A 72,089-nucleotide genomic window follows, 5' to 3' on the forward strand; every position below is an offset into this window, starting at 1 on the left:
GGAGAAGGCGCTGGCTGTCGTGATGGAGGTTAGCGGGTCAGAGGTCCGGCACTGAAGGTCTGCGTTCATTACTCACCGTGTGCATTTCACTCTATACTTGTGAAAAAACCATACAAATACATACAGAAACAGTTATCACTCATACAAAAAGAAACACGAAGGTAAAGCTTCAGTTAATTTGCTCGCTGAATGCTTTTTGCATGCACATACAAAACTGAACAAAACTGATATACTGAACAACATAGGCCCCAAAATTGAGGAACACCAGTTGTTTAGTTAAACTGATTGAATAGCACTTTGCTTCCTATTTGTTAAATATGAAATGAGACAATAAATTACAAATTACATTTCAATGCCTGCAGCGTGTTCATGTCCACACCACAAATAAAACCGTGTGACCCTTTTTTTTTTTTTGGTTAAAAGTTTGAAAGTTTCGAACCTACGCAACACTCTAAAGACAAATGCTCCTAAATAGTAACAAATAAGGGTTCTTCAGCTTGTAACCATAGCAGAACCCGTTTTTTTTTTTGGTACTATATAGAACCTTTTTATACGGTTCTATAAAGAATCTTGCCTTGAAAAGTGCTCACCTCAGTGGTGCTATAAAGAACGATTAATTTATCAGCTGTCAGGAGTGACATTTTTGTTATTTATCCACTTTCTAATGTATAGCACTTGATAAGGATTAACAGTTTAAAAACAGAAATGCAAGACATCAGAAAATACATTTATTTTTTACTTTCATAACATGAGAGGTGTCATACAATAACAAATATGTGCTTTAAAATCACATTCCCAAGTTAAAAATATACATAAAAATAGATATATGGATCATTACACAAATCACTACTCAAAGGAAATATGTTAAATAACTGCTTCAATATTAATTAACAATAACATTTGGCCAAGGCAGTCCTTGTAAATAGACATATAAATAGACAAATAAAATCATGACATATATGCCATAGAGCCTGAGATAGAGAAAAATAATAAGGAATTCTGCTTTTACTACCATCTCAGAAATATTGCCAGAATTGGAGGTTTTGTCTCAAGACAGGACTTAGAGAAACTTGTTCATGCTTTCATCACCAGCAGGGCCGATTATTGCAATGGACAATGGATTAAAAAAGTACTGTTACTTGTTTAAAAACCACTTCATGGCTACGGGCCGAAATACATGACAGATATGCTAATCGAATATGAAACCGATTACTCGGATCAATAGGATCAGGTCATTTAGAAAAAACAAGGGTTCACTCAAAACAAGGTGCATCAGCATTTAGTTATTATCAGCTTTCAGAAGAGATCAGATGTGCTTCAACAGTAGACACTTTTAAATCTAGATTAAAAACACATCAGTTTAACTTTGCATTTACTGAATGATTTAAAACAGTACGAATAAAACAGTACAAAAGAATAAAACAGTATGAACCTTACCTGTTATAAAGGGAATGAAGCTTACGGTATGGTGCTTACCTGCAGAAATAAATAAAGTACAATAAGAACACACAGAACTTCAATTTTCAAAATTATTTTAACAATAAATGATGATTATTTAACTGGTTTACCTGTTTGCGATTACCACAGAATCCCGTCACCTGGCTGCGGTCTTCATTTGGTGAACGGTTCTCCACTCATAATTGACCTATACAAGAAATAGAGAAGAATAATAAGCAATTCTGCTTTTACATGTAGATGTGTGCCCCAAGAACACAGACACACCGGCCCCAAAAAGTTTAAACAGTACACATTTCTGTTATTTTAATGTGGCAAATGTGTCAGCTTTAAAAGAAGCATACATTACCTTTTAAAGAGGATGCGCACTGCGTGAAATACCTTTACTCCCAGCATAAGCAAGCAATTTTCAAAATGCTTTTAAAAGTAATGGTGATTATTTTACTTGTTTAACTGTTTGTGATTACCATGGAATCATGTCACCATCATTTTTAAGCTTGTAAAGCAAATAATGAAATATTGACTTAGTAGGAAAAAATATTTTGGAAGTATCGTGATAAATGATGAAGAAAATATTTTGCAAAGTGATGGTTAGCACACGGTTGATGGTACCTAATAAATTCCATCATATTTTTTTTATTCCTACTATGGAAGTCAATGGTGACTATCTGCTGTGGGTTTACCATCATTCCTCAAAATACCTTCTTTTGTGTTACTCAGAAAAAAACTAATCCTCGTGTTGTTGTAAGCCTGTATGCATGAGTAAATGATGACAGAACTATCATCATAAATTGAAATATCCCTTTAAACTGTATTTCCCCCCCTTAAACTTAAACTTATTTTCTTACAGCAAGTCATTTAGGTAATCAAGAAAATACTTTACCCGTTGTCTTTGTGAGTTAAACAAATACAGCTACGCTTCCAGGTCTGTCGACGTTGCTGTGGTTTTTCGACAGCTGTAGTATGAAGGGTAGCGAATGAATGAATACATTGCAAAAAATCATTTCTTACTTGTTATTTCGAACTGTTTTCACTGTACAAATATCTAGAAAGTCTTAAAATAAGATGCATTTTTTGATGAGCAAAATGCCCTAAGAAAATAAGCCTAGCCTTTAGGGAGAAAAAAACTCAAAATTTAAGCGAATTTGGGCTTAAAACAAGCAAATAAATCTGCCAAAGGGGTAAGAAACAAATCTAGATATAAACACTTAATTCAAGAAAAATTGTCGTAGCCCATTGGCAGATTTGTTGGCTTGTTTAATGTACATGGATGTACAATATTTCAATTTGTCTTGTATTTATTAGCATTTTGTATTGCCCAACGCTGTCTATGTTGTTTAACTGTTGTCATTTTCTTATAAAAGCCTTTATAATTTATTAGTTTGGATGATTGCCATTCCCGAGAACCTCTTATATTGGAAGGAAAAGAATCATCTAAGCATTATTTTGTTGACTGTCTCTTAGACATGTAGCCGTTTGATTGTGGTTCTATTCAATGGCTAGTCTATTCTTTTGGAATGGTCAAACGTCTATTAGATTTTCACTGACAGCCCAAATTAAGCCTTGTTTTAGCCTAGACACATATTCGCTGTCTATTAGAAATTATGTAGTCGTTAAATAGCCGCCTTTTTGATGACTAATGTATTCTTGGGCCGTGGTTAGACGTCTCTTGGACAAAAGAATCTATTTTTAACACAAAGGTCAGGGGAGAGCGCGAACGCAGTCCCCCACTATCAGAAATTTTGCAGTCGAGATTCCCACATTTGGGGAATTCGCAAAGGGTCAGCACAACCGGAGTGCAATGGCTGAGCCTCGCCCTGGGTGAACCACCTTCATGATCATGGTGTCTCCCCTGCCAGGTAAGTATGAGCGACACCCTTTGAGGCCAGACGGACGCATCTTCCTGTGACCGATCACATCGACGGCGCCCCCGAAGGCCATCCGACTAACATTTCATTACTGTGTGTGACCAGGTGGAAAGCGCACGAAGCCACGTCTGAGACCAAACATTCTTCGAGATCTACCCTATTTTTATTCCGTTTCCAGCCCGGTTGAACCGTGTAGAGTGAAATATGTGAAACAATTTAAATCAAATGGATTTAAATTGCGCATTCAAATATATGGTTTCGTTATTACAAAGTATCTTTACGTGGAATAGAAACAAATAAATGTACAGAGCAATCAAAAAAACAACGAAAGCATAGCAATTTTAGAACGTGGATAAATAAAAACACAGGGCTCAATGACTTACCCGTTGTCGTTGTGAGTTAAACAAGTACAGCTATGCCTCCAGGTCTGTCGACGTTGCTGTGGTTTTTCGACAGCTGTAGTATGAAGGGTAGTGAAAAAAAGTTTTCAGGTGTTTTTAACATTCCAATCGGCCTCTTTCGCTTTTGTTGCACCTTCAGCTGTGTCGAGGATGTTTAATTCGTCCTCGGATCACCACCACAAACTTGTAAAGAAAATAATTAAATACATTACAAAAAACATTTCTTTGTCAGCGTGTTCATTTCCACGCAAGCTTTTCGTTAAACCAATAAAGCCAACGAAAACACAGCAATTTTAAAACACACGGATTAGAAAAAACACCGTCATTCACGCACAGAAGAAGCAAATTCTTTTTTTTTACTTGACTTATTTGTCCCCGAGAAGGGGAGCGCACCATTCATGGAAACACTGCAATACCATGTTGATGCATGGAGTGGAAGGAGCAAGCTCCGCTTCCATTTCCGAAGGTCAAAAATCCATTTAACATATAGTCCCCGGATAGGAGACGTATCAGACATTAAACTGATAAGAACAGATACTACACTTGATCTTAGCCAAAAGGCCGAGAAGCGATACCGGAATAGACGCAGCCAAAGGGGGAGCCGGCGAAGGCGCTGGCTTTTGGGGTGGAGGCTAGCGGGCATTTAACTCTATACGTTCTCATTGTATAACCCAGAGGTAGAACGTTGAGCTAGCAGATCAGAAGTTCATGTTTTCTAAACCCATGCAGAAAACACACACACAAACTGTTGGGAAAAAGCAGTCATCGCTTAACCAAACAGAAACATGAAGTAAAGCTTCAGTTAGTTTGCTTGCAGCTTGCAGATCCAATACGTCGATCGTAAAGGTAATGCCGGTAGATCGCACATACCTTAACTGTGTATGCTGCTCCACGCCTCCACGAGCTTCGGGAAACAGAGCGCAAAATTGTCATTATGGTCTTGGATTAACTGTGAAACATGCTTTGCCTTTCTTCTCAAATGTGTTTTCATAAATCTTACGCTGTCCGCTGCAGTTCAGTCGTCTAACTTCTGAAATTTACCAGGATGCGCATTTTTTCCTTGATGCAGGAACTGATCCACGCTCATGAGAGAGAGAGAGAGAGAGAGCGAGAGAGAGAGAGAGAGAGAGAGAGAGAGAGAGAGAGAGAGAGAGAGAGAGAGAGAGAGAGAATTTAGAATTTTCAAAAAACCTTTATTACAAATTAAAACATTTTCATAACCTCAAATCAGAAAAAACAAAGGGGAAAAAAAAAATATATATATAGTAACGGAAATAACAAAAAATAAGCCAACATAGGAGCAAAGACCAAATCATCTTCAATAACCAGACACAGAGCTCCTCCATAATACCAAATCAATTCAAAAGAAAGAAGATCATTCATTGCTTTTAAGTATCTAAAACCAATAAGGATTCTAGATTTAACTTATTTTAAAAACTGCTAATATATCATGGCTTCCAGGTCTGTCAACGTTGCTGTGGTTTTTCGACAGCTGTAATATGACGGGTAGAGTGAAAAAAAAATGTTTAAGTGTTTTGAACATCCCAATCTGTTCGTTTACTTAGTATTTTATTCATGTTTTCGAGTTAAAAAATAATTCTTAAATCAAGATACATTTACTTAATAAGCAAAGTGGCTTAGAATTTAAGTCTTGTTTACTGAAATAAATTCTAAAATGTAATAGGTTAAGGCTTAAAACAAGTAAAAATATCTGCCAGTGGGGTAAGAAAAATAAACCTAAATTGAGTTTATTATTGAATTAAGCTGAAACTAGAATTAAGTTTATTTTTCTTACCCCGCTGGCAGATATTTTTTACTTGTTTTAAATATAAACCTGTTGATTTTTATAATTTATTTCAATTATTACAAAGTATACGATCTGATTTTTTAATCGCGGTGTTTGTTTTATTCCTCGTTTCTTTTCCGTGCATTTGCTTTATTTATTTATTTTTGCTTGTTGCATTTAAATGCACGTTTGATTTGTTGCCACATTATTCTGTGTTAATGTATTTTTTAACATGTTTATAAACAAAAAGTGCATTATTATAATTAATTATATGGCTGTGAATTCCCAGCAAACACAAAACGCTTTTATAACAATGTTCTATTACAATACATAATATCTTACGCCACTTTGCTTACCAAGTAAATGTATCTCCATTTAAGAATTGTCAGATATTCACAAGAAAACAAGACAAAAACAGTAAGTAAGATATTCATTTACTTTTTTCTTTCAAACATGAATTTACAGACGGCTGGAAATTTTAAATAAAATAACTAGACATACCTATTCGGGTCTGCTCCCGTTTGCTGTGATGACGGGGACTTAGTCCAAAGCACATTTTGAGGAATACTTACACATTTTACTTCTTATTTCTTTGGAATTAATTATTATTTATTTTCAATTACAAAGTATGCGATCTGATTTTTTTAATCGCGGTGTTTGTTTTATTCCTCGTTTCTTTTCCATGCATTTGCTTTATTTATTTATTTTCTGCTTGTTGCATTTAAATGCACATTTGATTTGTTGCCACATTATTCTGTGTTAATGTATTTTTTAACATGTTTATCAACAAAAAGTGCGTTATTATAATTAATTATATAGCTGTGAAATATATACAAGAATTCCCAGCAAAAACAAAACGTTTTTATAACAATTTTCTATTACAATACATAATATCTTAAGCCACTTTGCTTACCAAGTAAATGTATCTCCATTTAAGAATTGTCAGATATTCACTAGAAAACAAGACAAAAACAGTAAGTAAGATATTCATTTACTTTTTTCTTTCAAACATGAATTTACAGACGGCTGGAAATGTTTAATAAAATAACTAGACATACCTATTCGGGTCTGCTCCCGTTTGCTGTGATGACGGGGGACTTAGTCCAAAGCACATTTTGAGGAATACTTACACATTTTACTTCTTATTTCTTTGAAATTAATTATTATTTATTTTTAATTACAAAGTATGCGATCTGATTTTTTTAATCGCGGTGTGTGTTTTATTCCTCGTTTCTTTAGCTCACACAACATTCTACCAAAAAAACAGCAGATCATTTTCTACTAGATAACTCCATACACTATGGATTAAAAATGTCCCGACTGCGAACCTGATAAAACCCAGGTAAAAAGCAAATACAAATAAACCATTTTGATTTAGCAAAAGTTTACAAATAAATGCACTCCCTGCACACAACAAGCACGTCTAGTTACCATTCATTTTTTGCGTGATTTAAGTTTCGTCGCATACATTTTGGAAGGCACACGATAAAAACAAAATAAGGCTTTTAATGTATGCAGACTTCATTCTCCGTTGAGGGCTTATCAATCATAATAAACGCTGTTAACTCTTCTCATTGAATGGTCTAAATCCAATGCTGGTAAAGAAATCAAATGTGCATTTCAACGCAACAAGCAAGCCGTAAAGCAATGGATGCAGGCAAACAAACGAGGAATAGCACATGCACCACGATTAGATCATCGGGTCTCATACTTTGGAATTAATAAGAAATAATTATTCAGTCTAAAGAAATAAGAAGTAAAATGTCTAAGTATTTCTCCAAATGTGCAGACTCATTACAATAAACGGGAGCAGACACGAATAGTTATGTATGTCTCGTTATTTTATTTAAAATTGACAGCTGTCTAACATATGATATATTTTGATAATACGTAATGCTAAAAAAATAATATAACACCAATCGACAATATATGTTATTGTTATTTTTACAAGTAAATTCATGTGTAGGAGAAAACAAAGCAGCTGTCAGTCCATACTATATTGAGTGGCCATCGTAGTGGTGCAACCTGAACGATGTTTTCCCTACTTCCGGTCAAAGGCGCCATTTTGTGAAATAGGCATATAGGTGACGCTGGAGCACGCGCGGCCATTGTCTCTGTTCAACAAAGCAAGTGTATATATACACATACGCATATTTTTCCTCAATCAATCACCGAATACAAGGTGCAATTCGATGCCAACTGGCCCTTCTCTCTGGTTTCATGTTTGTAAGGAAAATTAAGGGGGAAATTACGATAGCATTTCAGCCAAACATTCATTCGTGCCACGCTGCTTTTCTTTGAACGAAAAAAAAAACCCCTCTGCTCCCCCTACACAATTTCTTCTCCTGTTATTTTATGCTTAAAACAAGCAAATAAATCTGCCTACAGGGTAAGAAAAAAATTGTGAACTTTTCCCATAAACACTTAATTCAAGAAAAATTGTCCCACCCCACTGGCCATTTTTTATCCACAATACACATTCGATGTCTGCACGCACCATTGTCTTTGTTCAACGCAAACAATTCTGTTGCGTTTTTCTTTGAACGAAGTGCTCCGCCTAGATAATTTGACCCATATTCACATGGGTTTGTTTCTCGTTTTTTCTTTGAGAACAATCTATATAGCGCTTTCCACAATCGTTTTGGTGTTAGCTTTACGTAAAATAGAAACACAGAAAAGTACTGAGCGATGGAGAAACCACGAAGCGGAACTTATTATGGACCACGGATTGGCAAACAAACTGGCAACCACGCACAAAAGAAGCAAACTCTGGTTTTAAACTCACCTTATTTGTCCCCGGAAAACGCCAGAGTCGATGCACGGAGTGGACGTAGCAAGCCTCGCTTCCATAGCCGAAGGTCAAAAATCCATTTAAACGTGTAGTCCCCGGTGTCCACTCGATCTTACACAAAAAGCCGAGAAGCGATACCGCAATGGCATCCGGAGAAGGCGCTGGCTGTCGTGATGGAGGTTAGCGGGTCAGAGGTCCGGCACTGAAGGTCTGCGTTCATTACTCACCGTGTGCATTTCACTCTATACTTGTGAAAAAACCATACAAATACATACAGAAACAGTTATCACTCATACAAAAAGAAACACGAAGGTAAAGCTTCAGTTAATTTGCTCGCTGAATGCTTTTTGCATGCACATACAAAACTGAACAAAACTGATATACTGAACAACATAGGCCCCAAAATTGAGGAACACCAGTTGTTTAGTTAAACTGATTGAATAGCACTTTGCTTCCTATTTGTTAAATATGAAATGAGACAATAAATTACAAATTACATTTCAATGCCTGCAGCGTGTTCATGTCCACACCACAAATAAAACCGTGTGACCCTTTTTTTTTTTTTGGTTAAAAGTTTGAAAGTTTCGAACCTACGCAACACTCTAAAGACAAATGCTCCTAAATAGTAACAAATAAGGGTTCTTCAGCTTGTAACCATAGCAGAACCCGTTTTTTTTTTTTGGTACTATATAGAACCTTTTTATACGGTTCTATAAAGAATCTTGCCTTGAAAAGTGCTCACCTCAGTGGTGCTATAAAGAACGATTAATTTATCAGCTGTCAGGAGTGACATTTTTGTTATTTATCCACTTTCTAATGTATAGCACTTGATAAGGATTAACAGTTTAAAAACAGAAATGCAAGACATCAGAAAATACATTTATTTTTTACTTTCATAACATGAGAGGTGTCATACAATAACAAATATGTGCTTTAAAATCACATTCCCAAGTTAAAAATATACATAAAAATAGATATATGGATCATTACACAAATCACTACTCAAAGGAAATATGTTAAATAACTGCTTCAATATTAATTAACAATAACATTTGGCCAAGGCAGTCCTTGTAAATAGACATATAAATAGACAAATAAAATCATGACATATATGCCATAGAGCCTGAGATAGAGAAAAATAATAAGGAATTCTGCTTTTACTACCATCTCAGAAATATTGCCAGAATTGGAGGTTTTGTCTCAAGACAGGACTTAGAGAAACTTGTTCATGCTTTCATCACCAGCAGGGCCGATTATTGCAATGGACAATGGATTAAAAAAGTACTGTTACTTGTTTAAAAACCACTTCATGGCTACGGGCCGAAATACATGACAGATATGCTAATCGAATATGAAACCGATTACTCGGATCAATAGGATCAGGTCATTTAGAAAAAACAAGGGTTCACTCAAAACAAGGTGCATCAGCATTTAGTTATTATCAGCTTTCAGAAGAGATCAGATGTGCTTCAACAGTAGACACTTTTAAATCTAGATTAAAAACACATCAGTTTAACTTTGCATTTACTGAATGATTTAAAACAGTACGAATAAAACAGTACAAAAGAATAAAACAGTATGAACCTTACCTGTTATAAAGGGAATGAAGCTTACGGTATGGTGCTTACCTGCAGAAATAAATAAAGTACAATAAGAACACACAGAACTTCAATTTTCAAAATTATTTTAACAATAAATGATGATTATTTAACTGGTTTACCTGTTTGCGATTACCACAGAATCCCGTCACCTGGCTGCGGTCTTCATTTGGTGAACGGTTCTCCACTCATAATTGACCTATACAAGAAATAGAGAAGAATAATAAGCAATTCTGCTTTTACATGTAGATGTGTGCCCCAAGAACACAGACACACCGGCCCCAAAAAGTTTAAACAGTACACATTTCTGTTATTTTAATGTGGCAAATGTGTCAGCTTTAAAAGAAGCATACATTACCTTTTAAAGAGGATGCGCACTGCGTGAAATACCTTTACTCCCAGCATAAGCAAGCAATTTTCAAAATGCTTTTAAAAGTAATGGTGATTATTTTACTTGTTTAACTGTTTGTGATTACCATGGAATCATGTCACCATCATTTTTAAGCTTGTAAAGCAAATAATGAAATATTGACTTAGTAGGAAAAAATATTTTGGAAGTATCGTGATAAATGATGAAGAAAATATTTTGCAAAGTGATGGTTAGCACACGGTTGATGGTACCTAATAAATTCCATCATATTTTTTTTATTCCTACTATGGAAGTCAATGGTGACTATCTGCTGTGGGTTTACCATCATTCCTCAAAATACCTTCTTTTGTGTTACTCAGAAAAAAACTAATCCTCGTGTTGTTGTAAGCCTGTATGCATGAGTAAATGATGACAGAACTATCATCATAAATTGAAATATCCCTTTAAACTGTATTTCCCCCCCTTAAACTTAAACTTATTTTCTTACAGCAAGTCATTTAGGTAATCAAGAAAATACTTTACCCGTTGTCTTTGTGAGTTAAACAAATACAGCTACGCTTCCAGGTCTGTCGACGTTGCTGTGGTTTTTCGACAGCTGTAGTATGAAGGGTAGCGAATGAATGAATACATTGCAAAAAATCATTTCTTACTTGTTATTTCGAACTGTTTTCACTGTACAAATATCTAGAAAGTCTTAAAATAAGATGCATTTTTTGATGAGCAAAATGCCCTAAGAAAATAAGCCTAGCCTTTAGGGAGAAAAAAACTCAAAATTTAAGCGAATTTGGGCTTAAAACAAGCAAATAAATCTGCCAAAGGGGTAAGAAACAAATCTAGATATAAACACTTAATTCAAGAAAAATTGTCGTAGCCCATTGGCAGATTTGTTGGCTTGTTTAATGTACATGGATGTACAATATTTCAATTTGTCTTGTATTTATTAGCATTTTGTATTGCCCAACGCTGTCTATGTTGTTTAACTGTTGTCATTTTCTTATAAAAGCCTTTATAATTTATTAGTTTGGATGATTGCCATTCCCGAGAACCTCTTATATTGGAAGGAAAAGAATCATCTAAGCATTATTTTGTTGACTGTCTCTTAGACATGTAGCCGTTTGATTGTGGTTCTATTCAATGGCTAGTCTATTCTTTTGGAATGGTCAAACGTCTATTAGATTTTCACTGACAGCCCAAATTAAGCCTTGTTTTAGCCTAGACACATATTCGCTGTCTATTAGAAATTATGTAGTCGTTAAATAGCCGCCTTTTTGATGACTAATGTATTCTTGGGCCGTGGTTAGACGTCTCTTGGACAAAAGAATCTATTTTTAACACAAAGGTCAGGGGAGAGCGCGAACGCAGTCCCCCACTATCAGAAATTTTGCAGTCGAGATTCCCACATTTGGGGAATTCGCAAAGGGTCAGCACAACCGGAGTGCAATGGCTGAGCCTCGCCCTGGGTGAACCACCTTCATGATCATGGTGTCTCCCCTGCCAGGTAAGTATGAGCGACACCCTTTGAGGCCAGACGGACGCATCTTCCTGTGACCGATCACATCGACGGCGCCCCCGAAGGCCATCCGACTAACATTTCATTACTGTGTGTGACCAGGTGGAAAGCGCACGAAGCCACGTCTGAGACCAAACATTCTTCGAGATCTACCCTATTTTTATTCCGTTTCCAGCCCGGTTGAACCGTGTAGAGTGAAATATGTGAAACAATTTAAATCAAATGGATTTAAATTGCGCATTCAAATATATGGTTTCGTTATTACAAAGTATCTTTACGTGGAATAGAAACAAATAAATGTACAGAGCAATCAAGAAACAACGAAAGCATAGCAATTTTAGAACGTGGATAAATAAAAACACAGGGCTCAATGACTTACCCGTTGTCGTTGTGAGTTAAACAAGTACAGCTATGCCTCCAGGTCTGTCGACGTTGCTGTGGTTTTTCGACAGCTGTAGTATGAAGGGTAGTGAAAAAAAGTTTTCAGGTGTTTTTAACATTCCAATCGGCCTCTTTCGCTTTTGTTGCACCTTCAGCTGTGTCGAGGATGTTTAATTCGTCCTCGGATCACCACCACAAACTTGTAAAGAAAATAATTAAATACATTACAAAAAACATTTCTTTGTCAGCGTGTTCATTTCCACGCAAGCTTTTCGTTAAACCAATAAAGCCAACGAAAACACAGCAATTTTAAAACACACGGATTAGAAAAAACACCGTCATTCACGCACAGAAGAAGCAAATTCTTTTTTTTTACTTGACTTATTTGTCCCCGAGAAGGGGAGCGCACCATTCATGGAAACACTGCAATACCATGTTGATGCATGGAGTGGAAGGAGCAAGCTCCGCTTCCATTTCCGAAGGTCAAAAATCCATTTAACATATAGTCCCCGGATAGGAGACGTATCAGACATTAAACTGATAAGAACAGATTTTTTTTTTTTCTTTTGACTGGTTTTTATTGATACATAATCACATATTTAAACAAGTGTACATGAAACAATAAATTAAGTAAAAACACTAATGTACAAATGCAGGTGAAAAGTCAAAAACTAGTCAAGAAAATCCAAACAACGAGGGTTAAAACACCACTAAAATCCTGAATCCCTAAAACACACCACATGTTAAAATACAAATGAAGCACCTAAAATGACCCGTGTAAAAGCATGCAATCCTTAAAACCTTGTAGAACGAGAAAAAAAGTTAAATATAGTTTATTGTTTCTTTTACATATATTAAAAGTGCTTCCAGTGTGTTTTAAAAGCCAGAATAAAACAATACAACAAAGCTGGTGAGTAATCCTCAATGACTAAAACATTTTAAATAATAAAAGTCTTAAAAACAATACTCTGTTGTGCTTGACTGGAGAGGTGAGCCTTCCCTATGGGCCCACTCTCACCCTTCAGTCCCAGGCAATCAAACCCGGTTTCAGGGGCCCAGAGGAGATCCGTACCCTCTGGCCCGCTGCTCCCGTAGCCGAAAGTGGTGAGGGTACATCTACGGGCGACCAAGGTCGGTGGCGGCCAGGACCCTCTCTGTGGCAACCCCGGCCCCCCCATCCGAATGATTAGGCGCGGTGCCCCTGCAGCAAGTTCTCAACCGTCCTCATAGTGGCTTGGAGGGGCACCGTCACCCGTTTCCCCACCAGCAGGTTTCTGGAAGTCCAGATTGCAAGCTTTATAGCGTTCAGGGTGAGCCAGAGCGTCGTGAACTGTTCCGATGTTAATTCCTTTGTCCTCCGGCCCACCCCTAGGACGGCGAGATTATAGTCCATCTGGACCCCACCCACTGGCAGGCACGGGAAAACCAGGGGGCCGGTCGCGGTCCACTGGTCCTGTGCAGCGCCGCACTCCCAGAGGACGTGCCGCACGGTCTCTTCGTGGTTGCACCCGAGCCGTGGGCACTTTGCGTTGGCGGCCATGCCGCGGGAGTGCATAACCGCCCTGGTCGGTAGGATCTCATGGGCCACCATCCACATCAGGTCCTTTTGATGGTTCTGAAGGGCAGGGTGGGCTGCGTTCCTCCATACTGTTTTTGCCTCAATCTCCGTTAGGCCTGGTACTGGGCTCACCTTCTCCCGGTCCTGCACAACAGAGATAATCATTTTATGGTCCTTTAAAACATTCAAATTTTCACTTTCTAAGTCATGTTTCCTTAGAAATTTCTTAATAAAAGCATATTCTTTTGGCAAGTTAAAAGACACTGGGGTTCTAAGATCTACTGTTAAAATTTTTAAATAGCGTAAATACGACCCCATCCAGAACTTGACTATTGCTGTGGTCTTGTCACTGGATGGGGATGTGGCATACTTCAAATGTAAAGCACTAAAATTACTCCCTAGGAAAAGACCAAGGTCTGGGAGTCCTTTGCCTCCATTTTCCTTTCGTTTTTTGACGGTTTCTCTCTTTATCCTCTCCCACCTGGACCCCCAGAGAAAATAAAAGACAGCACGTTCCACTGCTAAAATGAAAGACCTGGGGGGGCTAAAAACAGAACACAACAATAAAAACAGAGGTAAAATCACTGCTTTAAAAACCAAAATTTTTCCTTCCATTGTCAAAGTCCTTAGTCCCCACAAACCTAATCGCTGTCTTACTTTCCCCAAAGTATCTGTCCAATTTCCACGTCCACCACCCTCCCTGTCAAATTTCACGCCTAGAATTTTTATGTCAGTATTCCTCAGAGTCACGTCCAGTCCTCCCACATTTATGTCATCCCACTGTCCGAAGAGCTGGGCCTCAGACTTGTTTCTATTTAATTTAGAGCCTGAGGCCTGTCCATAAAAATCTGTTAGTTCCAAAGCTCTTCGGACAGATAAAAAGTCAGTCGTTAAAATAGTCACATCATCCATGTATAAAACACATTTTGTTATCAAACCTCCCGGTAGTCTAAGTCCTTCGATCCGTTGGTCCTTTCTCAAGAGCTGTGCCAGTGGCTCAATACAAGCCACGTACAAGAGCGGGGATAACGGGCACCCTTGACGGACGCCGCTGTGTATATTAACAGCCTTTGTTAAATGCCCATTTACTAGAATTTTGCTGGTTATGTCATTATACAGCAATGCCACCCATTCTAAGAACCTCCCTGGGAAACCCATTTTCTCCAGTACCTGCAATAGGTACTGGTGCGAGACACGATCGAAAGCTTTTTCGAAATCTAAATTTAACACTATAAGGCCAATGTTTCTGTCTCTCGCAAAACAGATGGCATCTCGGATCAATATTAGGCTGTCTGTGATCCTCTTCCCGGGCACAGCACACGCTTGATCCGGGTGGATCACGTCTTTTAAAAACATGGACATGCGTGTCGCTAAAAGCTTGCTAAAAAGTTTACAATCCAAATTTAAAAGGCTGATTGGTCTCCATGTTTTTAAGTCTGTTCTATCTCCTTTTTTATGTAAAAGCGAAACAATACCTAGTCTAAAACTGTCAGGTAGTCGGTCCAGTCTGTCAAAATCATTAAAAATCATTAAAAGTTCAGGTGCTAAAATGTCCCAAAATTTTGAATAAAATTCCACGGGAAGGCCGTCACTTCCCGGCGACTTACCTGTTTTAAAATCCTTCATACATTTTGTAAGCTCTAAAAAAGTAAAATCTTGGGTTAAAATAGCACACTCATTTTCAATTTTATTTTCTAAAATTCCCAGAATATTTCCTATGGCTTCCTCGGTTACCTCTTTTTTATTGTATAAATCTGCATAAAATGATTCTACTTCTTTTAATATCTCTTCTGTGTTACTGGCTTCCTTCTCCCCATTTTTTAATTTGGTTATTACCGCTTTATTTGTTAAAATCCTCTTAAAAAAATATCTTGTGCACTTTTCGCCTTCTTCCAGATCTTTTTCCTTACTTCTTAAAATCAACCCTTTGTTTCTTTGTTTTTCTAACTCAGCCATTTCTTTTTTAACCTCCTTTAGCTCTTCATTAAAATCAAACCCTTCGTTTACCAACTTGAAATACCTTTGTAATCTTTTTTGCAGTCCCGACATGCGTCTCTTTTCTTTGTTCTTTTTTTCAATGCCTTTCTTTCTAAAAAACAGTCTCGTCCGGTGTTTTACCATTTCCCACCACTGTGCACGTGAGTCAAAGAAGTCCTGGAGGGTCTGCCATTCGTTGAATTGCTCCCTGTAATCACTAACTATCTCCTCCTCCTGCAACAGGGAGCAATTCATTTTCCAGATCCCTCCCCCTACTGTCAGTTTTGTATTGAAAGAAATGGTGCAAGACAGCATAGAGTGATCGGAAAAAAACATAGGTGTTAATATAGCATCAGTTGGCGGGCAATCACGTACAAAAATGTAGTCAATACGAGAGGCGTTGGTGCCATCACCACTGACCCAGGTGTAGCCCAGCTCTCTTGGATGCAAAGTCTTAAAACAGTCAGTCAATTTAAAATCCTTAACTAAACTTTGCAATAAAACTGACGTCTTGTCAAACTTAAAATCTTCCCCCGCCCTTTTCCTATCAGTCTTTGCTAAAACACAATTAAAATCTCCCCCCATCACTAATGGTATCCTCCCCAACATGTGGGACTGTAGTTCCTCTAAAAGCTCATACCTATCATTTTTACCTGTAAAACCATACAAATTAAAGACATTAAAATCTCTATCTAAAAAAGTCAGGTTTGCTAAAATAGCCCGTCCATTTCTTACCACCGTGCTCCCCTTCACCAGGATGTGAGGGTTATTTATTAAAATCGCGACTCCATCATTTTTGTTGAAGTTGGACCCGCTCCATATGGAGGGTCCCGGCGTCCAAATCTCCTCCCATCTCCTGTAACTAGATAAAAAAGGTAAAGCACACTCTTGTAGTAAAAAAATATCTGACTTTTGAGATTTTAAAAAGGATAAAATAGTGTTTGCTCGGACCGTGGAGCTCACACTCCTTACATTAATTGTTGAAATTGTGAGAGCCATGATTAATAAATTAGGTAAAAAAGGCATAAGCTTAAAAAGGAATTAAAACATCATGTAAAAAATGTGAGCCTTTAAAATTCATTACAAAAGTATTTTCTAAAACATGAGAACAATTTAAAACCAAGCTGTTAGCCTAAAAACTCAATTTCCTGTGAAACAGGTTCTTCCTTTATCCCTATGAGAGAGGGATCAGGAGGGTTAACCTGTTTCACCCCCGAGCTAATAGCTCTAGGGGTAGATGTTTTCAGCTCTATTGACAGAAAAGAAACTTCATTGGGAGAATCGGTTGGGAAAATCCTGTTCAGGTCCCCGGAAGAGGAGGAATCTGACACAAGTCCCATCCGATCACGTTTCCTCATTTCTTTTGAAAGGGGTGACTCAGCTACCCTTTTTTTATTTGTCAATTGAGCACATGGCAAACTTAACAATAACTCACTTTCTCCATTCTCTTCGACACTTTTTTCATTTTCCTGGTCTTTACTTTCTAAACCGTCTTCCACTTCATTACCTTCCTCTCTCTGTACTGGCTGTGGCTCCTCCTCCCCCTCCACCTCTCCTTCAATCTCAGTTCTTGGCGGGAAGTTTGAATTTTGTGGCTCCGCCTCCTCGTTATCTCGACCGTTACTCTGAGCCGCCATTTTGTTAGCTTTTACTTTGTTGGCAAACGATTTAGGGCAATCTCTGTAAAGATGATTAAACTCTCCACAGAGGTTGCACTTCCTGCCATTGGGACAACTTTCAAAAGTATGCCCAATTTCTCTACATTTCCCACAGAAAGGCTTTTGGCAGGCTTCAATTAAATGTCCCATCTCACCACATCGTCGACATAATTTAGGCATTCCTTGGTAATAAATGTAGCCTCTGTTTTCTCCAAGCACAATCACCGATGGCAGATGTCTCAGGCCCTGGAACCCCTGGGGGTCTTCCCATTGTTTTATAGGGACCCTCCAGGAACAGTTCCATATGCCATCCTCATCAAACATCTTCATGGCTTGTCCTCTCACAGAGCAATATCTCCCCAACCATGTGCATATGTCTTCTCCATTAACGGTTTCATTAAACATCCTGACAATTACCACTTTATTGGTGTTGTCAGTCAGTTTTTCCACTTTAAAAATGGAGAAGAGGGTCGTAACACTCTGAAACCTTGACCAAAAGTCATTTAACAACGCAGCCGTCTTAAAACTCACGTCAAACCCCTTATTAAAAGGGAGAGAAATTATACAATTTAAATCGTTCGGCGTGAACTTTAAGCTTTGTTGTATAAGTTTGCGGGAAAAATCTAATCTGGACATTTGGGGTAATGTGCCGTCTTTCTCAATAAAAGAAAAACGCACACTGTGGTGCCTCCGCACGCCGGCGCGAGCCGCCATGATGGAGGCACCAACAGCCTTTTAAAAATACGAGAAAAACCACCAATAAATATTTAAAAGAACGATGCAATAAATAACTAAAAAAATAAAAGGACGATAAATGATAAAACAGCCGAATAAATAAGTAAAAGGCACTCTACCTGTGAACGCTGGTGTATTTTCTCCTTCCCGGCGAGCTGTAAAAGATACCTGAATAAAGGATAAAAACCACCACGTAAATCCAAAGGAAAACTGGAAAAACTGACGTTCACAAGTAAAGTCCGGATATAATCCCTGTCCGAAGAGACTAAAACCACTGACAGGTAATAGTCTGTATTCTAAACAGAGAAGTCGATCGCAGTCACGTCCTGTTGAACTTAGCCAAAAGGCCGAGAAGCGATACCGGAATAGACGCAGCCAAAGGGGGAGCCGGCGAAGGCGCTGGCTTTTGGGGTGGAGGCTAGCGGGCATTTAACTCTATACGTTCTCATTGTATAACCCAGAGGTAGAACGTTGAGCTAGCAGATCAGAAGTTCATGTTTTCTAAACCCATGCAGAAAACACACACACAAACTGTTGGGAAAAAGCAGTCATCGCTTAACCAAACAGAAACATGAAGTAAAGCTTCAGTTAGTTTGCTTGCAGCTTGCAGATCCAATACGTCGATCGTAAAGGTAATGCCGGTAGATCGCACATACCTTAACTGTGTATGCTGCTCCACGCCTCCACGAGCTTCGGGAAACAGAGCGCAAAATTGTCATTATGGTCTTGGATTAACTGTGAAACATGCTTTGCCTTTCTTCTCAAATGTGTTTTCATAAATCTTACGCTGTCCGCTGCAGTTCAGTCGTCTAACTTCTGAAATTTACCAGGATGCGCATTTTTTCCTTGATGCAGGAACTGATCCACGCTCATGAGAGAGAGAGAGAGAGAGAGCGAGAGCGAGAGAGAGAGAGAGAGAGAGAGAGAGAGAGAGAGAGAGAGAGAGAGAGAGAGAGAGAGAATTTAGAATTTTCAAAAAACCTTTATTACAAATTAAAACATTTTCATAACCTCAAATCAGAAAAAACAAAGGGGAAAAAAAATATATATATATAGTAACGGAAATAACAAAAAATAAGCCAACATAGGAGCAAAGACCAAATCATCTTCAATAACCAGACACAGAGCTCCTCCATAATACCAAATCAATTCAAAAGAAAGAAGATCATTCATTGCTTTTAAGTATCTAAAACCAATAAGGATTCTAGATTTAACTTATTTTAAAAACTGCTAATATATCATGGCTTCCAGGTCTGTCAACGTTGCTGTGGTTTTTCGACAGCTGTAATATGACGGGTAGAGTGAAAAAAAAATGTTTAAGTGTTTTGAACATCCCAATCTGTTCGTTTACTTAGTATTTTATTCATGTTTTCGAGTTAAAAAATAATTCTTAAATCAAGATACATTTACTTAATAAGCAAAGTGGCTTAGAATTTAAGTCTTGTTTACTGAAATAAATTCTAAAATGTAATAGGTTAAGGCTTAAAACAAGTAAAAATATCTGCCAGTGGGGTAAGAAAAATAAACCTAAATTGAGTTTATTATTGAATTAAGCTGAAACTAGAATTAAGTTTATTTTTCTTACCCCGCTGGCAGATATTTTTTACTTGTTTTAAATATAAACCTGTTGATTTTTATAATTTATTTCAATTATTACAAAGTATACGATCTGATTTTTTAATCGCGGTGTTTGTTTTATTCCTCGTTTCTTTTCCGTGCATTTGCTTTATTTATTTATTTTTGCTTGTTGCATTTAAATGCACGTTTGATTTGTTGCCACATTATTCTGTGTTAATGTATTTTTTAACATGTTTATAAACAAAAAGTGCATTATTATAATTAATTATATGGCTGTGAATTCCCAGCAAACACAAAACGCTTTTATAACAATGTTCTATTACAATACATAATATCTTACGCCACTTTGCTTACCAAGTAAATGTATCTCCATTTAAGAATTGTCAGATATTCACAAGAAAACAAGACAAAAACAGTAAGTAAGATATTCATTTACTTTTTTCTTTCAAACATGAATTTACAGACGGCTGGAAATTTTAAATAAAATAACTAGACATACCTATTCGGGTCTGCTCCCGTTTGCTGTGATGACGGGGACTTAGTCCAAAGCACATTTTGAGGAATACTTACACATTTTACTTCTTATTTCTTTGGAATTAATTATTATTTATTTTCAATTACAAAGTATGCGATCTGATTTTTTTAATCGCGGTGTTTGTTTTATTCCTCGTTTCTTTTCCATGCATTTGCTTTATTTATTTATTTTCTGCTTGTTGCATTTAAATGCACATTTGATTTGTTGCCACATTATTCTGTGTTAATGTATTTTTTAACATGTTTATCAACAAAAAGTGCGTTATTATAATTAATTATATAGCTGTGAAATATATACAAGAATTCCCAGCAAAAACAAAACGTTTTTATAACAATTTTCTATTACAATACATAATATCTTAAGCCACTTTGCTTACCAAGTAAATGTATCTCCATTTAAGAATTGTCAGATATTCACTAGAAAACAAGACAAAAACAGTAAGTAAGATATTCATTTACTTTTTTCTTTCAAACATGAATTTACAGACGGCTGGAAATGTTTAATAAAATAACTAGACATACCTATTCGGGTCTGCTCCCGTTTGCTGTGATGACGGGGGACTTAGTCCAAAGCACATTTTGAGGAATACTTACACATTTTACTTCTTATTTCTTTGAAATTAATTATTATTTATTTTTAATTACAAAGTATGCGATCTGATTTTTTTAATCGCGGTGTGTGTTTTATTCCTCGTTTCTTTAGCTCACACAACATTCTACCAAAAAAACAGCAGATCATTTTCTACTAGATAACTCCATACACTATGGATTAAAAATGTCCCGACTGCGAACCTGATAAAACCCAGGTAAAAAGCAAATACAAATAAACCATTTTGATTTAGCAAAAGTTTACAAATAAATGCACTCCCTGCACACAACAAGCACGTCTAGTTACCATTCATTTTTTGCGTGATTTAAGTTTCGTCGCATACATTTTGGAAGGCACACGATAAAAACAAAATAAGGCTTTTAATGTATGCAGACTTCATTCTCCGTTGAGGGCTTATCAATCATAATAAACGCTGTTAACTCTTCTCATTGAATGGTCTAAATCCAATGCTGGTAAAGAAATCAAATGTGCATTTCAACGCAACAAGCAAGCCGTAAAGCAATGGATGCAGGCAAACAAACGAGGAATAGCACATGCACCACGATTAGATCATCGGGTCTCATACTTTGGAATTAATAAGAAATAATTATTCAGTCTAAAGAAATAAGAAGTAAAATGTCTAAGTATTTCTCCAAATGTGCAGACTCATTACAATAAACGGGAGCAGACACGAATAGTTATGTATGTCTCGTTATTTTATTTAAAATTGACAGCTGTCTAACATATGATATATTTTGATAATACGTAATGCTAAAAAAATAATATAACACCAATCGACAATATATGTTATTGTTATTTTTACAAGTAAATTCATGTGTAGGAGAAAACAAAGCAGCTGTCAGTCCATACTATATTGAGTGGCCATCGTAGTGGTGCAACCTGAACGATGTTTTCCCTACTTCCGGTCAAAGGCGCCATTTTGTGAAATAGGCATATAGGTGACGCTGGAGCACGCGCGGCCATTGTCTCTGTTCAACAAAGCAAGTGTATATATACACATACGCATATTTTTCCTCAATCAATCACCGAATACAAGGTGCAATTCGATGCCAACTGGCCCTTCTCTCTGGTTTCATGTTTGTAAGGAAAATTAAGGGGGAAATTACGATAGCATTTCAGCCAAACATTCATTCGTGCCACGCTGCTTTTCTTTGAACGAAAAAAAAACCCCTCTGCTCCCCCTACACAATTTCTTCTCCTGTTATTTTATGCTTAAAACAAGCAAATAAATCTGCCTACAGGGTAAGAAAAAAATTGTGAACTTTTCCCATAAACACTTAATTCAAGAAAAATTGTCCCACCCCACTGGCCATTTTTTATCCACAATACACATTCGATGTCTGCACGCACCATTGTCTTTGTTCAACGCAAACAATTCTGTTGCGTTTTTCTTTGAACGAAGTGCTCCGCCTAGATAATTTGACCCATATTCACATGGGTTTGTTTCTCGTTTTTTCTTTGAGAACAATCTATATAGCGCTTTCCACAATCGTTTTGGTGTTAGCTTTACGTAAAATAGAAACACAGAAAAGTACTGAGCGATGGAGAAACCACGAAGCGGAACTTATTATGGACCACGGATTGGCAAACAAACTGGCAACCACGCACAAAAGAAGCAAACTCTGGTTTTAAACTCACCTTATTTGTCCCCGGAAAACGCCAGAGTCGATGCACGGAGTGGACGTAGCAAGCCTCGCTTCCATAGCCGAAGGTCAAAAATCCATTTAAACGTGTAGTCCCCGGTGTCCACTCGATCTTACACAAAAAGCCGAGAAGCGATACCGCAATGGCATCCGGAGAAGGCGCTGGCTGTCGGGATGGAGGTTAGCGGGTCAGAGGTCCGGCACTGAAGGTCTGCGTTCATTACTCACCGTGTGCATTTCACTCTATACTTGTAAAAAAACCATACAAATACATACAGAAACAGTTATCACTCATACAAAAAGAAACACGAAGGTAAAGCTTCAGTTAATTTGCTCGCTGAATGCTTTTTGCATGCACATACAAAACTGAACAAAACTGATATACTGAACAACATAGGCCCCAAAATTGAGGAACACCAGTTGTTTAGTTAAACTGATTGAATAGCACTTTGCTTCCTATTTGTTAAATATGAAATGAGACAATAAATTACAAATTACATTTCAATGCCTGCAGCGTGTTCATGTCCACACCACAAATAAAACCGTGTGACCCTTTTTTTTTTTTTTGGTTAAAAGTTTGAAAGTTTCGAACCTACGCAACACTCTAAAGACAAATGCTCCTAAATAGTAACAAATAAGGGTTCTTCAGCTTGTAACCATAGCAGAACCCGTTTTTTTTTTTTGGTACTATATAGAACCTTTTTATACGGTTCTATAAAGAATCTTGCCTTGAAAAGTGCTCACCTCAGTGGTGCTATAAAGAACGATTAATTTATCAGCTGTCAGGAGTGACATTTTTGTTATTTATCCACTTTCTAATGTATAGCACTTGATAAGGATTAACAGTTTAAAAACAGAAATGCAAGACATCAGAAAATACATTTATTTTTTACTTTCATAACATGAGAGGTGTCATACAATAACAAATATGTGCTTTAAAATCACATTCCTAAGTTAAAAATATACATAAAAATAGATATATGGATCATTACACAAATCACTACTCAAAGGAAATATGTTAAATAACTGCTTCAATATTAATTAACAATAACATTTGGCCAAGGCAGTCCTTGTAAATAGACATATAAATAGACAAATAAAATCATGACATATATGCCATAGAGCCTGAGATAGAGAAAAATAATAAGGAATTCTGCTTTTACTACCATCTCAGAAATATTGCCAGAATTGGAGGTTTTGTCTCAAGACAGGACTTAGAGAAACTTGTTCATGCTTTCATCACCAGCAGGGCCGATTATTGCAATGGACAATGGATTAAAAAAGTACTGTTACTTGTTTAAAAACCACTTCATGGCTACGGGCCGAAATACATGACAGATATGCTAATCGAATATGAAACCGATTACTCGGATCAATAGGATCAGGTCATTTAGAAAAAACAAGGGTTCACTCAAAACAAGGTGCATCAGCATTTAGTTATTATCAGCTTTCAGAAGAGATCAGATGTGCTTCAACAGTAGACACTTTTAAATCTAGATTAAAAACACATCAGTTTAACTTTGCATTTACTGAATGATTTAAAACAGTACGAATAAAACAGTACAAAAGAATAAAACAGTATGAACCTTACCTGTTATAAAGGGAATGAATCTTACGGTATGGTGCTTACCTGCAGAAATAAATAAAGTACAATAAGAACACACAGAACTTCAATTTTCAAAATTATTTTAACAATAAATGATGATTATTTAACTGGTTTACCTGTTTGCGATTACCACAGAATCCCGTCACCTGGCTGCGGTCTTCATTTGGTGAACGGTTCTCCACTCATAATTGACCTATACAAGAAATAGAGAAGAATAATAAGCAATTCTGCTTTTACATGTAGATGTGTGCCCCAAGAACACAGACACACCGGCCCCAAAAAGTTTAAACAGTACACATTTCTGTTATTTTAATGTGGCAAATGTGTCAGCTTTAAAAGAAGCATACATTACCTTTTAAAGAGGATGCGCACTGCGTGAAATACCTTTACTCCCAGCATAAGCAAGCAATTTTCAAAATGCTTTTAAAAGTAATGGTGATTATTTTACTTGTTTAACTGTTTGTGATTACCATGGAATCATGTCACCATCATTTTTAAGCTTGTAAAGCAAATAATGAAATATTGACTTAGTAGGAAAAAATATTTTGGAAGTATCGTGATAAATGATGAAGAAAATATTTTGCAAAGTGATGGTTAGCACACGGTTGATGGTACCTAATAAATTCCATCATATTTTTTTTATTCCTACTATGGAAGTCAATGGTGACTATCTGCTGTGGGTTTACCATCATTCCTCAAAATACCTTCTTTTGTGTTACTCAGAAAAAAACTAATCCTCGTGTTGTTGTAAGCCTGTATGCATGAGTAAATGATGACAGAACTATCATCATAAATTGAAATATCCCTTTAAACTGTATTTCCCCCCCTTAAACTTAAACTTATTTTCTTACAGCAAGTCATTTAGGTAATCAAGAAAATACTTTACCCGTTGTCTTTGTGAGTTAAACAAATACAGCTACGCTTCCAGGTCTGTCGACGTTGCTGTGGTTTTTCGACAGCTGTAGTATGAAGGGTAGCGAATGAATGAATACATTGCAAAAAATCATTTCTTACTTGTTATTTCGAACTGTTTTCACTGTACAAATATCTAGAAAGTCTTAAAATAAGATGCATTTTTTGATGAGCAAAATGCCCTAAGAAAATAAGCCTAGCCTTTAGGGAGAAAAAAACTCAAAATTTAAGCGAATTTGGGCTTAAAACAAGCAAATAAATCTGCCAAAGGGGTAAGAAACAAATCTAGATATAAACACTTAATTCAAGAAAAATTGTCGTAGCCCATTGGCAGATTTGTTGGCTTGTTTAATGTACATGGATGTACAATATTTCAATTTGTCTTGTATTTATTAGCATTTTGTATTGCCCAACGCTGTCTATGTTGTTTAACTGTTGTCATTTTCTTATAAAAGCCTTTATAATTTATTAGTTTGGATGATTGCCATTCCCGAGAACCTCTTATATTGGAAGGAAAAGAATCATCTAAGCATTATTTTGTTGACTGTCTCTTAGACATGTAGCCGTTTGATTGTGGTTCTATTCAATGGCTAGTCTATTCTTTTGGAATGGTCAAACGTCTATTAGATTTTCACTGACAGCCCACATTAAGCCTTGTTTTAGCCTAGACACATATTCGCTGTCTATTAGAAATTATGTAGTCGTTAAATAGCCGCCTTTTTGATGACTAATGTATTCTTGGGCCGTGGTTAGACGTCTCTTGGACAAAAGAATCTATTTTTAACACAAAGGTCAGGGGAGAGCGCGAACGCAGTCCCCCACTATCAGAAATTTTGCAGTCGAGATTCCCACATTTGGGGAATTCGCAAAGGGTCAGCACAACCGGAGTGCAATGGCTGAGCCTCGCCCTGGGTAAACCACCTTCATGATCATGGTGTCTCCCCTGCCAGGTAAGTATGAGCGACACCCTTTGAGGCCAGACGGACGCATCTTCCTGTGACCGATCACATCGACGGCGCCCCCGAAGGCCATCCGACTAACATTTCATTACTGTGTGTGACCAGGTGGAAAGCGCACGAAGCCACGTCTGAGACCAAACATTCTTCGAGATCTACCCTATTTTTATTCCGTTTCCAGCCCGGTTGAACCGTGTAGAGTGAAATATGTGAAACAATTTAAATCAAATGGATTTAAATTGCGCATTCAAATATATGGTTTCGTTATTACAAAGTATCTTTACGTGGAATAGAAACAAATAAATGTACAGAGCAATCAAGAAACAATGAAAGCATAGCAATTTTAGAACGTGGATAAATAAAAACACAGGGCTCAATGACTTACCCGTTGTCGTTGTGAGTTAAACAAGTACAGCTATGCCTCCAGGTCTGTCGACGTTGCTGTGGTTTTTCGACAGCTGTAGTATGAAGGGTAGTGAAAAAAAGTTTTCAGGTGTTTTTAACATTCCAATCGGCCTCTTTCGCTTTTGTTGCACCTTCAGCTGTGTCGAGGATGTTTAATTCGTCCTCGGATCACCACCACAAACTTGTAAAGAAAATAATTAAATACATTACAAAAACATTTCTTTGTCAGCGTGTTCATTTCCACGCAAGCTTTTCGTTAAACCAATAAAGCCAACGAAAACACAGCAATTTTAAAACACACGGATTAGAAAAAACACCGTCATTCACGCACAGAAGAAGCAAATTCTTTTTTTTATACTTGACTTATTTGTCCCCGAGAAGGGGAGCGCACCATTCATGGAAACACTGCAATACCACGTTGATGCATGGAGTGGAAGGAGCAAGCTCCGCTTCCATTTCCGAAGGTCAAAAATCCATTTAACATATAGTCCCCGGATAGGAGACGTATCAGACATTAAACTGATAAGAACAGATACTACACTTGATCTTAGCCAAAAGGCCGAGAAGCGATACCGGAATAGACGCAGCCAAAGGGGGAGCCGGCGAAGGCGCTGGCTTTTGGGGTGGAGGCTAGCGGGCATTTAACTCTATACGTTCTCATTGTATAACCCAGAGGTAGAACGTTGAGCTAGCAGATCAGAAGTTCATTTTTTCTAAACCCATGCAGAAAACACACACACAAAAAAGCAGTCATCGCTTAACCAAACAGAAACATGAAGTAAAGCTTCAGTTAATTTGCTTGCAGCTTGCAGATCCAATACGTCGATCGTAAAGGTAATGCCGGTAGATCGCACATACCTTAACTGTGTATGCTGCTCCACGCCTCCACGAGCTTCGGGAAACAGAGCGCAAAATTGTCATTATGGTCTTGGATTAACTGTGAAACATGCTTTGCCTTTCTTCTCAAATGTGTTTTCATAAATCTTACGCTGTCCGCTGCAGCTCAGTCGTCTAACTTCTGAAATTTACCAGGATGCGCATTTTTTCCTTGATGCAGGAACTGATCCACGCTCATGAGAGAGAGAGAGAGAGAGAGAGAGAGAGAGAGAGAGAGAGAGAGAGAATTTAGAATTTTCAAAAAACCTTTATTACAAATTAAAACATTTTCATAACCTCAAATCAGAAAAAACAAAGGGGAAAAAAAAAATATATATATAGTAACGGAAATAACAAAAAATAAGCCAACATAGGAGCAAAGACCAAATCATCTTCAATAACCAGACACAGAGCTCCTCCATAATACCAAATCAATTCAAAAGAAAGAAGATCATTCATTGCTTTTAAGTATCTAAAACCAATAAGGATTCTAGATTTAACTTATTTTAAAAACTGCTAATATATCATGGCTTCCAGGTCTGTCAACGTTGCTGTGGTTTTTCGACAGCTGTAATATGACGGGTAGAGTGAAAAAAAAATGTTTAAGTGTTTTGAACATCCCAATCTGTTCGTTTACTTAGTATTTTATTCATGTTTTCGAGTTAAAAAATAATTCTTAAATCAAGATACATTTACTTAATAAGCAAAGTGGCTTAGAATTTAAGTCTTGTTTACTGAAATAAATTCTAAAATGTAATAGGTTAAGGCTTAAAACAAGTAAAAATATCTGCCAGTGGGGTAAGAAAAATAAACCTAAATTGAGTTTATTATTGAATTAAGCTGAAACTAGAATTAAGTTTATTTTTCTTACCCCGCTGGCAGATATTTTTTACTTGTTTTAAATATAAACCTGTTGATTTTTATAATTTATTTCAATTATTACAAAGTATACGATCTGATTTTTTAATCGCGGTGTTTGTTTTATTCCTCGTTTCTTTTCCGTGCATTTGCTTTATTTATTTATTTTTGCTTGTTGCATTTAAATGCACGTTTGATTTGTTGCCACATTATTCTGTGTTAATGTATTTTTTAACATGTTTATAAACAAAAAGTGCGTTATTATAATTAATTATATGGCTGTGAATTCCCAGCAAACACAAAACGCTTTTATAACAATGTTCTATTACAATACATAATATCTTACGCCACTTTGCTTACCAAGTAAATGTATCTCCATTTAAGAATTGTCAGATATTCACAAGAAAACAAGACAAAAACAGTAAGTAAGATATTCATTTACTTTTTTCTTTCAAACATGAATTTACAGACGGCTGGAAATTTTAAATAAAATAACTAGACATACCTATTCGGGTCTGCTCCCGTTTGCTGTGATGACAGGGACTTAGTCCAAAGCACATTTTGAGGAATACTTACACATTTTACTTCTTATTTCTTTGGAATTAATTATTATTTATTTTCAATTACAAAGTATGCGATCTGATTTTTTTAATCGCGGTGTTTGTTTTATTCCTCGTTTCTTTTCCATGCATTTGCTTTATTTATTTATTTTCTGCTTGTTGCATTTAAATGCACATTTGATTTGTTGCCACATTATTCTGTGTTAATGTATTTTTTAACATGTTTATCAACAAAAAGTGCGTTATTATAATTAATTATATAGCTGTGAAATATATACAAGAATTCCCAGCAAAAACAAAACGTTTTTATAACAATTTTCTATTACAATACATAATGGGGCGGTTTCCCGGACCAGGATTAGCTTAATCCAGGACTAGGCCTTAGTTTAATTAGGAAATATAACTAGTTTTAACAAACATGCCTTACTAAAAACATTACATGTGTGCATTTTGAGGTAAAACAAAGGGCACTGATGTATTTTAAGATATGTCAGTGCAAGTTATTTTCAGTTTGGAGAGCTCTTAAAAGTGTTTAAGTCTAGGACTAGTCTAATCCCTGTCCGGGAAACCGCCCCAATATCTTAAGCCACTTTGCTTACCAAGTAAATGTATCTCCATTTAAGAATTGTCAGATATTCACTAGAAAACAAGACAAAAACAGTAAGTAAGATATTCATTTACTTTTTTCTTTCAAACATGAATTTACAGACGGCTGGAAATGTTTAATAAAATAACTAGACATACCTATTCGGGTCTGCTCCCGTTTGCTGTGATGACGGGGGACTTAGTCCAAAGCACATTTTGAGGAATACTTACACATTTTACTTCTTATTTCTTTGAAATTAATTATTATTTATTTTTAATTACAAAGTATGCGATCTGATTTTTTTAATCGCGGTGTGTGTTTTATTCCTCGTTTCTTTAGCTCACACAACATTCTACCAAAAAAACAGCAGATCATTTTCTACTAGATAACTCCATACACTATGGATTAAAAATGTCCCGACTGCGAACATGATAAAACCCAGGTAAAAAGCAAATACAAATAAACCATTTTGATTTAGCAAAAGTTTACAAATAAATGCACTCCCTGCACACAACAAGCACGTCTAGTTACCATTCATTTTTTGCGTGATTTAAGTTTCGTCGCATACATTTTGGAAGGCACACGATAAAAACAAAATAAGGCTTTTAATGTATGCAGACTTCATTCTCCGTTGAGGGCTTATCAATCATAATAAACGCTGTTAACTCTTCTCATTGAATGGTCTAAATCCAATGCTGGTAAAGAAATCAAATGTGCATTTCAACGCAACAAGCAAGCCGTAAAGCAATGGATGCAGGCAAACAAACGAGGAATAGCACATGCACCACGATTAGATCATCGGGTCTCATACTTTGGAATTAATAAGAAATAATTATTCAGTCTAAAGAAATAAGAAGTAAAATGTCTAAGTATTTCTCCAAATGTGCAGACTCATTACAATAAACGGGAGCAGACACGAATAGTTATGTATGTCTCGTTATTTTATTTAAAATTGACAGCTGTCTAACATATGATATATTTTGATAATACGTAATGCTAAAAAAATAATATAACACCAATCGACAATATATGTTATTGTTATTTTTACAAGTAAATTCATGTGTAGGAGAAAACAAAGCAGCTGTCAGTCCATACTATATTGAGTGGCCATCGTAGTGGTGCAACCTGAACGATGTTTTCCCTACTTCCGGTCAAAGGCGCCATTTTGTGAAATAGGCATATAGGTGACGCTGGAGCACGCGCGGCCATTGTCTCTGTTCAACAAAGCAAGTGTATATATACACATACGCATATTTTTCCTCAATCAATCACCGAATACAAGGTGCAATTCGATGCCAACTGGCCCTTCTCTCTGGTTTCATGTTTGTAAGGAAAATTAAGGGGGAAATTACGATAGCATTTCAGCCAAACATTCATTCGTGCCACGCTGCTTTTCTTTGAACGAAAAAAAAACCCCTCTGCTCCCCCTACACAATTTCTTCTCCTGTTATTTTATGCTTAAAACAAGCAAATAAATCTGCCTACAGGGTAAGAAAAAATTTGTGAACTTTTCCCATAAACACTTAATTCAAGAAAAATTGTCCCACCCCACTGGCCATTTTTTATCCACAATACACATTCGATGTCTGCACGCACCATTGTCTTTGTTCAACGCAAACAATTCTGTTGCGTTTTTCTTTGAACGAAGTGCTCCGCCTAGATAATTTGACCCATATTCACATGGGTTTGTTTCTCGTTTTTTCTTTGAGAACAATCTATATAGCGCTTTCCACAATCGTTTTGGTGTTAGCTTTACGTAAAATAGAAACACAGAAAAGTACTGAGCGATGGAGAAACCACGAAGCGGAACTTATTATGGACCACGGATTGGCAAACAAACTGGCAACCACGCACAAAAGAAGCAAACTCTGGTTTTAAACTCACCTTATTTGTCCCCGGAAAACGCCAGAGTCGATGCACGGAGTGGACGTAGCAAGCCTCGCTTCCATAGCCGAAGGTCAAAAATCCATTTAAACGTGTAGTCCCCGGTGTCCACTCGATCTTACACAAAAAGCCGAGAAGCGATACCGCAATGGCATCCGGAGAAGGCGCTGGCTGTCGGGATGGAGGTTAGCGGGTCAGAGGTCCGGCACTGAAGGTCTGCGTTCATTACTCACCGTGTGCATTTCACTCTATACTTGTAAAAAAACCATACAAATACATACAGAAACAGTTATCACTCATACAAAAAGAAACACGAAGGTAAAGCTTCAGTTAATTTGCTCGCTGAATGCTTTTTGCATGCACATACAAAACTGAACAAAACTGATATACTGAACAACATAGGCCCCAAAATTGAGGAACACCAGTTGTTTAGTTAAACTGATTGAATAGCACTTTGCTTCCTATTTGTTAAATATGAAATGAGACAATAAATTACAAATTACATTTCAATGCCTGCAGCGTGTTCATGTCCACACCACAAATAAAACCGTGTGACCCTTTTTTTTTTTTTTTGGTTAAAAGTTTGAAAGTTTCGAACCTACGCAACACTCTAAAGACAAATGCTCCTAAATAGTAACAAATAAGGGTTCTTCAGCTTGTAACCATAGCAGAACCCGTTTTTTTTTTTTGGTACTATATAGAACCTTTTTATACGGTTCTATAAAGAATCTTGCCTTGAAAAGTGCTCACCTCAGTGGTGCTATAAAGAACGATTAATTTATCAGCTGTCAGGAGTGACATTTTTGTTATTTATCCACTTTCTAATGTATAGCACTTGATAAGGATTAACAGTTTAAAAACAGAAATGCAAGACATCAGAAAATACATTTATTTTTTACTTTCATAACATGAGAGGTGTCATACAATAACAAATATGTGCTTTAAAATCACATTCCTAAGTTAAAAATATACATAAAAATAGATATATGGATCATTACACAAATCACTACTCAAAGGAAATATGTTAAATAACTGCTTCAATATTAATTAACAATAACATTTGGCCAAGGCAGTCCTTGTAAATAGACATATAAATAGACAAATAAAATCATGACATATATGCCATAGAGCCTGAGATAGAGAAAAATAATAAGGAATTCTGCTTTTACTACCATCTCAGAAATATTGCCAGAATTGGAGGTTTTGTCTCAAGACAGGACTTAGAGAAACTTGTTCATGCTTTCATCACCAGCAGGGCCGATTATTGCAATGGACAATGGATTAAAAAAGTACTGTTACTTGTTTAAAAACCACTTCATGGCTACGGGCCGAAATACATGACAGATATGCTAATCGAATATGAAACCGATTACTCGGATCAATAGGATCAGGTCATTTAGAAAAAACAAGGGTTCACTCAAAACAAGGTGCATCAGCATTTAGTTATTATCAGCTTTCAGAAGAGATCAGATGTGCTTCAACAGTAGACACTTTTAAATCTAGATTAAAAACACATCAGTTTAACTTTGCATTTACTGAATGATTTAAAACAGTACGAATAAAACAGTACAAAAGAATAAAACAGTATGAACCTTACCTGTTATAAAGGGAATGAAGCTTACGGTATGGTGCTTACCTGCAGAAATAAATAAAGTACAATAAGAACACACAGAACTTCAATTTTCAAAATTATTTTAACAATAAATGATGATTATTTAACTGGTTTACCTGTTTGCGATTACCACAGAATCCCGTCACCTGGCTGCGGTCTTCATTTGGTGAACGGTTCTCCACTCATAATTGACCTATACAAGAAATAGAGAAGAATAATAAGCAATTCTGCTTTTACATGTAGATGTGTGCCCCAAGAACACAGACACACCGGCCCCAAAAAGTTTAAACAGTACACATTTCTGTTATTTTAATGTGGCAAATGTGTCAGCTTTAAAAGAAGCATACATTACCTTTTAAAGAGGATGCGCACTGCGTGAAATACCTTTACTCCCAGCATAAGCAAGCAATTTTCAAAATGCTTTTAAAAGTAATGGTGATTATTTTACTTGTTTAACTGTTTGTGATTACCATGGAATCATGTCACCATCATTTTTAAGCTTGTAAAGCAAATAATGAAATATTGACTTAGTAGGAAAAAATATTTTGGAAGTATCGTGATAAATGATGAAGAAAATATTTTGCAAAGTGATGGTTAGCACACGGTTGATGGTACCTAATAAATTCCATCATATTTTTTTTATTCCTACTATGGAAGTCAATGGTGACTATCTGCTGTGGGTTTACCATCATTCCTCAAAATACCTTCTTTTGTGTTACTCAGAAAAAAACTAATCCTCGTGTTGTTGTAAGCCTGTATGCATGAGTAAATGATGACAGAACTATCATCATAAATTGAAATATCCCTTTAAACTGTATTTCCCCCCCTTAAACTTAAACTTATTTTCTTACAGCAAGTCATTTAGGTAATCAAGAAAATACTTTACCCGTTGTCTTTGTGAGTTAAACAAATACAGCTACGCTTCCAGGTCTGTCGACGTTGCTGTGGTTTTTCGACAGCTGTAGTATGAAGGGTAGCGAATGAATGAATACATTGCAAAAAATCATTTCTTACTTGTTATTTCGAACTGTTTTCACTGTACAAATATCTAGAAAGTCTTAAAATAAGATGCATTTTTTGATGAGCAAAATGCCCTAAGAAAATAAGCCTAGCCTTTAGGGAGAAAAAAACTCAAAATTTAAGCGAATTTGGGCTTAAAACAAGCAAATAAATCTGCCAAAGGGGTAAGAAACAAATCTAGATATAAACACTTAATTCAAGAAAAATTGTCGTAGCCCATTGGCAGATTTGTTGGCTTGTTTAATGTACATGGATGTACAATATTTCAATTTGTCTTGTATTTATTAGCATTTTGTATTGCCCAACGCTGTCTATGTTGTTTAACTGTTGTCATTTTCTTATAAAAGCCTTTATAATTTATTAGTTTGGATGATTGCCATTCCCGAGAACCTCTTATATTGGAAGGAAAAGAATCATCTAAGCATTATTTTGTTGACTGTCTCTTAGACATGTAGCCGTTTGATTGTGGTTCTATTCAATGGCTAGTCTATTCTTTTGGAATGGTCAAACGTCTATTAGATTTTCACTGACAGCCCACATTAAGCCTTGTTTTAGCCTAGACACATATTCGCTGTCTATTAGAAATTATGTAGTCGTTAAATAGCCGCCTTTTTGATGACTAATGTATTCTTGGGCCGTGGTTAGACGTCTCTTGGACAAAAGAATCTATTTTTAACACAAAGGTCAGGGGAGAGCGCGAACGCAGTCCCCCACTATCAGAAATTTTGCAGTCGAGATTCCCACATTTGGGGAATTCGCAAAGGGTCAGCACAACCGGAGTGCAATGGCTGAGCCTCGCCCTGGGTAAACCACCTTCATGATCATGGTGTCTCCCCTGCCAGGTAAGTATGAGCGACACCCTTTGAGGCCAGACGGACGCATCTTCCTGTGACCGATCACATCGACGGCGCCCCCGAAGGCCATCCGACTAACATTTCATTACTGTGTGTGACCAGGTGGAAAGCGCACGAAGCCACGTCTGAGACCAAACATTCTTCGAGATCTACCCTATTTTTATTCCGTTTCCAGCCCGGTTGAACCGTGTAGAGTGAAATATGTGAAACAATTTAAATCAAATGGATTTAAATTGCGCATTCAAATATATGGTTTCGTTATTACAAAGTATCTTTACGTGGAATAGAAACAAATAAATGTACAGAGCAATCAAGAAACAATGAAAGCATAGCAATTTTAGAACGTGGATAAATAAAAACACAGGGCTCAATGACTTACCCGTTGTCGTTGTGAGTTAAACAAGTACAGCTATGCCTCCAGGTCTGTCGACGTTGCTGTGGTTTTTCGACAGCTGTAGTATGAAGGGTAGTGAAAAAAAGTTTTCAGGTGTTTTTAACATTCCAATCGGCCTCTTTCGCTTTTGTTGCACCTTCAGCTGTGTCGAGGATGTTTAATTCGTCCTCGGATCACCACCACAAACTTGTAAAGAAAATAATTAAATACATTACAAAAACATTTCTTTGTCAGCGTGTTCATTTCCACGCAAGCTTTTCGTTAAACCAATAAAGCCAACGAAAACACAGCAATTTTAAAACACACGGATTAGAAAAAACACCGTCATTCACGCACAGAAGAAGCAAATTCTTTTTTTATACTTGACTTATTTGTCCCCGAGAAGGGGAGCGCACCATTCATGGAAACACTGCAATACCACGTTGATGCATGGAGTGGAAGGAGCAAGCTCCGCTTCCATTTCCGAAGGTCAAAAATCCATTTAACATATAGTCCCCGGATAGGAGACGTATCAGACATTAAACTGATAAGAACAGATACTACACTTGATCTTAGCCAAAAGGCCGAGAAGCGATACCGGAATAGACGCAGCCAAAGGGGGAGCCGGCGAAGGCGCTGGCTTTTGGGGTGGAGGCTAGCGGGCATTTAACTCTATACGTTCTCATTGTATAACCCAGAGGTAGAACGTTGAGCTAGCAGATCAGAAGTTCATTTTTTCTAAACCCATGCAGAAAACACACACACAAAAAAGCAGTCATCGCTTAACCAAACAGAAACATGAAGTAAAGCTTCAGTTAATTTGCTTGCAGCTTGCAGATCCAATACGTCGATCGTAAAGGTAATGCCGGTAGATCGCACATACCTTAACTGTGTATGCTGCTCCACGCCTCCACGAGCTTCGGGAAACAGAGCGCAAAATTGTCATTATGGTCTTGGATTAACTGTGAAACATGCTTTGCCTTTCTTCTCAAATGTGTTTTCATAAATCTTACGCTGTCCGCTGCAGCTCAGTCGTCTAACTTCTGAAATTTACCAGGATGCGCATTTTTTCCTTGATGCAGGAACTGATCCACGCTCATGAGAGAGAGAGAGAGAGAGAGAGAGAGAGAGAGAGAGAGAGAGAGAGAATTTAGAATTTTCAAAAAACCTTTATTACAAATTAAAACATTTTCATAACCTCAAATCAGAAAAAACAAAGGGGAAAAAAAAAATATATATATAGTAACGGAAATAACAAAAAATAAGCCAACATAGGAGCAAAGACCAAATCATCTTCAATAACCAGACACAGAGCTCCTCCATAATACCAAATCAATTCAAAAGAAAGAAGATCATTCATTGCTTTTAAGTATCTAAAACCAATAAGGATTCTAGATTTAACTTATTTTAAAAACTGCTAATATATCATGGCTTCCAGGTCTGTCAACGTTGCTGTGGTTTTTCGACAGCTGTAATATGACGGGTAGAGTGAAAAAAAAATGTTTAAGTGTTTTGAACATCCCAATCTGTTCGTTTACTTAGTATTTTATTCATGTTTTCGAGTTAAAAAATAATTCTTAAATCAAGATACATTTACTTAATAAGCAAAGTGGCTTAGAATTTAAGTCTTGTTTACTGAAATAAATTCTAAAATGTAATAGGTTAAGGCTTAAAACAAGTAAAAATATCTGCCAGTGGGGTAAGAAAAATAAACCTAAATTGAGTTTATTATTGAATTAAGCTGAAACTAGAATTAAGTTTATTTTTCTTACCCCGCTGGCAGATATTTTTTACTTGTTTTAAATATAAACCTGTTGATTTTTATAATTTATTTCAATTATTACAAAGTATACGATCTGATTTTTTAATCGCGGTGTTTGTTTTATTCCTCGTTTCTTTTCCGTGCATTTGCTTTATTTATTTATTTTTGCTTGTTGCATTTAAATGCACGTTTGATTTGTTGCCACATTATTCTGTGTTAATGTATTTTTTAACATGTTTATAAACAAAAAGTGCGTTATTATAATTAATTATATGGCTGTGAATTCCCAGCAAACACAAAACGCTTTTATAACAATGTTCTATTACAATACATAATATCTTACGCCACTTTGCTTACCAAGTAAATGTATCTCCATTTAAGAATTGTCAGATATTCACAAGAAAACAAGACAAAAACAGTAAGTAAGATATTCATTTACTTTTTTCTTTCAAACATGAATTTACAGACGGCTGGAAATTTTAAATAAAATAACTAGACATACCTATTCGGGTCTGCTCCCGTTTGCTGTGATGACAGGGACTTAGTCCAAAGCACATTTTGAGGAATACTTACACATTTTACTTCTTATTTCTTTGGAATTAATTATTATTTATTTTCAATTACAAAGTATGCGATCTGATTTTTTTAATCGCGGTGTTTGTTTTATTCCTCGTTTCTTTTCCATGCATTTGCTTTATTTATTTATTTTCTGCTTGTTGCATTTAAATGCACATTTGATTTGTTGCCACATTATTCTGTGTTAATGTATTTTTTAACATGTTTATCAACAAAAAGTGCGTTATTATAATTAATTATATAGCTGTGAAATATATACAAGAATTCCCAGCAAAAACAAAACGTTTTTATAACAATTTTCTATTACAATACATAATGGGGCGGTTTCCCGGACCAGGATTAGCTTAATCCAGGACTAGGCCTTAGTTTAATTAGGAAATATAACTAGTTTTAACAAACATGCCTTACTAAAAACATTACATGTGTGCATTTTGAGGTAAAACAAAGGGCACTGATGTATTTTAAGATATGTCAGTGCAAGTTATTTTCAGTTTGGAGAGCTCTTAAAAGTGTTTAAGTCTAGGACTAGTCTAATCCCTGTCCGGGAAACCGCCCCAATATCTTAAGCCACTTTGCTTACCAAGTAAATGTATCTCCATTTAAGAATTGTCAGATATTCACTAGAAAACAAGACAAAAACAGTAAGTAAGATATTCATTTACTTTTTTCTTTCAAACATGAATTTACAGACGGCTGGAAATGTTTAATAAAATAACTAGACATACCTATTCGGGTCTGCTCCCGTTTGCTGTGATGACGGGGGACTTAGTCCAAAGCACATTTTGAGGAATACTTACACATTTTACTTCTTATTTCTTTGAAATTAATTATTATTTATTTTTAATTACAAAGTATGCGATCTGATTTTTTTAATCGCGGTGTGTGTTTTATTCCTCGTTTCTTTAGCTCACACAACATTCTACCAAAAAAACAGCAGATCATTTTCTACTAGATAACTCCATACACTATGGATTAAAAATGTCCCGACTGCGAACCTGATAAAACCCAGGTAAAAAGCAAATACAAATAAACCATTTTGATTTAGCAAAAGTTTACAAATAAATGCACTCCCTGCACACAACAAGCACGTCTAGTTACCATTCATTTTTTGCGTGATTTAAGTTTCGTCGCATACATTTTGGAAGGCACACGATAAAAACAAAATAAGGCTTTTAATGTATGCAGACTTCATTCTCCGTTGAGGGCTTATCAATCATAATAAACGCTGTTAACTCTTCTCATTGAATGGTCTAAATCCAATGCTGGTAAAGAAATCAAATGTGCATTTCAACGCAACAAGCAAGCCGTAAAGCAATGGATGCAGGCAAACAAACGAGGAATAGCACATGCACCACGATTAGATCATCGGGTCTCATACTTTGGAATTAATAAGAAATAATTATTCAGTCTAAAGAAATAAGAAGTAAAATGTCTAAGTATTTCTCCAAATGTGCAGACTCATTACAATAAACGGGAGCAGACACGAATAGTTATGTATGTCTCGTTATTTTATTTAAAATTGACAGCTGTCTAACATATGATATATTTTGATAATACGTAATGCTAAAAAAATAATATAACACCAATCGACAATATATGTTATTGTTATTTTTACAAGTAAATTCATGTGTAGGAGAAAACAAAGCAGCTGTCAGTCCATACTATATTGAGTGGCCATCGTAGTGGTGCAACCTGAACGATGTTTTCCCTACTTCCGGTCAAAGGCGCCATTTTGTGAAATAGGCATATAGGTGACGCTGGAGCACGCGCGGCCATTGTCTCTGTTCAACAAAGCAAGTGTATATATACACATACGCATATTTTTCCTCAATCAATCACCGAATACAAGGTGCAATTCGATGCCAACTGGCCCTTCTCTCTGGTTTCATGTTTGTAAGGAAAATTAAGGGGGAAATTACGATAGCATTTCAGCCAAACATTCATTCGTGCCACGCTGCTTTTCTTTGAACGAAAAAAAAACCCCTCTGCTCCCCCTACACAATTTCTTCTCCTGTTATTTTATGCTTAAAACAAGCAAATAAATCTGCCTACAGGGTAAGAAAAAATTTGTGAACTTTTCCCATAAACACTTAATTCAAGAAAAATTGTCCCACCCCACTGGCCATTTTTTATCCACAATACACATTCGATGTCTGCACGCACCATTGTCTTTGTTCAACGCAAACAATTCTGTTGCGTTTTTCTTTGAACGAAGTGCTCCGCCTAGATAATTTGACCCATATTCACATGGGTTTGTTTCTCGTTTTTTCTTTGAGAACAATCTATATAGCGCTTTCCACAATCGTTTTGGTGTTAGCTTTACGTAAAATAGAAACACAGAAAAGTACTGAGCGATGGAGAAACCACGAAGCGGAACTTATTATGGACCACGGATTGGCAAACAAACTGGCAACCACGCACAAAAGAAGCAAACTCTGGTTTTAAACTCACCTTATTTGTCCCCGGAAAACGCCAGAGTCGATGCACGGAGTGGACGTAGCAAGCCTCGCTTCCATAGCCGAAGGTCAAAAATCCATTTAAACGTGTAGTCCCCGGTGTCCACTCGATCTTACACAAAAAGCCGAGAAGCGATACCGCAATGGCATCCGGAGAAGGCGCTGGCTGTCGGGATGGAGGTTAGCGGGTCAGAGGTCCGGCACTGAAGGTCTGCGTTCATTACTCACCGTGTGCATTTCACTCTATACTTGTAAAAAAACCATACAAATACATACAGAAACAGTTATCACTCATACAAAAAGAAACACGAAGGTAAAGCTTCAGTTAATTTGCTCGCTGAATGCTTTTTGCATGCACATACAAAACTGAACAAAACTGATATACTGAACAACATAGGCCCCAAAATTGAGGAACACCAGTTGTTTAGTTAAACTGATTGAATAGCACTTTGCTTCCTATTTGTTAAATATGAAATGAGACAATAAATTACAAATTACATTTCAATGCCTGCAGCGTGTTCATGTCCACACCACAAATAAAACCGTGTGACCCTTTTTTTTTTTTTTGGTTAAAAGTTTGAAAGTTTCGAACCTACGCAACACTCTAAAGACAAATGCTCCTAAATAGTAACAAATAAGGGTTCTTCAGCTTGTAACCATAGCAGAACCCGTTTTTTTTTTTTGGTACTATATAGAACCTTTTTATACGGTTCTATAAAGAATCTTGCCTTGAAAAGTGCTCACCTCAGTGGTGCTATAAAGAACGATTAATTTATCAGCTGTCAGGAGTGACATTTTTGTTATTTATCCACTTTCTAATGTATAGCACTTGATAAGGATTAACAGTTTAAAAACAGAAATGCAAGACATCAGAAAATACATTTATTTTTTACTTTCATAACATGAGAGGTGTCATACAATAACAAATATGTGCTTTAAAATCACATTCCCAAGTTAAAAATATACATAAAAATAGATATATGGATCATTACACAAATCACTACTCAAAGGAAATATGTTAAATAACTGCTTCAATATTAATTAACAATAACATTTGGCCAAGGCAGTCCTTGTAAATAGACATATAAATAGACAAATAAAATCATGACATATATGCCATAGAGCCTGAGATAGAGAAAAATAATAAGGAATTCTGCTTTTACTACCATCTCAGAAATATTGCCAGAATTGGAGGTTTTGTCTCAAGACAGGACTTAGAGAAACTTGTTCATGCTTTCATCACCAGCAGGGCCGATTATTGCAATGGACAATGGATTAAAAAAGTACTGTTACTTGTTTAAAAACCACTTCATGGCTACGGGCCGAAATACATGACAGATATGCTAATCGAATATGAAACCGATTACTCGGATCAATAGGATCAGGTCATTTAGAAAAAACAAGGGTTCACTCAAAACAAGGTGCATCAGCATTTAGTTATTATCAGCTTTCAGAAGAGATCAGATGTGCTTCAACAGTAGACACTTTTAAATCTAGATTAAAAACACATCAGTTTAACTTTGCATTTACTGAATGATTTAAAACAGTACGAATAAAACAGTACAAAAGAATAAAACAGTATGAACCTTACCTGTTATAAAGGGAATGAAGCTTACGGTATGGTGCTTACCTGCAGAAATAAATAAAGTACAATAAGAACACACAGAACTTCAATTTTCAAAATTATTTTAACAATAAATGATGATTATTTAACTGGTTTACCTGTTTGCGATTACCACAGAATCCCGTCACCTGGCTGCGGTCTTCATTTGGTGAACGGTTCTCCACTCATAATTGACCTATACAAGAAATAGAGAAGAATAATAAGCAATTCTACTTTTACATGTAGATGTGTGCCCCAAGAACACAGACACACCGGCCCCAAAAAGTTTAAACAGTACACATTTCTGTTATTTTAATGTGGCAAATGTGTCAGCTTTAAAAGAAGCATACATTACCTTTTAAAGAGGATGCGCACTGCGTGAAATACCTTTACTCCCAGCATAAGCAAGCAATTTTCAAAATGCTTTTAAAAGTAATGGTGATTATTTTACTTGTTTAACTGTTTGTGATTACCATGGAATCATGTCACCATCATTTTTAAGCTTGTAAAGCAAATAATGAAATATTGACTTAGTAGGAAAAAATATTTTGGAAGTATCGTGATAAATGATGAAGAAAATATTTTGCAAAATGATGGTTAGCACACGGTTGATGGTACCTAATAAATTCCATCATATTTTTTTTATTCCTACTATGGAAGTCAATGGTGACTATCTGCTGTGGGTTTACCATCATTCCTCAAAATACCTTCTTTTGTGTTACTCAGAAAAAAACTAATCCTCGTGTTGTTGTAAGCCTGTATGCATGAGTAAATGATGACAGAACTATCATCATAAATTGAAATATCCCTTTAAACTGTATTTCCCCCCCTTAAACTTAAACTTATTTTCTTACAGCAAGTCATTTAGGTAATCAAGAAAATACTTTACCCGTTGTCTTTGTGAGTTAAACAAATACAGCTACGCTTCCAGGTCTGTCGACGTTGCTGTGGTTTTTCGACAGCTGTAGTACGAAGGGTAGCGAATGAATGAATACATTGCAAAAAATCATTTCTTACTTGTTATTTCGAACTGTTTTCACTGTACAAATATCTAGAAAGTCTTAAAATAAGATGCATTTTTTGATGAGCAAAATGCCCTAAGAAAATAAGCCTAGCCTTTAGGGAGAAAAAAACTCAAAATTTAAGCGAATTTGGGCTTAAAACAAGCAAATAAATCTGCCAAAGGGGTAAGAAACAAATCTAGATATAAACACTTAATTCAAGAAAAATTGTCGTAGCCCATTGGCAGATTTGTTGGCTTGTTTAATGTACATGGATGTACAATATTTCAATTTGTCTTGTATTTATTAGCATTTTGTATTGCCCAACGCTGTCTATGTTGTTTAACTGTTGTCATTTTCTTATAAAAGCCTTTATAATTTATTAGTTTGGATGATTGCCATTCCCGAGAACCTCTTATATTGGAAGGAAAAGAATCATCTAAGCATTATTTTGTTGACTGTCTCTTAGACATGTAGCCGTTTGATTGTGGTTCTATTCAATGGCTAGTCTATTCTTTTGGAATGGTCAAACGTCTATTAGATTTTCACTGACAGCCCAAATTAAGCCTTGTTTTAGCCTAGACACATATTCGCTGTCTATTAGAAATTATGTAGTCGTTAAATAGCCGCCTTTTTGATGACTAATGTATTCTTGGGCCGTGGTTAGACGTCTCTTGGACAAAAGAATCTATTTTTAACACAAAGGTCAGGGGAGAGCGCGAACGCAGTCCCCCACTATCAGAAATTTTGCAGTCGAGATTCCCACATTTGGGGAATTCGCAAAGGGTCAGCACAACCGGAGTGCAATGGCTGAGCCTCGCCCTGGGTGAACCACCTTCATGATCATGGTGTCTCCCCTGCCAGGTAAGTATGAGCGACACCCTTTGAGGCCAGACGGACGCATCTTCCTGTGACCGATCACATCGACGGCGCCCCCGAAGGCCATCCGACTAACATTTCATTACTGTGTGTGACCAGGTGGAAAGCGCACGAAGCCACGTCTGAGACCAAACATTCTTCGAGATCTACCCTATTTTTATTCCGTTTCCAGCCCGGTTGAACCGTGTAGAGTGAAATATGTGAAACAATTTAAATCAAATGGATTTAAATTGCGCATTCAAATATATGGTTTCGTTATTACAAAGTATCTTTACGTGGAATAGAAACAAATAAATGTACAGAGCAATCAAGAAACAACGAAAGCATAGCAATTTTAGAACGTGGATAAATAAAAACACAGGGCTCAATGACTTACCCGTTGTCGTTGTGAGTTAAACAAGTACAGCTATGCCTCCAGGTCTGTCGACGTTGCTGTGGTTTTTCGACAGCTGTAGTATGAAGGGTAGTGAAAAAAAGTTTTCAGGTGTTTTTAACATTCCAATCGGCCTCTTTCGCTTTTGTTGCACCTTCAGCTGTGTCGAGGATGTTTAATTCGTCCTCGGATCACCACCACAAACTTGTAAAGAAAATAATTAAATACATTACAAAAACATTTCTTTGTCAGCGTGTTCATTTCCACGCAAGCTTTTCGTTAAACCAATAAAGCCAACGAAAACACAGCAATTTTAAAACACACGGATTAGAAAAAACACCGTCATTCACGCACAGAAGAAGCAAATTCTTTTTTTATACTTGACTTATTTGTCCCCGAGAAGGGGAGCGCACCATTCATGGAAACACTGCAATACCACGTTGATGCATGGAGTGGAAGGAGCAAGCTCCGCTTCCATTTCCGAAGGTCAAAAATCCATTTAACATATAGTCCCCGGATAGGAGACGTATCAGACATTAAACTGATAAGAACAGATACTACACTTGATCTTAGCCAAAAGGCCGAGAAGCGATACCGGAATAGACGCAGCCAAAGGGGGAGCCGGCGAAGGCGCTGGCTTTTGGGGTGGAGGCTAGCGGGCATTTAACTCTATACGTTCTCATTGTATAACCCAGAGGTAGAACGTTGAGCTAGCAGATCAGAAGTTCATTTTTTCTAAACCCATGCAGAAAACACACACACAAAAAAGCAGTCATCGCTTAACCAAACAGAAACATGAAGTAAAGCTTCAGTTAATTTGCTTGCAGCTTGCAGATCCAATACGTCGATCGTAAAGGTAATGCCGGTAGATCGCACATACCTTAACTGTGTATGCTGCTCCACGCCTCCACGAGCTTCGGGAAACAGAGCGCAAAATTGTCATTATGGTCTTGGATCAGAGGTGGGTAGAGTACCCAAAATCTGTACTCAAGTAAAAGTACAAGTACTTATACAAAAATGTACTCAAGTAAAAGTAAAAGTATCAATCTAATTATTTACTTGAGTAAGAGTAAAAAAGTATTAGATGAAAAAACTACTCAAGTAGTTAGTTACTCGTTACTTCCGATCTGATAGAGAAGTGGCGCAAAAGCACTGAATTTCAGACTACTTGAAATCTCAAACACACACAGATGTTTTTCTGACGGTTAACTCTGTATTTATTTTCATGTTCACAACACAAACTTGTCAGCATCTGCCTTTAAACATGCAAACAGTAAACAAAAAAGAATGTGTGTGTATGTTTGTTATCATGTTTTTATATGAATATGTTATTTTCATTGCCATTAAAGTGCAATTACTGAACATAAACAGGAGCTTAATAAAAATTATCATTTTAGAATTTCATATGGAACTTCTGTTTGGGCAAATCAACTATACATTAAGTTTAATATATAATACATGTTTCTTTAAAATCAAACGTTATTCTTTTATTTTTATTCATTCATTCTTTAGGAACTAGGCTATTTAAATAAAATACAATCCCGTTTTTATTTGAATGTATTTTCTACACATTAGTGAGGTGTCCGGATTTGTGTATAAATGCAAGATGTCCTTACATTTTGCTGTTCAGTTTGTTTAGTTGTGGGGAAATTATACGAAAATGTGCAGATGAACGTGCTGTTTGTATGGTTTAACTTACACTAGGTTTTGTCATCGCTTGCACAAGAGTGCATTATGGCAAAAAAACTCGGACAGTGTGTCACATAATAGTGTTTAAATAGACATTACTGACACTTACCAGGTTGGAGCTTGAATTCCTGTACGCTGATATGTCACCTCGTTTATTGAACAAAGCCGCCATGCATGATCTGCCTCCGATATCTCGCACAACGCACACGCGCCCTCATCTGCTTCTCCTATCATCTGGGCGCGGTCGCGCGCGCTAGAGGGTGACACAGCCTGTCTCGCGAAACTTTCGAACACGCCCTATAAACTTTAAAAATATATATATATTCATTAATTATTACCATTTGAAAGTAGCGCAGTAACGCCGCCGAATGTAGCGAAGTAAAAGTACAGTTTTCTCACTAGAAATGTACTTGAGTAAGAGTAAAAAGTACCCATCCTTAAATTTACTCTAAAAGTACTAGTTACACAAAAAATGTACTCAAGTACATGTAACAAAGTAAATGTAATTCGTTACTACCCACCTCTGTCTTGGATTAACTGTGAAACATGCTTTGCCTTTCTTCTCAAATGTGTTTTCATAAATCTTACGCTGTCCGCTGCAGCTCAGTCGTCTAACTTCTGAAATTTACCAGGATGCGCATTTTTTCCTTGATGCAGGAACTGATCCACGCTCATGAGAGAGAGAGAGAGAGAGAGAGAGAGAGAGAGAGAGAGAGAATTTAGAATTTTCAAAAAACCTTTATTACAAATTAAAACATTTTCATAACCTCAAATCAGAAAAAACAAAGGGGAAAAAAAATATATATATAGTAACGGAAATAACAAAAAATAAGCCAACATAGGAGCAAAGACCAAATCATCTTCAATAACCAGACACAGAGCTCCTCCATAATACCAAATCAATTCAAAAGAAAGAAGATCATTCATTGCTTTTAAGTATCTAAAACCAATAAGGATTCTAGATTTAACTTATTTTAAAAACTGCTAATATATCATGGCTTCCAGGTCTGTCAACGTTGCTGTGGTTTTTCGACAGCTGTAATATGACGGGTAGAGTGAAAAAAAAATGTTTAAGTGTTTTGAACATCCCAATCTGTTCGTTTACTTAGTATTTTATTCATGTTTTCGAGTTAAAAAATAATTCTTAAATCAAGATACATTTACTTAATAAGCAAAGTGGCTTAGAATTTAAGTCTTGTTTACTGAAATAAATTCTAAAATGTAATAGGTTAAGGCTTAAAACAAGTAAAAATATCTGCCAGTGGGGTAAGAAAAATAAACCTAAATTGAGTTTATTATTGAATTAAGCTGAAACTAGAATTAAGTTTATTTTTCTTACCCCGCTGGCAGATATTTTTTACTTGTTTTAAATATAAACCTGTTGATTTTTATAATTTATTTCAATTATTACAAAGTATACGATCTGATTTTTTAATCGCGGTGTTTGTTTTATTCCTCGTTTCTTTTCCGTGCATTTGCTTTATTTATTTATTTTTGCTTGTTGCATTTAAATGCACGTTTGATTTGTTGCCACATTATTCTGTGTTAATGTATTTTTTAACATGTTTATAAACAAAAAGTGCGTTATTATAATTAATTATATGGCTGTGAATTCCCAGCAAACACAAAACGCTTTTATAACAATGTTCTATTACAATACATAATATCTTACGCCACTTTGCTTACCAAGTAAATGTATCTCCATTTAAGAATTGTCAGATATTCACAAGAAAACAAGACAAAAACAGTAAGTAAGATATTCATTTACTTTTTTCTTTCAAACATGAATTTACAGACGGCTGGAAATTTTAAATAAAATAACTAGACATACCTATTCGGGTCTGCTCCCGTTTGCTGTGATGACGGGGACTTAGTCCAAAGCACATTTTGAGGAATACTTACACATTTTACTTCTTATTTCTTTGGAATTAATTATTATTTATTTTCAATTACAAAGTATGCGATCTGATTTTTTTAATCGCGGTGTTTGTTTTATTCCTCGTTTCTTTTCCATGCATTTGCTTTATTTATTTATTTTCTGCTTGTTGCATTTAAATGCACATTTGATTTGTTGCCACATTATTCTGTGTTAATGTATTTTTTAACATGTTTATCAACAAAAAGTGCGTTATTATAATTAATTATATAGCTGTGAAATATATACAAGAATTCCCAGCAAAAACAAAACGTTTTTATAACAATTTTCTATTACAATACATAATATCTTAAGCCACTTTGCTTACCAAGTAAATGTATCTCCATTTAAGAATTGTCAGATATTCACTAGAAAACAAGACAAAAACAGTAAGTAAGATATTCATTTACTTTTTTCTTTCAAACATGAATTTACAGACGGCTGGAAATGTTTAATAAAATAACTAGACATACCTATTCGGGTCTGCTCCCGTTTGCTGTGATGACGGGGGACTTATGGTGCGTTCCAGGCAGGTTTTTAAACCCGTGAGTTACGACTTCAAAACCACGACTCACGACCTTATGCGTTCCAGGCAGCCCGTAACTCGTGTTTTTACAACCTTCTACCGGTGAAAGTGCACTGGAACGGCAGTCAAACCCGTGACTTCCCACCCGTGAACTCGTACTAGATCGATGTACTCCCAGTTCAGAGTCGTGAGGCGTGGTTTTGAACTCGTGAGTTACGGGTTACGGGTTGCCTGGAACGCAGCATTAGTCCAAAGCACATTTTGAGGAATACTTACACATTTTACTTCTTATTTCTTTGAAATTAATTATTATTTATTTTTAATTACAAAGTATGCGATCTGATTTTTTTAATCGCGGTGTGTGTTTTATTCCTCGTTTCTTTAGCTCACACAACATTCTACCAAAAAAACAGCAGATCATTTTCTACTAGATAACTCCATACACTATGGATTAAAAATGTCCCGACTGCGAACCTGATAAAACCCAGGTAAAAAGCAAATACAAATAAACCATTTTGATTTAGCAAAAGTTTACAAATAAATGCACTCCCTGCACACAACAAGCACGTCTAGTTACCATTCATTTTTTGCGTGATTTAAGTTTCGTCGCATACATTTTGGAAGGCACACGATAAAAACAAAATAAGGCTTTTAATGTATGCAGACTTCATTCTCCGTTGAGGGCTTATCAATCATAATAAACGCTGTTAACTCTTCTCATTGAATGGTCTAAATCCAATGCTGGTAAAGAAATCAAATGTGCATTTCAACGCAACAAGCAAGCCGTAAAGCAATGGATGCAGGCAAACAAACGAGGAATAGCACATGCACCACGATTAGATCATCGGGTCTCATACTTTGGAATTAATAAGAAATAATTATTCAGTCTAAAGAAATAAGAAGTAAAATGTCTAAGTATTTCTCCAAATGTGCAGACTCATTACAATAAACGGGAGCAGACACGAATAGTTATGTATGTCTCGTTATTTTATTTAAAATTGACAGCTGTCTAACATATGATATATTTTGATAATACGTAATGCTAAAAAAATAATATAACACCAATCGACAATATATGTTATTGTTATTTTTACAAGTAAATTCATGTGTAGGAGAAAACAAAGCAGCTGTCAGTCCATACTATATTGAGTGGCCATCGTAGTGGTGCAACCTGAACGATGTTTTCCCTACTTCCGGTCAAAGGCGCCATTTTGTGAAATAGGCATATAGGTGACGCTGGAGCACGCGCGGCCATTGTCTCTGTTCAACAAAGCAAGTGTATATATACACATACGCATATTTTTCCTCAATCAATCACCGAATACAAGGTGCAATTCGATGCCAACTGGCCCTTCTCTCTGGTTTCATGTTTGTAAGGAAAATTAAGGGGGAAATTACGATAGCATTTCAGCCAAACATTCATTCGTGCCACGCTGCTTTTCTTTGAACGAAAAAAAAACCCCTCTGCTCCCCCTACACAATTTCTTCTCCTGTTATTTTATGCTTAAAACAAGCAAATAAATCTGCCTACAGGGTAAGAAAAAATTTGTGAACTTTTCCCATAAACACTTAATTCAAGAAAAATTGTCCCACCCCACTGGCCATTTTTTATCCACAATACACATTCGATGTCTGCACGCACCATTGTCTTTGTTCAACGCAAACAATTCTGTTGCGTTTTTCTTTGAACGAAGTGCTCCGCCTAGATAATTTGACCCATATTCACATGGGTTTGTTTCTCGTTTTTTCTTTGAGAACAATCTATATAGCGCTTTCCACAATCGTTTTGGTGTTAGCTTTACGTAAAATAGAAACACAGAAAAGTACTGAGCGATGGAGAAACCACGAAGCGGAACTTATTATGGACCACGGATTGGCAAACAAACTGGCAACCACGCACAAAAGAAGCAAACTCTGGTTTTAAACTCACCTTATTTGTCCCCGGAAAACGCCAGAGTCGATGCACGGAGTGGACGTAGCAAGCCTCGCTTCCATAGCCGAAGGTCAAAAATCCATTTAAACGTGTAGTCCCCGGTGTCCACTCGATCTTACACAAAAAGCCGAGAAGCGATACCGCAATGGCATCCGGAGAAGGCGCTGGCTGTCGGGATGGAGGTTAGCGGGTCAGAGGTCCGGCACTGAAGGTCTGCGTTCATTACTCACCGTGTGCATTTCACTCTATACTTGTAAAAAAACCATACAAATACATACAGAAACAGTTATCACTCATACAAAAAGAAACACGAAGGTAAAGCTTCAGTTAATTTGCTCGCTGAATGCTTTTTGCATGCACATACAAAACTGAACAAAACTGATATACTGAACAACATAGGCCCCAAAATTGAGGAACACCAGTTGTTTAGTTAAACTGATTGAATAGCACTTTGCTTCCTATTTGTTAAATATGAAATGAGACAATAAATTACAAATTACATTTCAATGCCTGCAGCGTGTTCATGTCCACACCACAAATAAAACCGTGTGACCCTTTTTTTTTTTTTTGGTTAAAAGTTTGAAAGTTTCGAACCTACGCAACACTCTAAAGACAAATGCTCCTAAATAGTAACAAATAAGGGTTCTTCAGCTTGTAACCATAGCAGAACCCGTTTTTTTTTTTTGGTACTATATAGAACCTTTTTATACGGTTCTATAAAGAATCTTGCCTTGAAAAGTGCTCACCTCAGTGGTGCTATAAAGAACGATTAATTTATCAGCTGTCAGGAGTGACATTTTTGTTATTTATCCACTTTCTAATGTATAGCACTTGATAAGGATTAACAGTTTAAAAACAGAAATGCAAGACATCAGAAAATACATTTATTTTTTACTTTCATAACATGAGAGGTGTCATACAATAACAAATATGTGCTTTAAAATCACATTCCCAAGTTAAAAATATACATAAAAATAGATATATGGATCATTACACAAATCACTACTCAAAGGAAATATGTTAAATAACTGCTTCAATATTAATTAACAATAACATTTGGCCAAGGCAGTCCTTGTAAATAGACATATAAATAGACAAATAAAATCATGACATATATGCCATAGAGCCTGAGATAGAGAAAAATAATAAGGAATTCTGCTTTTACTACCATCTCAGAAATATTGCCAGAATTGGAGGTTTTGTCTCAAGACAGGACTTAGAGAAACTTGTTCATGCTTTCATCACCAGCAGGGCCGATTATTGCAATGGACAATGGATTAAAAAAGTACTGTTACTTGTTTAAAAACCACTTCATGGCTACGGGCCGAAATACATGACAGATATGCTAATCGAATATGAAACCGATTACTCGGATCAATAGGATCAGGTCATTTAGAAAAAACAAGGGTTCACTCAAAACAAGGTGCATCAGCATTTAGTTATTATCAGCTTTCAGAAGAGATCAGATGTGCTTCAACAGTAGACACTTTTAAATCTAGATTAAAAACACATCAGTTTAACTTTGCATTTACTGAATGATTTAAAACAGTACGAATAAAACAGTACAAAAGAATAAAACAGTATGAACCTTACCTGTTATAAAGGGAATGAAGCTTACGGTATGGTGCTTACCTGCAGAAATAAATAAAGTACAATAAGAACACACAGAACTTCAATTTTCAAAATTATTTTAACAATAAATGATGATTATTTAACTGGTTTACCTGTTTGCGATTACCACAGAATCCCGTCACCTGGCTGCGGTCTTCATTTGGTGAACGGTTCTCCACTCATAATTGACCTATACAAGAAATAGAGAAGAATAATAAGCAATTCTACTTTTACATGTAGATGTGTGCCCCAAGAACACAGACACACCGGCCCCAAAAAGTTTAAACAGTACACATTTCTGTTATTTTAATGTGGCAAATGTGTCAGCTTTAAAAGAAGCATACATTACCTTTTAAAGAGGATGCGCACTGCGTGAAATACCTTTACTCCCAGCATAAGCAAGCAATTTTCAAAATGCTTTTAAAAGTAATGGTGATTATTTTACTTGTTTAACTGTTTGTGATTACCATGGAATCATGTCACCATCATTTTTAAGCTTGTAAAGCAAATAATGAAATATTGACTTAGTAGGAAAAAATATTTTGGAAGTATCGTGATAAATGATGAAGAAAATATTTTGCAAAATGATGGTTAGCACACGGTTGATGGTACCTAATAAATTCCATCATATTTTTTTTATTCCTACTATGGAAGTCAATGGTGACTATCTGCTGTGGGTTTACCATCATTCCTCAAAATACCTTCTTTTGTGTTACTCAGAAAAAAACTAATCCTCGTGTTGTTGTAAGCCTGTATGCATGAGTAAATGATGACAGAACTATCATCATAAATTGAAATATCCCTTTAAACTGTATTTCCCCCCCTTAAACTTAAACTTATTTTCTTACAGCAAGTCATTTAGGTAATCAAGAAAATACTTTACCCGTTGTCTTTGTGAGTTAAACAAATACAGCTACGCTTCCAGGTCTGTCGACGTTGCTGTGGTTTTTCGACAGCTGTAGTACGAAGGGTAGCGAATGAATGAATACATTGCAAAAAATCATTTCTTACTTGTTATTTCGAACTGTTTTCACTGTACAAATATCTAGAAAGTCTTAAAATAAGATGCATTTTTTGATGAGCAAAATGCCCTAAGAAAATAAGCCTAGCCTTTAGGGAGAAAAAAACTCAAAATTTAAGCGAATTTGGGCTTAAAACAAGCAAATAAATCTGCCAAAGGGGTAAGAAACAAATCTAGATATAAACACTTAATTCAAGAAAAATTGTCGTAGCCCATTGGCAGATTTGTTGGCTTGTTTAATGTACATGGATGTACAATATTTCAATTTGTCTTGTATTTATTAGCATTTTGTATTGCCCAACGCTGTCTATGTTGTTTAACTGTTGTCATTTTCTTATAAAAGCCTTTATAATTTATTAGTTTGGATGATTGCCATTCCCGAGAACCTCTTATATTGGAAGGAAAAGAATCATCTAAGCATTATTTTGTTGACTGTCTCTTAGACATGTAGCCGTTTGATTGTGGTTCTATTCAATGGCTAGTCTATTCTTTTGGAATGGTCAAACGTCTATTAGATTTTCACTGACAGCCCAAATTAAGCCTTGTTTTAGCCTAGACACATATTCGCTGTCTATTAGAAATTATGTAGTCGTTAAATAGCCGCCTTTTTGATGACTAATGTATTCTTGGGCCGTGGTTAGACGTCTCTTGGACAAAAGAATCTATTTTTAACACAAAGGTCAGGGGAGAGCGCGAACGCAGTCCCCCACTATCAGAAATTTTGCAGTCGAGATTCCCACATTTGGGGAATTCGCAAAGGGTCAGCACAACCGGAGTGCAATGGCTGAGCCTCGCCCTGGGTGAACCACCTTCATGATCATGGTGTCTCCCCTGCCAGGTAAGTATGAGCGACACCCTTTGAGGCCAGACGGACGCATCTTCCTGTGACCGATCACATCGACGGCGCCCCCGAAGGCCATCCGACTAACATTTCATTACTGTGTGTGACCAGGTGGAAAGCGCACGAAGCCACGTCTGAGACCAAACATTCTTCGAGATCTACCCTATTTTTATTCCGTTTCCAGCCCGGTTGAACCGTGTAGAGTGAAATATGTGAAACAATTTAAATCAAATGGATTTAAATTGCGCATTCAAATATATGGTTTCGTTATTACAAAGTATCTTTACGTGGAATAGAAACAAATAAATGTACAGAGCAATCAAGAAACAACGAAAGCATAGCAATTTTAGAACGTGGATAAATAAAAACACAGGGCTCAATGACTTACCCGTTGTCGTTGTGAGTTAAACAAGTACAGCTATGCCTCCAGGTCTGTCGACGTTGCTGTGGTTTTTCGACAGCTGTAGTATGAAGGGTAGTGAAAAAAAGTTTTCAGGTGTTTTTAACATTCCAATCGGCCTCTTTCGCTTTTGTTGCACCTTCAGCTGTGTCGAGGATGTTTAATTCGTCCTCGGATCACCACCACAAACTTGTAAAGAAAATAATTAAATACATTACAAAAACATTTCTTTGTCAGCGTGTTCATTTCCACGCAAGCTTTTCGTTAAACCAATAAAGCCAACGAAAACACAGCAATTTTAAAACACACGGATTAGAAAAAACACCGTCATTCACGCACAGAAGAAGCAAATTCTTTTTTTATACTTGACTTATTTGTCCCCGAGAAGGGGAGCGCACCATTCATGGAAACACTGCAATACCACGTTGATGCATGGAGTGGAAGGAGCAAGCTCCGCTTCCATTTCCGAAGGTCAAAAATCCATTTAACATATAGTCCCCGGATAGGAGACGTATCAGACATTAAACTGATAAGAACAGATACTACACTTGATCTTAGCCAAAAGGCCGAGAAGCGATACCGGAATAGACGCAGCCAAAGGGGGAGCCGGCGAAGGCGCTGGCTTTTGGGGTGGAGGCTAGCGGGCATTTAACTCTATACGTTCTCATTGTATAACCCAGAGGTAGAACGTTGAGCTAGCAGATCAGAAGTTCATTTTTTCTAAACCCATGCAGAAAACACACACACAAAAAAGCAGTCATCGCTTAACCAAACAGAAACATGAAGTAAAGCTTCAGTTAATTTGCTTGCAGCTTGCAGATCCAATACGTCGATCGTAAAGGTAATGCCGGTAGATCGCACATACCTTAACTGTGTATGCTGCTCCACGCCTCCACGAGCTTCGGGAAACAGAGCGCAAAATTGTCATTATGGTCTTGGATCAGAGGTGGGTAGAGTACCCAAAATCTGTACTCAAGTAAAAGTACAAGTACTTATACAAAAATGTACTCAAGTAAAAGTATCAATCTAATTATTTACTTGAGTAAGAGTAAAAAAGTATTAGATGAAAAAACTACTCAAGTAGTTAGTTACTCGTTACTTCCGATCTGATAGAGAAGTGGCGCAAAAGCACTGAATTTCAGACTACTTGAAATCTCAAACACACACAGATGTTTTTCTGACGGTTAACTCTGTATTTATTTTCATGTTCACAACACAAACTTGTCAGCATCTGCCTTTAAACATGCAAACAGTAAACAAAAAAGAATGTGTGTGTATGTTTGTTATCATGTTTTTATATGAATATGTTATTTTCATTGCCATTAAAGTGCAATTACTGAACATAAACAGGAGCTTAATAAAAATTATCATTTTAGAATTTCATATGGAACTTCTGTTTGGGCAAATCAACTATACATTAAGTTTAATATATAATACATGTTTCTTTAAAATCAAACGTTATTCTTTTATTTTTATTCATTCATTCTTTAGGAACTAGGCTATTTAAATAAAATACAATCCCGTTTTTATTTGAATGTATTTTCTACACATTAGTGAGGTGTCCGGATTTGTGTATAAATGCAAGATGTCCTTACATTTTGCTGTTCAGTTTGTTTAGTTGTGGGGAAATTATACGAAAATGTGCAGATGAACGTGCTGTTTGTATGGTTTAACTTACACTAGGTTTTGTCATCGCTTGCACAAGAGTGCATTATGGCAAAAAAACTCGGACAGTGTGTCACATAATAGTGTTTAAATAGACATTACTGACACTTACCAGGTTGGAGCTTGAATTCCTGTACGCTGATATGTCACCTCGTTTATTGAACAAAGCCGCCATGCATGATCTGCCTCCGATATCTCGCACAACGCACACGCGCCCTCATCTGCTTCTCCTATCATCTGGGCGCGGTCGCGCGCGCTAAAGGGTGACACAGCCTGTCTCGCGAAACTTTCGAACACGCCCTATAAACTTTAAAAATATATATATATTCATTAATTATTACCATTTGAAAGTAGCGCAGTAACGCCGCCGAATGTAGCGAAGTAAAAGTACAGTTTTCTCACTAGAAATGTACTTGAGTAAGAGTAAAAAGTACCCATCCTTAAATTTACTCTAAAAGTACTAGTTACACAAAAAATGTACTCAAGTACATGTAACGAAGTAAATGTAATTCGTTACTACCCACCTCTGTCTTGGATTAACTGTGAAACATGCTTTGCCTTTCTTCTCAAATGTGTTTTCATAAATCTTACGCTGTCCGCTGCAGCTCAGTCGTCTAACTTCTGAAATTTACCAGGATGCGCATTTTTTCCTTGATGCAGGAACTGATCCACGCTCATGAGAGAGAGAGAGAGAGAGAGAGAGAGAGAGAGAATTTAGAATTTTCAAAAAACCTTTATTACAAATTAAAACATTTTCATAACCTCAAATCAGAAAAAACAAAGGGGAAAAAAATATATATATAGTAACGGAAATAACAAAAAATAAGCCAACATAGGAGCAAAGACCAAATCATCTTCAATAACCAGACACAGAGCTCCTCCATAATACCAAATCAATTCAAAAGAAAGAAGATCATTCATTGCTTTTAAGTATCTAAAACCAATAAGGATTCTAGATTTAACTTATTTTAAAAACTGCTAATATATCATGGCTTCCAGGTCTGTCAACGTTGCTGTGGTTTTTCGACAGCTGTAATATGACGGGTAGAGTGAAAAAAAAATGTTTAAGTGTTTTGAACATCCCAATCTGTTCGTTTACTTAGTATTTTATTCATGTTTTCGAGTTAAAAAATAATTCTTAAATCAAGATACATTTACTTAATAAGCAAAGTGGCTTAGAATTTAAGTCTTGTTTACTGAAATAAATTCTAAAATGTAATAGGTTAAGGCTTAAAACAAGTAAAAATATCTGCCAGTGGGGTAAGAAAAATAAACCTAAATTGAGTTTATTATTGAATTAAGCTGAAACTAGAATTAAGTTTATTTTTCTTACCCCGCTGGCAGATATTTTTTACTTGTTTTAAATATAAACCTGTTGATTTTTATAATTTATTTCAATTATTAAAAAGTATACGATCTGATTTTTTAATCGCGGTGTTTGTTTTATTCCTCGTTTCTTTTCCGTGCATTTGCTTTATTTATTTATTTTTGCTTGTTGCATTTAAATGCACGTTTGATTTGTTGCCACATTATTCTGTGTTAATGTATTTTTTAACATGTTTATAAACAAAAAGTGCGTTATTATAATTAATTATATGGCTGTGAATTCCCAGCAAACACAAAACGCTTTTATAACAATTTTCTATTACAATACATAATATCTTACGCCACTTTGCTTACCAAGTAAATGTATCTCCATTTAAGAATTGTCAGATATTCACAAGAAAACAAGACAAAAACAGTAAGTAAGATATTCATTTACTTTTTTCTTTCAAACATGAATTTACAGACGGCTGGAAATTTTAAATAAAATAACTAGACATACCTATTCGGGTCTGCTCCCGTTTGCTGTGATGACGGGGACTTAGTCCAAAGCACATTTTGAGGAATACTTACACATTTTACTTCTTATTTCTTTGGAATTAATTATTATTTATTTTCAATTACAAAGTATGCGATCTGATTTTTTTAATCGCGGTGTTTGTTTTATTCCTCGTTTCTTTTCCATGCATTTGCTTTATTTATTTATTTTCTGCTTGTTGCATTTAAATGCACATTTGATTTGTTGCCACATTATTCTGTGTTAATGTATTTTTTAACATGTTTATCAACAAAAAGTGCGTTATTATAATTAATTATATAGCTGTGAAATATATACAAGAATTCCCAGCAAAAACAAAACGTTTTTATAACAATTTTCTATTACAATACATAATATCTTAAGCCACTTTGCTTACCAAGTAACTGTATCTCCATTTAAGAATTGTCAGATATTCACTAGAAAACAAGACAAAAACAGTAAGTAAGATATTCATTTACTTTTTTCTTTCAAACATGAATTTACAGACGGCTGGAAATGTTTAATAAAATAACTAGACATACCTATTCGGGTCTGCTCCCGTTTGCTGTGATGACGGGGGACTTAGTCCAAAGCACATTTTGAGGAATACTTACACATTTTACTTCTTATTTCTTTGAAATTAATTATTATTTATTTTTAATTACAAAGTATGCGATCTGATTTTTTAATCGCGGTGTGTGTTTTATTCCTCGTTTCTTTAGCTCACACAACATTCTACCAAAAAAACAGCAGATCATTTTCTACTAGATAACTCCATACACTATGGATTAAAAATGTCCCGACTGCGAACATGATAAAACCCAGGTAAAAAGCAAATACAAATAAACCATTTTGATTTAGCAAAAGTTTACAAATAAATGCACTCCCTGCACACAACAAGCACGTCTAGTTACCATTCATTTTTTGCGTGATTTAAGTTTCGTCGCATACATTTTGGAAGGCACACGATAAAAACAAAATAAGGCTTTTAATGTATGCAGACTTCATTCTCCGTTGAGGGCTTATCAATCATAATAAACGCTGTTAACTCTTCTCATTGAATGGTCTAAATCCAATGCTGGTAAAGAAATCAAATGTGCATTTCAACGCAACAAGCAAGCCGTAAAGCAATGGATGCAGGCAAACAAACGAGGAATAGCACATGCACCACGATTAGATCATCGGGTCTCATACTTTGGAATTAATAAGAAATAATTATTCAGTCTAAAGAAATAAGAAGTAAAATGTCTAAGTATTTCTCCAAATGTGCAGACTCATTACAATAAACGGGAGCAGACACGAATAGTTATGTATGTCTCGTTATTTTATTTAAAATTGACAGCTGTCTAACATATGATATATTTTGATAATACGTAATGCTAAAAAAAATAATATAACACCAATCGACAATATATGTTATTGTTATTTTTACAAGTAAATTCATGTGTAGGAGAAAACAAAGCAGCTGTCAGTCCATACTATATTGAGTGGCCATCGTAGTGGTGCAACCTGAACGATGTTTTCCCTACTTCCGGTCAAAGGCGCCATTTTGTGAAATAGGCATATAGGTGACGCTGGAGCACGCGCGGCCATTGTCTCTGTTCAACAAAGCAAGTGTATATATACACATACGCATATTTTTCCTCAATCAATCACCGAATACAAGGTGCAATTCGATGCCAACTGGCCCTTCTCTCTGGTTTCATGTTTGTAAGGAAAATTAAGGGGGAAATTACGATAGCATTTCAGCCAAACATTCATTCGTGCCACGCTGCTTTTCTTTGAACGAAAAAAAAACCCCTCTGCTCCCCCTACACAATTTCTTCTCCTGTTATTTTATGCTTAAAACAAGCAAATAAATCTGCCTACAGGGTAAGAAAAAATTTGTGAACTTTTCCCATAAACACTTAATTCAAGAAAAATTGTCCCACCCCACTGGCCATTTTTTATCCACAATACACATTCGATGTCTGCACGCACCATTGTCTTTGTTCAACGCAAACAATTCTGTTGCGTTTTTCTTTGAACGAAGTGCTCCGCCTAGATAATTTGACCCATATTCACATGGGTTTGTTTCTCGTTTTTTCTTTGAGAACAATCTATATAGCGCTTTCCACAATCGTTTTGGTGTTAGCTTTACGTAAAATAGAAACACAGAAAAGTACTGAGCGATGGAGAAACCACGAAGCGGAACTTATTATGGACCACGGATTGGCAAACAAACTGGCAACCACGCACAAAAGAAGCAAACTCTGGTTTTAAACTCACCTTATTTGTCCCCGGAAAACGCCAGAGTCGATGCACGGAGTGGACGTAGCAAGCCTCGCTTCCATAGCCGAAGGTCAAAAATCCATTTAAACGTGTAGTCCCCGGTGTCCACTCGATCTTACACAAAAAGCCGAGAAGCGATACCGCAATGGCATCCGGAGAAGGCGCTGGCTGTCGTGATGGAGGTTAGCGGGTCAGAGGTCCGGCACTGAAGGTCTGCGTTCATTACTCACCGTGTGCATTTCACTCTATACTTGTAAAAAAACCATACAAATACATACAGAAACAGTTATCACTCATACAAAAAGAAACACGAAGGTAAAGCTTCAGTTAATTTGCTCGCTGAATGCTTTTTGCATGCACATACAAAACTGAACAAAACTGATATACTGAACAACATAGGCCCCAAAATTGAGGAACACCAGTTGTTTAGTTAAACTGATTGAATAGCACTTTGCTTCCTATTTGTTAAATATGAAATGAGACAATAAATTACAAATTACATTTCAATGCCTGCAGCGTGTTCATGTCCACACCACAAATAAAACCGTGTGACCCTTTTTTTTTTTTTGGTTAAAAGTTTGAAAGTTTCGAACCTACGCAACACTCTAAAGACAAATGCTCCTAAATAGTAACAAATAAGGGTTCTTCAGCTTGTAACCATAGCAGAACCCGTTTTTTTTTTGGTACTATATAGAACCTTTTTATACGGTTCTATAAAGAATCTTGCCTTGAAAAGTGCTCACCTCAGTGGTGCTATAAAGAACGATTAATTTATCAGCTGTCAGGAGTGACATTTTTGTTATTTATCCACTTTCTAATGTATAGCACTTGATAAGGATTAACAGTTTAAAAACAGAAATGCAAGACATCAGAAAATACATTTATTTTTTACTTTCATAACATGAGAGGTGTCATACAATAACAAATATGTGCTTTAAAATCACATTCCCAAGTTAAAAATATACATAAAAATAGATATATGGATCATTACACAAATCACTACTCAAAGGAAATATGTTAAATAACTGCTTCAATATTAATTAACAATAACATTTGGCCAAGGCAGTCCTTGTAAATAGACATATAAATAGACAAATAAAATCATGACATATATGCCATAGAGCCTGAGATAGAGAAAAATAATAAGGAATTCTGCTTTTACTACCATCTCAGAAATATTGCCAGAATTGGAGGTTTTGTCTCAAGACAGGACTTAGAGAAACTTGTTCATGCTTTCATCACCAGCAGGGCCGATTATTGCAATGGACAATGGATTAAAAAAGTACTGTTACTTGTTTAAAAACCACTTCATGGCTACGGGCCGAAATACATGACAGATATGCTAATCGAATATGAAACCGATTACTCGGATCAATAGGATCAGGTCATTTAGAAAAAACAAGGGTTCACTCAAAACAAGGTGCATCAGCATTTAGTTATTATCAGCTTTCAGAAGAGATCAGATGTGCTTCAACAGTAGACACTTTTAAATCTAGATTAAAAACACATCAGTTTAACTTTGCATTTACTGAATGATTTAAAACAGTACGAATAAAACAGTACAAAAGAATAAAACAGTATGAACCTTACCTGTTATAAAGGGAATGAAGCTTACGGTATGGTGCTTACCTGCAGAAATAAATAAAGTACAATAAGAACACACAGAACTTCAATTTTCAAAATTATTTTAACAATAAATGATGATTATTTAACTGGTTTACCTGTTTGCGATTACCACAGAATCCCGTCACCTGGCTGCGGTCTTCATTTGGTGAACGGTTCTCCACTCATAATTGACCTATACAAGAAATAGAGAAGAATAATAAGCAATTCTGCTTTTACATGTAGATGTGTGCCCCAAGAACACAGACACACCGGCCCCAAAAAGTTTAAACAGTACACATTTCTGTTATTTTAATGTGGCAAATGTGTCAGCTTTAAAAGAAGCATACATTACCTTTTAAAGAGGATGCGCACTGCGTGAAATACCTTTACTCCCAGCATAAGCAAGCAATTTTCAAAATGCTTTTAAAAGTAATGGTGATTATTTTACTTGTTTAACTGTTTGTGATTACCATGGAATCATGTCACCATCATTTTTAAGCTTGTAAAGCAAATAATGAAATATTGACTTAGTAGGAAAAAATATTTTGGAAGTATCGTGATAAATGATGAAGAAAATATTTTGCAAAGTGATGGTTAGCACACGGTTGATGGTACCTAATAAATTCCATCATATTTTTTTTATTCCTACTATGGAAGTCAATGGTGACTATCTGCTGTGGGTTTACCATCATTCCTCAAAATACCTTCTTTTGTGTTACTCAGAAAAAAACTAATCCTCGTGTTGTTGTAAGCCTGTATGCATGAGTAAATGATGACAGAACTATCATCATAAATTGAAATATCCCTTTAAACTGTATTTCCCCCCCTTAAACTTAAACTTATTTTCTTACAGCAAGTCATTTAGGTAATCAAGAAAATACTTTACCCGTTGTCTTTGTGAGTTAAACAAATACAGCTACGCTTCCAGGTCTGTCGACGTTGCTGTGGTTTTTCGACAGCTGTAGTACGAAGGGTAGCGAATGAATGAATACATTGCAAAAAATCATTTCTTACTTGTTATTTCGAACTGTTTTCACTGTACAAATATCTAGAAAGTCTTAAAATAAGATGCATTTTTTGATGAGCAAAATGCCCTAAGAAAATAAGCCTAGCCTTTAGGGAGAAAAAAACTCAAAATTTAAGCGAATTTGGGCTTAAAACAAGCAAATAAATCTGCCAAAGGGGTAAGAAACAAATCTAGATATAAACACTTAATTCAAGAAAAATTGTCGTAGCCCATTGGCAGATTTGTTGGCTTGTTTAATGTACATGGATGTACAATATTTCAATTTGTCTTGTATTTATTAGCATTTTGTATTGCCCAACGCTGTCTATGTTGTTTAACTGTTGTCATTTTCTTATAAAAGCCTTTATAATTTATTAGTTTGGATGATTGCCATTCCCGAGAACCTCTTATATTGGAAGGAAAAGAATCATCTAAGCATTATTTTGTTGACTGTCTCTTAGACATGTAGCCGTTTGATTGTGGTTCTATTCAATGGCTAGTCTATTCTTTTGGAATGGTCAAACGTCTATTAGATTTTCACTGACAGCCCAAATTAAGCCTTGTTTTAGCCTAGACACATATTCGCTGTCTATTAGAAATTATGTAGTCGTTAAATAGCCGCCTTTTTGATGACTAATGTATTCTTGGGCCGTGGTTAGACGTCTCTTGGACAAAATAATCTATTTTTAACACAAAGGTCAGGGGAGAGCGCGAACGCAGTCCCCCACTATCAGAAATTTTGCAGTCGAGATTCCCACATTTGGGGAATTCGCAAAGGGTCAGCACAACCGGAGTGCAATGGCTGAGCCTCGCCCTGGGTGAACCACCTTCATGATCATGGTGTCTCCCCTGCCAGGTAAGTATGAGCGACACCCTTTGAGGCCAGACGGACGCATCTTCCTGTGACCGATCACATCGACGGCGCCCCCGAAGGCCATCCGACTAACATTTCATTACTGTGTGTGACCAGGTGGAAAGCGCACGAAGCCACGTCTGAGACCAAACATTCTTCGAGATCTACCCTATTTTTATTCCGTTTCCAGCCCGGTTGAACCGTGTAGAGTGAAATATGTGAAACAATTTAAATCAAATGGATTTAAATTGCGCATTCAAATATATGGTTTCGTTATTACAAAGTATCTTTACGTGGAATAGAAACAAATAAATGTACAGAGCAATCAAGAAACAATGAAAGCATAGCAATTTTAGAACGTGGATAAATAAAAACACAGGGCTCAATGACTTACCCGTTGTCGTTGTGAGTTAAACAAGTACAGCTATGCCTCCAGGTCTGTCGACGTTGCTGTGGTTTTTCGACAGCTGTAGTATGAAGGGTAGTGAAAAAAAGTTTTCAGGTGTTTTTAACATTCCAATCGGCCTCTTTCGCTTTTGTTGCACCTTCAGCTGTGTCGAGGATGTTTAATTCGTCCTCGGATCACCACCACAAACTTGTAAAGAAAATAATTAAATACATTACAAAAACATTTCTTTGTCAGCGTGTTCATTTCCACGCAAGCTTTTCGTTAAACCAATAAAGCCAACGAAAACACAGCAATTTTAAAACACACGGATTAGAAAAAACACCGTCATTCACGCACAGAAGAAGCAAATTCTTTTTTTATACTTGACTTATTTGTCCCCGAGAAGGGGAGCGCACCATTCATGGAAACACTGCAATACCATGTTGATGCATGGAGTGGAAGGAGCAAGCTCCGCTTCCATTTCCGAAGGTCAAAAATCCATTTAACATATAGTCCCCGGATAGGAGACGTATCAGACATTAAACTGATAAGAACAGATTTTTTCTTTCGAAAAAATTTTTATTGACACCATTTTTACAACATTCATTTAAAACCACTTATTTTTTGGTTCACACATGTATTAATAAAACTTCTAAGAGTTTAAAGAGATGGTTAAAATGTGGTTAAAAAGAAAATAAATAACAAAATTTCATCATTAAATAATTTCCCAAATAAAATACATTAAAATCATCAAAATAAAATGCCTTTATTTGTACAGGGCCGGGGTGAGTCCCTATCAAAAGCCTTCACCCCACTCAACAAAACATGCATTTTTTTTTTTTTTTTTTTTAAACTTGGTGCCCAGAGGAGATCCCCACCCTCCGGCCCGCTGGCCCGCTGTTCCCATAGCCGGTGGTGGTCTGGGTGCATCTACGGGCAGCCAGGCACGGTGGCAAGCTGGGACCTCCCTGTGGTACCCCGACCCCTTCATCCGAATGATTATGTCCGGTGCCCCTGCAGCATAGATTTCACCCTCTGCTCGCGTGCGTGGAGGGGCACCGTAACACGTTTCCCCACCAGCAGGTTCCTGGTGTTCCAGATGGTGTCCTTAATGGCGTTTAGGGTGAGCCAGAGCGAGGCGAATTGTTGGGCAGACAAATCCCTCAAACCCCGACCCACCCCGAGGACTGCGAGCTTGTAATCCATCTGGACCCCACCTGCTGGCAGGCACGGGTAATACAGAGGGCCGGTTCTGGCCCACAGGTCCCTCGCATTACCGCACTCCCAGAGCAGATGTCGTACGGTCTCCGGAAGGTTGCACCCAGTCTGTGGGCAGACTGGGTTCCTGGCCATACCCCGGGAGTGCATTACCGCCCTGACTGGGAGGATCTCATGGGCGACCAACCATGCCAAATCTTTAAGTCTGTTCTGAAGAGCGGGGTGGGCAGCGTTCCTCCAAACTTGTTGGGCCTCACTTAATGTGAGGCCTGGGATTGGACTCACTGGTTCCCGGTCCTGCACAAAAGAGACAATATTCTTGTGATTAGTTAAAATGGTGACTTCTTCTTTCTCTAAAACATACTTCTTTAAAAAAGTCTTAATAAAACAATGTTCTTTGGACAAGTTAAAAGAAACTGGAGTTCTTAAATCAACTGGTAAAATCTTTAGAGCTCTTAAGTAAGACCCCATCCAGAAACGGGTCATGGCAGCTGTCTTGTTCTCTCTGGATGGGGTCAGTGCATATCCAATGTGAAGGGCGGTGAAGCGGCTTCCTAAAAACAGGTGGGGATCTGGAAGGCCTTTTCCTCCATTCTCAGGTCTTTTCTTGAAGACCTCCTGTAGTATCTTCCAGTAAAGAATCACCAACCAAGAGATGCTGCATATCAAAGCTTACACTTTACTGAGGCATTGGAGTTACACACAAGACAAACAATTCACAACGTGCTTCACATTGCACTCTACTTCGTACACACCATGAAGTACATCACCTATATATATATAAACCAACACTGACCCCTAGTGGATACTCCAGGATACTACATCCCCTCCTTCTTAAGCTGGAACTTGGGGGTCTTTTCCTGTATTTAAGATTTTCACGTAATAGGACTAATTAACAATAAATCTCAAGTAGAATTTACAAATAGCAATTACATAAGTTACACAATCCTATATTAACAACACATTATCCCACAGATCTCATTAACTCTTGGACCAATGTATTGTACTGATCATTTTTATGCATTTACTTAACTCATGTAACATAGTCTTTCAAATAAGCTGGAGGGCATCTCTCTCTTCCTGATCTTCGCAGCTTTGTGTGAACATTAGTGTCTTTTTTAGCAACAGGCACTTCTGAGGATTGTTGGTTCTCAGTAACAGACAATTCTGATGGTTGTTCTTTCTCAAATGCAGACATTTCTTTACCTACAGGTGCTTTAGCAAAATCCAGCTTTGGCAAGACAGAAGCATCGACACCCTGTTCATTCTCGGAGGGTAGAAATATCTCCAGCATCTCATCAGCACCACGAGTTTGCATTTGGTCCACATGTCTCTTTACAATTTGTCCTTGTCCAATAGCAGTTTTGTATGACACAGGTCCAGTACAACTTTCCACTACGGCCGGAATCCACTTTGGACCAAAGCTGTAGTTCCTCACATACACGGAATCTCCAGGTTCAAAACTTCTGAATTTACAATGTTTATCATGGCTTTCTCTTTGTTTTTGTTGTTTTTGTAGGACTTTAGTCCTCAGGTCAGGAAGGAGCAAATCAAAGGTTGATCTTAACTTACGGGACATTAACAATTCAGCAGGTGCCAATCCAGTTGTTGCATGAGGTGTGATTCTATAATTAAACAAGAATCTTGCTACTCTTGTCTCCACAGTGTCACCTGTTAACTTCCTCATCCCCTCCTTGAAGGTTTGTACAGCACGTTCTGCAAGGCCATTTGATGAAGGATGGTAAGGAGCAGACATAACATGCTGAATGCCATTTCTCTTCATAAAAATCTTGAACTCTTCACTTGTGAAACATGTTCCATTATCCGTCACAATCATTTTAGGTAATCCATGTGTACTAAAACACTGTCTCATTTTCATAATAGTGATTTGTGAAGTGGCATGTGTTACCGGGTAAATTTCTAACCATTTAGAATGGGAATCTACCAAAATTAAAAACATTTTTCCCAAAAAGGGGCCCGCATAGTCTACATGAAGTCGTTCCCAGGGTGAGCCTGGCCACTCCCATGGGTGCAAAGGAGCTTGAGCAGGTGCCTTCTTACAACTTTGACATACCTCACAATTCTGCACAACTCTCTCCACATCTTGATCCATTCCAGGCCACCACATGTATGATCGGGCCAATCCTTTCATTCGTGTCATTCCCGAATGGGTCTGATGTAACTGAGTCAATAAAGCAGCTCGTCCCTGGGTTGGTATAATGATTCGAGCTCCCCAAGTGACACATCCATCTTTAACACTCAGTGCATCTTTCCTATGAAAATATGGCAAAAACTGTGGCTCTACTATGCTAGGCCAGCCCTTCAGGATGTACTCATGTACTTGTGAGAGTATGATGTCATGTTTTGTCCATTTCTTTATTTGTTCAGCGCTAACAGGCAAATCATCCATTAATTCCATCATTAGTACTTGATCATCATTGTCATCAGGTTCTCCATTACCAGGCATTGGGAGTCTACTCAGAGCATCTGCATTTTGATGACATTTACCTGGTTTGTACTCAATTTTGTACTGATATGCTTGTAACATCACAGCCCACCTCTGTACTCTAGGTGACCCCATTTGAGGAATTGCCTTGGATTCATTGAAAAGATTAATCAAGGGCTTGTGGTCAGTAAGAATTGTAAATGATCTACCATATAAATACCTGTGAAATCTCTGAATGCCAAAAATCACAGCTAAGCCTTCTTTGTCCAACTGTGAATATCGCTTCTCTGCAGGCGTTAGCGTTATTGACATAAATCCCAGAGGTTTCTCCACACTCTCTCCTTTCCTACGTTGCGAGAGCACTGCCCCCACTCCGTAGGGTGAGGCATCACAGGCCAGAATCAATTCGGCATCAGATGAATAATGCACTAGCACATTGGCTTTTCTCAATAGGGCTTTAGATTCCTTAAACGCTTTTTGTTGTAACTTTTTCCACATCCACTGAACATCTTTCTTTAACAGCAGATGTAGGGGGGCTAGCAGCGTTGCCAGATTTGGAAGGAATTTATTATAATAATTCAGCAGCCCTAAATATGCTTTAAGCTCTGTGATATTTCTTGGTTCAGGTGCCTCTTCAATGGCTTTCACTTTAATCTCTGTAGGATGGAGACCCTGTGCATCTACCTTGTGGCCTAAATATTCCACTTCGTCTGCCAGAAATGTGCATTTCCCTCGTTTTAGGCGCAAGCCAGCTTCTTTCAATCTCACTAACACTTCGTCTAGTGTCTTCAAGTGACTTTCTTGGGTAACACCAGTCACCAGTATATCATCCAGATACACAACCACTCCTGGAATGTCTTGTAACAGTCCCTCCATGGTTCTCTGGAAAATAGCAGGGGCTGAAGAAACTCCAAATGGTAACCGATTATAGGTAAATAATCCTTTGTGTGTGTTTACAGTCAGATACTTTTTAGAGTTGTCATCCATAACAATTTGTTGGTATGCGTGACTCATGTCCAACTTTGTGAACTGCTTACCTCCATCCAATCGAGCAAACAGATCTTCCACTCTTGGTATAGGATATTGTTCTAAGGTTGACACTCTGTTGACTGTAAGTTTATAGTCACCACATAATCTTATGCTGCCATCTGGTTTTAGGATAGGAACCACAGGAGCGGCCCATTCTGCATATTTAACAGGTGAGATAATTTTGTTTTGTAGCAGTCGCTTAATTTCTTCTTCCACCTTAGTTTTTAAGGCGTATGGTACAGATCTAGGTCTAAAAAATCTGGGGCTAGCATCAGCCGGCACATGAAGAGTAGCAGTGGTGCCCTTTAAAGTTCCTAGCTCCTCTTTAAATACTTCATCATGCTTAGATAGTACTTCTTGTAATGTCATCACATCTGACTGTACCAATTTTATCTCACTCCATGGTAACTGAATTTCTTCCAGCCAGGCTCTACCCAGTAAGCATGGTCCTGTTCCTTTTACTATAACAAGTGGCATTTTCTTCTCGTGCTCTTGATACCGCACCTGAACATCAGCCACACCCACTATTTCTAGTGCTTCTCCTGTATACGTTCTTAACTTGATTTTTGAAGATCTTAATTTAGGAGCGTGTGAGTCTTTCCAAATGTCTTTGAACATTCCTTCATTCATCAGACTTACGCTGCATCCTGTATCAATTTCAAAAACTACAGGTCTGTCCTCCACTTGTAATTCAACAGTAAAAGGCTTGACTTTTTTTCTGAATCAGTTGTAACACATGCCAAAGTGAACGTTTCCTCTGCTTCATCACTGTCATAATTACTTTCACTGACATTAAATGCTTTATATGGCCGCATACTTTTTCCTCTCTTTTCGGTGACATCTCGTCCCCTCTGTTTACCTTTATTGCGACAGGCCCTGGCGATATGGCCAATTTTACCGCATACATAACATGTGTCCTTTTTAAATCTACATTCATTGGGCATGTGACTTTTTCCATGGCACCTGTAGCATGCTTTAGCTTCTTTTTGTTCACCTGGCTCCTCTCTTATTTCATGACTTGGTTTCCTTGCCTTAAACCGGACGCTGTTACATGTTTGCATGTTGGATTTACTTTGTAAATCTAGCACATTTTTGTTAGCTGCTTCGGAGGCTAATGCAATTTTAAAAGCAGTCTCAAATGTTAGATTAGGCTCTGAAAGCAATCGTCTTTGAATTCGATCCTCCTCTATGCCACAAACAAGGCGGTCTCTTAGCATTTGATCCAATGTTGTGCCATAATTACAATCTTGTGCTAATCGTCGTAACTCGGCCACATACTCAGTTACAGTCTCTGTTGGCTTCTTTGTTCTTGAATCAAATTTAAATCTCTGTACAATCTCACTTGGTTGCGGATTGAAATGATTCTTAAGCAACACTATTAACTCTTGATAAGTCTTTTCACTTGGTTTAATTGGACTGAGGAGATTTCTCATGGTACTATAAGTTTGCGGTCCCACCACACTTATAAGAATAGCTCTTTGCTTACCCTCGTCCTCGATTTCATTAGCCACGAAAAATTGCTCCAGTATTTCTGAATACTCTTCCCAAGTTTGAGCCTTTGCATCAAATGCTGCTAGTGAGCCAATCGTTCCTGTAGCCATGGTTAATCTTCTACCTGTGTTTTAGACTCTTTTTCTCCTCTTCAAGTAGTTATCATCCTTTTGCTCTTTCAAATGTCGTTTCTCCTCTCGGGATTAAACTTCATCCTCGTCGCCAAAATGTAGTATCTTCCAGTAAAGAATCACCAACCAAGAGATGCTGCATATCAAAGCTTACACTTTACTGAGGCGTTGGAGTTACACACAAGACAAACAATTCACAACGTGCTTCACATTGCACTCTACTTCGTACACACCATGAAGTACATCACCTATATATATATAAACCAACACTGACCCCTAGTGGATACTCCAGGATACTACACCTCCCTTTTAAGTCTTTCCCATTTGGACCCCCACACGAAATAAAACACCGCCCTTTCCAGCTCTACCAGGAAACTCCTGGGGGGACTAAAAACAGAACAGACAAGCAAAATCAAAGGTAAAATCACAGATTTAAAAATTAAAATTTTACCCTCGATCGTCAATTGTCTCAGTCCCCAAAACCCCAGTCTTTTCCTAACTTTCCCTAACAGGTCAGTCCAGTTTCCCCGGCCACCACCCTCTTTGTCAAATTTTACTCCTAAAATTTTTAAGTCAGTCGTTTTAAAATCCACATCCAATTGTCCTGTGTCTATGTTTCCCCACGGCCCGAAGAGCAGGGCCTCGGACTTACTTCTGTTAAGTTTAGCGCCCGAGGCCCGACCGTACCAGTCAGTCAAGTCCATTGCTCTTCGTAAAGATGTAATGTCAGTGGCTAAAATGGTCACGTCGTCCATATATAAAACACAGGTCGCTGTCAGTCCACCAGTCCCAGGAACGTCCAGTCCTTTAATCCATTTATCCCTTCTCAAGATCTGTGCCAGTGGCTCAATGCATGCCACATACAGGAGGGGAGATAAAGGGCACCCCTGACGGACACCACTGCGTATATTTACCGCTTTTGATAAATGCCCATTTACCAAGATTTTGCTGACTAAGCCATTGTACAGCAGTCCCACCCAGGCTATAAACCTCCCTGGAAAACCCATTTTTTGCAGTACCTCAAACAGATACTGGTGCGAGACCCGGTCAAATGCTTTTTCAAAATCTAAATTTAGGATTACTAGCCTAATGTTTCTGTCTCTCGCATAACAGATGGCATCTCTAATCAGCACCAGGCTGTCCGTGATCTTCCTCCCAGGCACAGCACAAGCTTGATCCAGGTGAATTACGTCCTCTAAAACCGTTGACATTCGTGTTGCTAAAATTTTGCTAAAAAGCTTTACGTCGAAATTTAAAAGTGTTAAAGGGCGCCAGTTTTTAAACTCAGTCTTGTCTCCTTTTTTATGCAGTAGTGAAACTATCCCTAATCTAAAACTGTCAGGAAGTCTGTCAGAAGTCTCAAATTCTTTAAAAACTCAAATTCTTGTCAGTAACTCATGTGCTAAAATGTCCCAGAAAGTCAAATAAAACTCTAGGGGGAGTCCGTCCATTCCTGGGGACTTCCCCCTTTTAAAACCTTTAAGAGCGTTTTGAATTTCTAAAACCGTAAAATCTTGAGATAAAAGCACATTTTTGTCACTTACCTTTTTCTCTACAAATTCTAAAACTTCCTGTAAAATGTCATTTTCCACTTCCTTTTTGTCATATAGGTTTTCATAAAAATCCGTAACCCCATTTAGAATGTCTTTTGTTGTGTGCACTTCCCTCCCCCCACATTTCAGAGATGTTATTGACCCTCCCCGTGTTATTATCTTTCTAAAAAAATATCTAGTGCACTTTTCTCCTTCTTCAATATCCCTCTCTCTGCTCCTTAAAATGACACCTTTACTAAGAGTTTCACTTAACACTGACATTTCCTTTTTCACTTCCTTAATATCTTCACTAAAATCATGTCCTTTGTTTAAAAGATTAAAATATCTTTGTAGTCTTTTTTGCAGCCCCACCATGCGTCTCTTTTCCTTATTTTTCCTAGTTTTACCTGCACTCCTAAAAAAACGTCTAGTTCTTTATTTGACCATTTCCCACCACCGTGCCCGTGAATCATAAAAATCTTGCAAGGTCTGCCATTGGCTGAACTGCTCTCTGTATTCTTTAATAACATCTTCATCTTGCAATAGAGAGCAGTTCAGCTTCCACTGACCCCCCCCCTACTGTCACATCCGTGGGAAAAGAAAGAGTACAAGACAACATTACATGATCAGAATAAAAAACAGGGGTTAATGTTGCATCAGTCGGCGGGCAGTGTCTTGTAAAGACATAGTCGATTCGAGAGGCCCTGGTGCCATCACCACTGAACCAGGTGAAGCCCTCCTCTCTTTGATGCATTGTTTTAAAACAGTCGACTAAATTAAAATCTTTTACAATGCCCTGCAATAAAACTGATGTCTTATCAACTTTAAAATCATCTCCTGCCCTCCTTCTATCTTTTTGGGTTAAAACACAATTAAAATCCCCTGCTACAACAAGGGGAGCCCTACCTAGCATGTGGGGCTGTAAGTCCTCTAAAAGTTCATACCGGTCATTTTTATCAGTAAAACCATACACATTAAGAACCCTAAAATCTTTATCTAAAAAGGTCAAATTAACTAAAATTGCCCGCCCATCTCTCACCACAGTGCAGTCCTTCACCACTATGTGTGGATTA

At 36.9% G+C, this 72,089-nt stretch overlaps 1 protein-coding gene, 12 non-coding genes and 2 pseudogenes across 13 annotated transcripts; all 15 read right to left on the reverse strand.

Annotated features, from left to right (window-relative positions):
• Positions 1-3,157: 3,157 nt before the first annotated feature.
• LOC135752873 (U1 spliceosomal RNA) lies at positions 3,158-3,322 on the reverse strand. The gene has a single exon (XR_010533361.1). It is a non-coding gene; the product is annotated as a U1 spliceosomal RNA (small nuclear RNA).
• A 784-nt stretch (positions 3,323-4,106) lies between these two features.
• Positions 4,107-4,297, reverse strand: LOC135752885 (U2 spliceosomal RNA). The gene has a single exon (XR_010533371.1). It is a non-coding gene; the product is annotated as a U2 spliceosomal RNA (small nuclear RNA).
• Positions 4,298-11,610: 7,313 nt separating this feature from the next.
• On the reverse strand, positions 11,611-11,775 carry LOC135752874 (U1 spliceosomal RNA). The gene has a single exon (XR_010533362.1). It is a non-coding gene; the product is annotated as a U1 spliceosomal RNA (small nuclear RNA).
• Positions 11,776-12,558: 783 nt separating this feature from the next.
• LOC135752895 (U2 spliceosomal RNA) lies at positions 12,559-12,771 on the reverse strand (annotated as a pseudogene).
• A 12,993-nt stretch (positions 12,772-25,764) lies between these two features.
• LOC135752879 (U1 spliceosomal RNA) lies at positions 25,765-25,929 on the reverse strand. The gene has a single exon (XR_010533367.1). It is a non-coding gene; the product is annotated as a U1 spliceosomal RNA (small nuclear RNA).
• Positions 25,930-26,712: 783 nt separating this feature from the next.
• On the reverse strand, positions 26,713-26,903 carry LOC135752888 (U2 spliceosomal RNA). The gene has a single exon (XR_010533374.1). It is a non-coding gene; the product is annotated as a U2 spliceosomal RNA (small nuclear RNA).
• A 7,510-nt stretch (positions 26,904-34,413) lies between these two features.
• Positions 34,414-34,578, reverse strand: LOC135752880 (U1 spliceosomal RNA). Its single transcript, XR_010533368.1, has one exon. It is a non-coding gene; the product is annotated as a U1 spliceosomal RNA (small nuclear RNA).
• Positions 34,579-35,360: 782 nt separating this feature from the next.
• On the reverse strand, positions 35,361-35,551 carry LOC135752890 (U2 spliceosomal RNA). The gene has a single exon (XR_010533376.1). It is a non-coding gene; the product is annotated as a U2 spliceosomal RNA (small nuclear RNA).
• A 7,509-nt stretch (positions 35,552-43,060) lies between these two features.
• On the reverse strand, positions 43,061-43,225 carry LOC135752875 (U1 spliceosomal RNA). Its single transcript, XR_010533363.1, has one exon. It is a non-coding gene; the product is annotated as a U1 spliceosomal RNA (small nuclear RNA).
• A 782-nt stretch (positions 43,226-44,007) lies between these two features.
• LOC135752891 (U2 spliceosomal RNA) lies at positions 44,008-44,198 on the reverse strand. Its single transcript, XR_010533377.1, has one exon. It is a non-coding gene; the product is annotated as a U2 spliceosomal RNA (small nuclear RNA).
• Positions 44,199-52,981: 8,783 nt separating this feature from the next.
• On the reverse strand, positions 52,982-53,146 carry LOC135752876 (U1 spliceosomal RNA). The gene has a single exon (XR_010533364.1). It is a non-coding gene; the product is annotated as a U1 spliceosomal RNA (small nuclear RNA).
• A 782-nt stretch (positions 53,147-53,928) lies between these two features.
• Positions 53,929-54,119, reverse strand: LOC135752892 (U2 spliceosomal RNA). Its single transcript, XR_010533378.1, has one exon. It is a non-coding gene; the product is annotated as a U2 spliceosomal RNA (small nuclear RNA).
• An 8,508-nt stretch (positions 54,120-62,627) lies between these two features.
• Positions 62,628-62,792, reverse strand: LOC135752877 (U1 spliceosomal RNA). The gene has a single exon (XR_010533365.1). It is a non-coding gene; the product is annotated as a U1 spliceosomal RNA (small nuclear RNA).
• Positions 62,793-63,574: 782 nt separating this feature from the next.
• On the reverse strand, positions 63,575-63,746 carry LOC135752893 (U2 spliceosomal RNA; annotated as a pseudogene).
• A 4,781-nt stretch (positions 63,747-68,527) lies between these two features.
• LOC141282545 (uncharacterized) lies at positions 68,528-69,770 on the reverse strand. Its single transcript, XM_073815692.1, has one exon. It carries the CDS (start codon positions 69,461-69,463, stop codon positions 68,528-68,530), a length of 936 nt encoding a protein of 311 aa, XP_073671793.1. The 5' UTR covers positions 69,464-69,770.
• Positions 69,771-72,089: the final 2,319 nt, after the last annotated feature.

Source organism: Paramisgurnus dabryanus, chromosome 9, assembly GCF_030506205.2.
Source record: "Paramisgurnus dabryanus chromosome 9, PD_genome_1.1, whole genome shotgun sequence".
Taxonomy (NCBI): domain Eukaryota; kingdom Metazoa; phylum Chordata; class Actinopteri; order Cypriniformes; family Cobitidae; genus Paramisgurnus; species Paramisgurnus dabryanus.

What these genes read in the sequence shown, in the direction of transcription:
- LOC141282545 (XM_073815692.1), bottom strand. Translation starts at nt 69,463, where the DNA reads ATGGCTACAGGAACGATTGGCTCACTAGCAGCATTTGATGCAAAGGCT.